Raw genomic sequence first — 72089 nt, 5'->3', positions numbered from 1 at the left:
GGACGCTGCCTTAGTGTGGTTTGATGAGCAGTGCCATGTCCACGGCCAGGATTCGAACCAACGAAACACTGGGCCTCCTGCAGCGGAGCACGTGAACTTAACCACTCGGCCACGGGGCCAGCCCCTGAAGGTGATTTTTTAAAAAGTACATACTCATTTTAGTTAAATATATTGAAATAGTCCAAACAATAGCAGATCTATTATTTTTATTATTTCATTTACTACTATGTGATTTTTAAAGATAGACTTTATTTTTTAGAGCAGTTTTAGGTTCACAGCAAAAGTGAGCAGAAGATAGAGAGATTTCCCATATATTGCTGGCCCCCACATACACGCAGCCTCTCTCAATATTGAAATCCTGAACCAGAGTGGTACATTTGTTACAACTGACCAGCTTACCTTAACACACCATCACCCAAAGTCCCTAGTTTGCATTAGGGTTTACATTCTATGGATTTTGACAAATGTGTAATGACACGCATCCATCATTACAGTATGATACAGAGTAATTTCACTGCCCTAAAAATCCTCTGTGCTCTAGCTATTCATTTCCTTCCTTCACCGCTAACCCCTGACAACCACTGATCTTTTTACCATCTGCACAATTTTGCCTTTTGCAGAATGTCTTATAGTTGGACTCAGACAGTATGTAGCCTTTTCAAATTGACTTGTTCCATTATTAATATGCATTTAAGTTTCCTCCGTGTCTTTTCATGGCTCAATAGATCATTTTCTTCTTAGGACTGAATAATATCCCATTATCTTAATATGCCACGGTTTATTTATCCATTCACCTACTGAAGCACATCTTGGATGCTTTCAAGTTTTGTTAATTATAGATAAAGCTTCTATAAACATTCATGAGCAGGTTTTTGTGTGGACGTGAGTTCTCAACTTTTTTTGGTAAATATCAAGGAGTGCAATTGCTGGATCAGATGGTAAGAGTTTGTTTCGCTTTCTAAAAAACTGCCGACCATCTTTCAAAGTGGCTGTACTATTTTGCACTCCCACCAGCAACGAATGAGAGTTCCTGTTGCTCCACATCCTCATCAGCATTTAGTGGTGTCAGTGTTCTGGATTTGGGCCATTCTATCAGGTCTGTAGCGGTATCTCACTGCTGTTTTAATTTGTATTTGCCTGATGACATATGATGTGGGGCATCTTTTTATATGCTTATTTGCTAGCTGTATAGCTTCTTTGGTGCAGTGTCTGTTCAGGTCTTTAGTTCATTTTTAAATCAGGTTGTTTGCTTTCTTATTGTTGATTTTTATCTTTGCTCCTTTCTTTCTCTAGTGCTTCAGATCTTACTATCTCTGATTTTAGACCTTATTTTTGTTCTTTTGATGAACTTTTAATATTTTAAGAGATATTTTTAAAATTGATATTTAATATTAATCTATGTCTACATTTTCTCTATAAATGAAAAAAATATATTAGCATAGTTTTACTTGTCTATCTGGATCACCATTTCTGTCTCTCAATCTTCAGCCATTGGGATTTTTAGATTCAGCTTATTAATGATTTTATTAAACATTGTTCAAAACCATTATATAGACTTGATTATTTGATTTTTGGCTTTCCCATCATGATTTCTTTAATCCCATATTATTATCTTTTTTGGATTTTTTTTCCAGGAAAGCACTTGTAGTGGATCAATTCTTGCATATCCAAAATGGTTTTGGCCCTTGCACTTAAATGCTAGTTTTGCTGAATATGGAATTGTAGGTCAAAAATAATTTTTCCTCAGGTATTCAAAATACTGCTCTATTGTCTTCTAGAATCCATTATTGCTAGTTCAGAATTCTCATACCAGTGGGAGTCTTTTTCCTTTTTGAGTAACTTTTCCCTTTTTCTGGAAACAGAATTTTCTCTTTATTTTTGCTATTTTGAAATTTCTTAATGATATATTCAGCTATAAATCTTTTTTATTTATTATGACTGGCATTAATGGAAACTTTCAAAATGAAGCCTAATACTTTTATACAGTTCTGGGAAATTTTCTTTGATTTTTGCATTTTCTTTCTTTTGTTTATGAAACATCTATCAGTACATGTACCGACAATGGAATTTCTGGATCTATGCTTGAATCTCTTAATTTTTTTCTATGTTTTATACCTCTTTGTTTTTTGCATGATATTCTAGAATGATTACCCAATTTGATGAGCCAGTTTACTGGTTTGCTTTTCATCTGTAGTTGTTCTGCTAGTTAACTCATGCATTGAGTGTTTTTAAAAGGCAGCAATCGTATTTTAAATTTCCAAGCTCTTTAGTAGTTTCTTTTTCAGAGGTGCCCAATCCTTTCAAATCTCTCTGACAATGTCAATAATACTTATTTTAAATTAATTTTGTTTTCCCTGTTTTATTTAAAGTATATTTATTATAATATCTTTTTGCTAGATTCTTAGTTATTTCTGTTTCCTTCGGACACTTGGTCCTTCCTAGTTGTGCACTCAACTTTGCATTTGATAATTCTCAGCCATGTGTTCATAGAGTCTAGTTCTGTGTAAAAAAAAGGGGATTTGTGGGTGTGGGTAAATGAGGTGTCAGATGCTTGTATATTCCTTGAGTGAAGGCTGCCTATTCTTCTGGGTGTATCCGCTGGTTGGGGCTTCACCTTACCTGTCTGAGCTAAGTTTCCATACTTGCTCTTATTTGACAATGGGTCTATATTACTTTGTGACTTTAAAAATAATAAAAAATAAATTTTGAAGCATTACAATACATGGAAAAACGTAATCTTAGTGCTTTACTGCAATAACTGACTTCTCACTGCCTGAATCTGGCCAAGACATCTTTTAGTTTATACTTCCAAAGAATAATGGTTAGTGTGTGATAACCTTTTAGGGAACATGGTGCAATTTAGAATGTTCATCCTCTAACAAAATCCTGTGGTGAGAATTATATATATAAATAAATATATATGTTGTATATACTTTATGTATAAATATATTATATACAAATAAGTAAATATTTATTTATTTGTATAACATATTTATTAATATAATATATTATATATTTATATATATAAAACAAAAACTTGTGAACATTTGCGTATGCCAGAAAAAAGAATTTAGGTTTGTAAGTTGGTGTTAAAATTGTTATTCCTTACCGTTTTTTGATGTTGTTGGTCTAGGGAAATTCTTATGAACTTTATTCATCAAGGCAGGAACTAAATCTACTATACTATTTGAACAAGCATTTCTCTGAAAGATCAAATTACACAAGGGTTCTTTCTTTTTGGTTTATAACATTGTGTAATTTTGGGTGTACATTATTATTTATCAGTTTCTGAATAGACTTCATCATGCTCACTACCAGTAGTCTAATTTTTGTTCATCACCATACGTATGTGCCCCTTTCCCTTTTCACACGCCCCCAACCCCCTTCTCCTTCGGTAACCACTAATCTGTTTTCTTTATCCCTGTATTTGTTATCTTCCACACATGAGTGAATCATGCAGTATTTGTCTTTCTCTGTCTGGCTTATTTCAATTAACATAATATGTTCAAGGTCCATCCATGTTGTTGCAGATGGGATGATTTTGTCTTTTTTTATGGCTGAGTAGTATTCCACTATATATATGTAAACCACATCTTCTTTATCCATTCACCCATGGAAGGGCACTTGAGTTGCTTCCACGTCTTGGCTATAGTGGATAATGCTGCAATGAACATAGGGGTGCATAAATCTCTTTGGATTATTGATTTCAAGTTCTCTGGATAAATACCCAGTAGTGGGATAGCTGGATCATATGGTATTTCTACCTTTAAGTTTTTGTGAAATCTCCATACTGTTTTCCATAGTGGCTGCACCAGTTTGCATTCCTACCAGCAGTGTGTGATTGTTCCTTCTTCTCCACATCCTCTCCAACATTTGTTGTTTTTTCTCTTGGTGATTGTAGCCATTCTGACTGGTGTAAGTTGATACCTCGTTGTAGTTTTGATATGCATTTCCCTAGTAATTAGTGATGTTGAACATCATTTCATGTGTTTGTTGGCCATTTGTATATCTTCTTTGGATAAGTGTCTGTTCATATCTCCTACCCATTTTTTGATTGGGTGGTTTTTTTTTGTTGATGAGTTGTATAAGTTTTTTACATATTTTGGAGATCAACTCCTTGTCAGATAAATGATTGCAAATATTTTCTCCCAGTTAGTGGGTTGTATTTTTATTTTGTTCATGGTTTCCTTTGCTTTGAAGAAGCTTTTTAATCTGATGTAGTCCCATTTGTTAACTTTTTCTTTTGTTTCCCTTGCCCAAGTAGACATGGTATTTGAAAAGATACTGCTAAGACCAATGTCAAATAGTGTACTACCTATATTTTATTCTAGGAGTTTTATGTTTTCAAGTCTTACATTCAAGACTTTAATTCATTTGAGTTAGTTTTTGTGTATGGTGCAAGATAATGGTCTACTTTCATTCTTTCGCATGTGACTTCCAGTTTTCCAAACACCATTTATTGAAGAGACGGTCCTGTCTCAATTGTATGTTCTTGCCTCCTTTGTTGAAGATTAGCTGTCCATAGAGGTGTGGGTTTATTTCTGGGCTTTCTATTCTTTTCCATTGGTCTGTGTGTCTGTTTTTGTGCTAGTACCATGCTGTTTTGATCACCATAGCTTTGTAGTATATTTTGAAGTGAGGGATTGTGATGCCTCCAGCTTTGTTCTTTTTTCTCAGGATTGCTTTGGCAATTCGGGGTCTTTTGTTGTTCCATGTAAATTTTAGGGTTATTTGTTCTGTTTCTGTGAAGAATGTCATTGGGATTCTGATTTGGATTGCATTGGCTCTGTAGATTGCTTTAGGTAGTATGAACGTTTTAACTATGTTTATTCTTCCAACCCATGAGCATGGAATATCTTTTCATTTCTTTTTTTAAAATTTTCATTTTAATATCAGTAACATTGGTTTATAACATTATATAACTTTCAGATGTACATCATAATATATTTCGAATTCTGTGTAGATTATGTCATATTCACCACCCAAAGTCTAATTATAGTCCATCACCACATGTATACCTAATCACCCCTTTTGTCCTCCTGCCTTCCCCCTTCCCCTCTGGTAACCACCAATCCAATCTTTGTTGCTATATGTTTGTTTGTCGTTATTTTTATCTGCTACTTATGAGGGAGATCATATGGTATTTGACTTTCTCTCTCTGACTTAATTCACTTAGCATAATACCCTCAAGGTCTATCCATGTTGTCACAAATGGCCAGATTTCATCATTTCTTATGGCTGAGTACTATTCCATTGTGTATATGCACACCACATCTTCTTTATCCATTCATCCCTTGTTGGGCATCTAGGTGGCTTCTAAGTTTTGGCTATTGTGAACAATGCTGCAATGAACATAGGGGTGCATGTATCTTTATGCATTTGTGTTTTCAAGTTCTTTGGATAAATACCCAGCAATGGGACAGTTGGATAACATGGTAGATCTGTTCTTAATTTTCTGAGGATACTCCATACTGTTTTCTATAGTGGCTGCCGCAGTTTACACTCCCACCAGCAGTGTAAGACGATTCCTTTCTCCCCACACCCTCGCCAACACTTCTTGTTTCCTATCTTGTTAATTATAGCTCTTCTGACCAGAGTGAGGTGATATCTCATTGTAATTTTGATTTGCATTTCCCTGATAGTTAATGATGTTGAACATCTTTTCATGTACCTGTTGCGCATCCCCATATCTTCTTTGGAGAAATCTGTGTTCAGATCTTTTACCCATTTTTAAATTGGGGTGTCGGTTTTTTTGTTGTTGAGCTGTATGAGTTCTTTGTATATTTTGTATATTAACCTCTTATCTGATATATGGTTTGCAAATATCTTCTTCCAATTGTTAGGTTGTCTTTTCATTTTGTTGATGGTTTGCTTTGCTGTGCCGAAGGTTTTTAGTTTGATGTAGTCCCATTTGTTCATTTTTTCTATTGATTCCCTTGCCCACTCAGACAGGGTACTTGAAAATATGCTGCTCAGACTGATGTCAAAGAGCATGCTGCCTATGTTTTCTTCTGGAAGTTTCATGGTTTCAGGTCTTATATTCAAGTCTTTAATCCATTTTGAGTTGATTTTTGTGCATGGTGTAAGATAATGATCTACTTTCATTCTTTTACATGTGGCTGTCCAGTTTTCCCATCACCATTTATTGAAGAGACTCTCCTTTCTCCATTGCATGCTCTTGGCTCCCTTGTGGAAAATTAGCTGTCCATATATGTGTGGGTTTATTTCTGCTCTCTCGATTCTGTTCCATTGATCTATGTGTCTATTTTTGTGCCAGTATCATGCTGTTTTGGTTACTATAGCTTTGTAGTACATTTTGAAATCAGGAAGTGTGATACCTCCAGCTTTGTTCTTTTTCCTCAGGTAAATATCTTTCCATTTCTTTATGTCTTCTTAAGTTTCTTTCAATAACGTCTTACAGTTTTCAGTGTATAGGTCTTTCACCTCTTTGGTAAGTTTATTCCTAGATATTTTATTATTTTTGTTGTGATTGTAAATAGCATTGTATTCTTGATTTCTCTTTCAGCTAGTTCGTTGTTAGTGTATAGAAATGAAACTGACTTTTTAAAACTTCATTTTGTACCCTGCAACTTTGCTATAGGTGTTGGTTATTTCTAATAGTTTTCTGATGCATTCTTTAGGATTTTTTGCATATAGAATTATGTCATCTGCAAACAACGAGAGTTTCACTTCTTCCTTTCCAATTTGGATTCCTTTTATTTATTCTTCTTGCATAATTGCTCTGGCCCAAACCTCCAATACTATGTTGAATAGAAGTGATGAGAGTGAGCACCCTTGTCTTGTTCCTGTTCTCAGAGTGATGGCTTTCAGTTTTTCACCATTAAGTATGATGTTGGCCATGGGTTTGTCATATATGGCCTTTATTATGTGGAGATACTTTCCTTCTATACCCGTTTTATTCAGAGTTTTTATCATAAATGGATGTTGGGTCTTGTCAAATGCTTTCTCTGCATCTATTGAGACAATCATGTGATTCTTATTCCTCATTTTGTTAATGTGGTGTATCACATTGATTGATTTTTGGATGTTGGACTATACCTGCATCCCTGGAATAAATCCCACTTGATCATGGTGTGTGATCCTTTTAATGTATTGCTGTATTCGGTTTGCCAAAATTTTGTTGAGGATTTTTGCATCTATGTTCATCAGCGATATTGGCCTGTAATTTTCCTTCTTTGTGTTGTCCTTGTCTGGTTTTGGTGTCAGGGTAACGTCAACCTTGTAGAATGAGTTAGGAAGTGTTCCATCGTCTTCAATATTTTGGAATAGTTTGAGAAGGACAGGTATTAAATCTTCTTTGAATGTTCGTTAGAATTCTCCAGAGAAGCCGTCTGGTCCTGGACTTTTATTTTTTGTGAGGTTTTTGATTACTGTTTTAATCTCTTTATTTGTGATTGGTCTATTCAGATTCTCTATTTCTTGTTGATTCAGTTTTGGGAGGTTGTATGAGTCTAAAAATTTATCCATTTCTTCTAGATTGTCCAATTTGTTGGCATATACTTTTTCATATTATTCTGTTATAATCCTTTGTGTTTCTATGTTATCTATTGTAATTTCTCTTTCATTTTTAATTTTATTTATTTTTGCCTTCTCTCTTTTTTTCTTAGTGAGTTTGGCTAAGGGTTTGTCAATTTTGTTTGTCTTCTCAAGGAACCAGCTCTTAGTTTCATTAATCCTTTCCACTGTTTTTTTAGTCTCTATTTCATTTATTTCTGCGCTGATTTTATTATTTCCCTCCTTCTTCTGACTTTAGTCTTTGCTTGTTCTTCTTTTTCTAGTTCTGTTAGATGCAGTTTAAGATTACTTATTTGAGATTTTTCTTGTTTGTTGAGATGGGCCTGTATTGCTATGAATTTCCCTCTTATGACTGCTTTTGCTGCATCTCAAAAGAGTTGGTATGTTTTCATTTTCATTTGTCTCCAGGTATTTTGTTAATTTCTCCTTTGATTTCTTCATTGAACCAATGGTTGTTCAGTAGCATGTTGTTTAGTCTCCACACATTTCTGACTTTCCCAGCTTTTTTTTGTAGTTGATTTCTAGTTTCATATGTTGTGGTTGGAAAAGATGCTTGATATGATTTCAATCTTCTTAAATTTATTGAGGCTTGCCTTGTTTCTCAACATATGGTGTATCTTTGAGAATGATCCATGTGCACTTGAGAAGAATGTGTATTCTGCTGTCTTTGGATGTAATGCTCTCTATATATCTATTAATTAATGTCCATCTGATCAAGTATTTCATTTGAATCTACTATTTCCTTGTTGACTTTTTGTCTGGATGGTCTGTCAATTAATATAAGTGGGGTGCTGAGGTCCCTTAGTATTATTGTGTTGCTGTTAATTTCTCCCTTTGGTCTGTTAATAATCACTTTATGTACTTTAGTGCCCCTGTGTTAGGTGCATATATGTTAATAAGTATTATATCCTCTCTGTGGATGTCCCTTTTATCATTATATACTGCCCCTCTTTGTCTTTTTTAACTTGAAGTCTGCTTTGTCTGATATAAGTACAGTAACACTTCCTTTCTTTTGTTTGCCATTAGCATGGAGTATTATCTTCCATCCCTTCACTCTGAACCTATGTTTGTCTTTAGTGCTGAGATATGTTTCCTGGAGGCAGCATATTGTTGGGTCTTGTTTTTTAATCCATCCAGCTACTCTGTGTCTTTTGATTGGAGAATTCAATCCATTTATATTTAGAGTCATTCTTGATAAATGAGGGCTTAATACTGCCATTTTATCTCTCGTTTTCTAGTTGTTCTATGTTTCCATTGTTTTTCTTCCTTTGTATTTCTGACTGCCATTTCTTTTTGGTGATTTTCTGAGGAGGTATCTCAGTTTTCTCTCTTTTTGTGAATTGTGGCTCTGCTCTGATTTTTTGTTTAGTGGTTACTGTGGTGTTTGTATAAAAGATCTCATAGATGAAATAGTCCATTTTCTCATAGCCTCTGACTTCCATTAACCTAAGCAGGTTCCGTCCCTTTCCTCTTCCCCTTTTGAGTTATTTATATTACAAATCATTCTGTTTTTAATGTTGTGAGTTTGTGACTAAGTTGGTGTGTTTATTGTTACTTTTGATGCTTTCTTTCCCTTTATCTTTTAGGTTATAATTGAATATTTGCCTTCCTGTTCTGACAGAGAGCTGCAGTTTTCTGATTATGCCTGTCTATTTATCTCCTTGCTCAAAGATTTGTAGACCTTTGCCTTTTGTTCCCCCAATGTGAGGGCATCTTTAATTATTTCTTGTGGGGGAGGTCTTCTGGCTATGAACTCCCTCAGCTTTTGTTTATCTGGGAAAGCTTTTATTTTGTCATCATATCTGAAGGAAAGTTTTGCTGAATAGAGTATTCTTGGCTAAAAGTTTTTGTCTTTCAGTATTTTGAACATATCATTCCATTCTCTCTTAGCCTGTAGTGTTTCTGCAGAGAAATCCATTGAAAGCCTAATAGGGTTTCCTTTCTAGGTTATTTTCTTCTGCCTTGCTGCCCTTAATATTTTTTCTTTGTCATTGACTTTTGACAGTTTTACTATTATATGCCTTGGAGAAGGTCTTTTAGCATTGATGTAATTATGCATTCTATTAGCTTCATGTATTTGTAAATCTGGTTCCTTCCCCAGGTTTGGGAATGTCTCAGCTATTATTTATTTGAACAAATTCTCTGCTCCTTTCTCACAAAGGTTCTTAATAGTAAGACACTTGTTGAATATTTTGAAAGTATGATTTGGGAAGGAAGGTGATGAAACTAAGAGAGACACTCTAATTCTTTTCCCTACAAAAATTCAGTAATAGATGTGTAATCATTTCTCTATGATTTTATGTAATGGCAGTTTTAAACAATAACAGTCAGGAACAAATATAAATTCCCTACCATTACAAACATAGATTTTCCTTAATTCCATTTATTTTGGTTAATTTGAAAAAGATCTGAAATATATCACTATTGATATGTTTAACTGATAACTGCTAGAGCAGAGATGATTAAAGTCATTTTACAGCTAAAGGACTTGAGGCTCAGACTAAAATACCCTTCTTAGCAGAACACATACAATCAGTTAGAAATGTCTAAAAAGTAACTTTGATTCTTGATATATAGTTTTTGTTATTTTCTGCACTGGATTCATTCATTCTTTTATTCATTTAACCACAATCCATTCAACTGACCACCTGATATTTAACATTAAATACTCACTAAACAGCATAGTTCTGCACTTGTGTAGACTTGCTATCACAATTGAAGTCATTATTAATTTCTTGAATAAGTAAAAAAAAAATCTACTAGATTTTAAAGTTTTATTTCATTGTGTCCTAAAATGAGGTACACAAAACAGTACTTTATAGAATTTTCCTTTTAAAGAGTAGTGTTAAGTGAAAGAGTTAATCAGATTTTTGACTACAGGATTTTTCAGTCTTTACTAAGCTAATGTTCACTGTTAATATCTTAGTGGGGATAGTATGCTAAATTTCTCAAACTTATTTCACCAAGAAATATTCTTTTCTCCCCCAAGGAAAATCTTGTCCATTAATATTCTGTGGAACATACTTGGCATTGCTGATTTATTTGAAAATTACTTTCTTCTCGTTTTCTATCTTGTGTAATATGCTTTGATTTTCATCTTGGATACTCCAGTAATAAAATGTAAGGAGAATCAAAAACTTTCTTTTTAGATTGATTCTGTAGATATGCCATTTTCAAACCTTTCAAACACAGCATGATACTGATATATGGGAATCCCAGGGTAGGCATTATCATAAAGGTAATGTATCTCTAATTAGAAACAATGTTTGCCTTTTTCTCTGGTGGCCACATGAGGGAGCTAAAAAGAATCAAAGATTTCCTTTTTTCTTTAGTAGGGAATTTTATCCGCTTTTAAATATCCATTGTGAGTGATTCAATGGCAGTTGTTATTTTTTCAAGATCATTAAAAAAATCTATTAATATTATCTAATGGAGAAGAAAAGTATGAACAAGGAATCAAATTTACATTGCCAAAAAAATTCAGGTGATTGTGTATGTGTGTGTGTCTCTGTTTGTGTGATTCTCTTATCAGAGGACCAGAGGCTAAAGGGGTATAAACTTTCAGAGATAAGCCTGTACATTTCTTTATCTGAGAATTGTTAGGATTGTATTTCAACAGGATAGGAGAAATGGTGGTAATAATATTTTAAAACATTTTATTATGTAATATTTTATATATATAAATAAAACGAATTTAATGTATATGTAAGTAATCAGTCATAGTAATGAAATTAGCTGTTTAAATTCTAATTCCTAATGTAGGGACTATACCATTCCCAGGACCCTTGAAGGTACAAGTGTGCCTTTTGCAAATGCCCTCTCCCTGCCTCCTCCCCTCAAACCAGAGGTAAACAGTATTATGGATTTTGTGTTTATCATGCCTTGTCTTAAAAACATAATTTGATTACATATGTATACCTTCCTAAAAATATGTTTTTAAAACCATGTTCTTGTTATTCAGCTTTATAAAATTGCTTACAATTAGTTCTCTGAGCCTTCTTTCCCCATACTTTCTGTTCCTAAAATTCATTGAAGTTGTGCACTGCTATGTAATATTCCATTTTTTTTTGCCTGTGCCACAAATTATTCATCCATTCTAGTTGATGTATACTTGAATTTTCTTTTTCTTTTTGTTCTTATGAATATTGTGTGCATTTTCATGCTATGTTTCATGATGCAAATACAAAGAAGTTTCTCTAGGATAGTCTGAATCCCTTGGAATAGAGTTTGCATTTGTTTGCATCAAAAAGATAATCCCAATTTGGGGCTGGCCCCGTGCCTGAGTGTTTTAGTCCGCGCGCTCCGCTGCCAGCGACCCAGTGTTTCGTTGGTTTGAATCCTGGGCGCGGACATGGCACTGCTCATCAAACCACGCTGAGGCAGCGTCCCACATGCCACAACTAGAAGGACCCACAACGAAGAATATACAACTATGTACCGGGGGGCTTCGGGGAGAAAAAAGGAAAAAATAAAATCTTTAAAAAAAAAAAAAATCCCAATTTTATTTCCAAGTTTGTTTTGGAGTGAGTGAGTTCCTGTTGCTCTGCAGCCTGGCCAACACTTGTTTTTTTCATAATCTTTAATTTTTACCAGTTGAGTGGGTTTCAAATGTTATATTATTGAGGTCTTATTCTATTGAGGCTGAAAATTTTTTATATGCTTATTGGGCATTTGTGTTTCTTCTTCTGTGAAATGCCGATTTATGATATTGGCTCATTTTTCTTTTGGAGTGTTTGTGCTCTTCTTACTGAATTTCAAAAGGAGTTTTAAAAATTCCAGATATGAATCTTTTATGGGTCATATGTATATCCTGTCTTCTATTTTTTTTTATGGTGTTTTGAAAAATGACCTTAATTTTAATTTGTGAATCTATCAGTTTTTCTTGAAGGTTTGTGCTCTTGGTTTCCTGTTTAAGAAATCGTTCTATACATGAAGGTCATAAAGACAAAATATTCTTCCATATTTTCTTCTAAATGTTTAAAATGCTTGACTTTCACAGTTTACTTTTTTTAAACTCTAGAATTGATTTTTGTGTACAAGATGAAGAAGAGATGTACTTTGATACATTTTTTATATTGCTGATCAATTGTAACGGCCTCAACGGTTGACTAGAGCATCCTTTCTTATAACCAGCTCCCCTGTTAAACTCTCATATTAGAATTGTCTTTGTTGTTAATCGGAATAGTATGATATTTCTATTTCTTCTTTTCCAATACTACTTTTTGGTTCATCTTACATTCACATATTTCACATAGAATCTTTGGTACCATATTGAATACAAGTTAATAATAGCAGATTTCCTGTCTCATTCCTTATTTTAAAAAGAATATTTCCAATATTGACCATTAAAATAATTTGGTTTTTGGAGGTTAACCCTTTGCCACGTTAAAGTATTCTCCTTCTATGACTAATTTGGTTAAAGTTTTTACTAAGAATGGGTGCTGAATTTTATGAAATCCATTCAATGCATCTATTGAGTTGATCATAAGTTTCCCCTCTTTAATCAGTTAATATAGTCGATTGCAGCAAAGAAATTGCTAGATTTGATTTACTAATATTCTAAGTATGTTATTCAGGATTTTGCATTTATATTTATGAGTAATCTAAAAAGGCAATTTTTTGGTATGCTTTCCTTGTCTTTTATTTTTAATCAATCTACTAGCCACTTAGAATGAGTTGGGATGTATTTCCTCTTTTGCTATTTTTTGGAGGAGATTGTGTAGGTTGGAATGGTCCATTTGTCAGAAGTTTGATTAAACGACTAAAAGTTTAATAGAATCTGATTTTTTTAAAGAATATCTTTCAAGTTTGATTTTCTTTCTTTAATAGGACTTTCTTGTAAAAGCTATAGACTTTCTAGTTCTTTTGGAATTTATTTTGATAAGATTTTAAAATAGGAATTTAACCATTTTATTTCAGTTTTCAAATTTACGAGAATGAATTTGTAGTTGTTTCTTACCTTTTTAATCTCTGCTGTTTCTTTGGCTGTATCCACTTTTCTTAACCAGCATTTTTGACACTAGTTGATGCGGGGTCGGTGAGCCGAGGAGTCGAAAGAAAGATTTCTTGGACTCTCAAGATCTGGCAGTAGTGCTCTTTTATTTAGAGAATAGAACAGCATGAGGACAGGACCCATGGGCAGTCAGAGCTTCTGCTGCCCCAAGTTGAGGGTTAGAGCTAAATTTAAGGCATAGGTATGTGAGTTATCTCTTTACAAGACAAAGGAAAGAATATGAAAAAAAGTTAAAATGTTATCAGTGCCGGTGGGGTCTGGTCATTGGGTGATCCCATGACTTTTAGACAAGAATCAAATCGGATTAAGTAAAGGTTAGAAAGGTTAGAAGCAACCACCCTAAATCAGTTACACGAGATTGCCAGACAGCAACCAACTTAAGTTCTTGCCTTCCCCATTAAGAGTTTCTAGGGACAAGGTCATCTCTCTTCTTCTTCCTGGTGCAGAGAGGGAGGCACCTTTTACAGATAGAGATTTACCTTACAAATGGAAATGTGTCCCAACAAGGGCAAGTTCCATTCCCCAGAGCCACCTTGCCTGTCCCAGTTTATCGAAAGCAATCAGCCCAAAACAATCCCTATGCCAAAGAGACATATCCTAGGGTGGCCAATTTCAGGTCCCTACAAGGTCATCTCCCCTTCCTTCCCAAATGCAAATATCTCTCAAAAGGGAAGCAAATTCCAGTCCTTGGAGCCTGCTTCTCATCTGCAGTTTTCCTCATCACTAGTAATTTTGATTTTTTTCCCCTTGATCAAGCTTGCCAAAGGTTTGTCAATTTTATTAGTTTTTTCAAACAGTTACTTTTGGCTTTATTAGTCCTCTCTTGTATTTTTGTTTCCTTCCTTTAAAATAAAATTTTGCTTTATCAAAATTTTCTGAGCACACAACTTAAAGAGTAGAAAAGTTAAAAAATTTGGTTTTTGTAAAATGGCAGTCTCTTGCTTCCTCTCTCCCATTTCCTCCTTCCACTTCAGTTCTTTTTGCTGATTATTTTGATACTTATTGCCAAAACTGTAGATGACATATTTTTACTGCTACTTCCTAATTTTTCGATTTTAGGTTTTGTTTTTTAATCTCTGTATTAGGTTAAATCTCTTCATAGCACAAATCATAATCACTGTTTTACATTTCTTTGCATTATTATTTTAATTAATATTTGTGTTCCCTTCTAGAAGTCTCATGTGGTCAAGGACTTTGCTTGCTTTTGGTTTCCTTTGATTCTCCAATGTCTAAAACAGGGTGGACATTCAGCTATTTTTTGAGTGAATGAATGAATGAGTGAATAACAGGAACGTGAAAGGGAGAACAGTCAAGAATTGAAAGAGATGGGTTTTCTTTGGGGGATAACTTGAACAGGACGAGGCCAGGTATTGTCAATTATTACCAGCTCATCTGCGGCCAGATTGCAGTTACCTAAGAATGTGAATGCCTGCTCTATACGAGTCAGTGTTGGTGACTTTTTCTGTGCTTCTTTTGTTTCCCTTAGGTTCATAATAAAGACCATTAGACATGTTCTCTTTCTACTGAGCTAAAGATAAAGAAATATGCAGGTGAGTTTCAATCCATAGTCTCAGATGGTGGTGGTGTGGGGATTTGTCCTGGAAAGCTGGGTTTCTGTTTAAGTGCTGAGGAAGCAGATAAGTAAAGAAGCATAGTGCATGCGTGATGGTGGCCCCTCCTGGCTTTTAGTTTTTTAAGAAATGTGCTCCTCTAAATTTTTCAACAGGCACACAATAGTAGACAGAATAGTATAATGAACCCCTTCTCTGTATCAGCAATTTAATTTTTTCCAATCTTGTTTTATTGATCTCCACTGTATTATAAATATATATAAGTATATGTTATATACCTATATACATTTAAATATAATTATTTAATGTTATATATTGGGTTTATTATAAGGAATTGACTTACTTGATGATGGAGGCTGAGAAGTTCCAAAATCTGCATTTGCAAGCTAGAAACCCTGAAGAGTTGGTGTAGTTCCAGTCTGAGTCCAAAGGCTTAAGAACCAGGAATCTGGTGGTGTAAGTTCCAATCTGGAAGCTGGTAAGCCCAAGCAAGACCCAAGAAGAGCCAAGGTTTCAGTTAGAGTCTGATGGCAGGAAAAAACCCGAAGTCCCAGCTCTAGCAGTCAGCCGGAGGAATTCCCTCTAACTCAGCCTTTTTGTTCTAGTCATGTCTTCCAGTGATTGGATGAAGCCTGCCCACATTAGCAGGCAATCTGCTTTACTTGGTCTACTGATTCAAATGTTAATCTTATCCACAAACACTCTCAGAAAGACACCCAGCATAATGTTTGGCCAAATGTCTGGGTACTCTGTGGCCCAGTCAAGTTGACACAATTAACCATCACAGCCACCCAGAGTTTTTTGATTAAATATGTTTTAAGCAAATCTAAGACATCATGCTATTTCACAAGTAAATGCTTCAGCATTTATTGCTACATGATAAGAATTTTTTAAAAAGTAAATTTTAATTTTAAATCAGTTTTAGATTCACAGAAAAATTGCAAAATAGTGGATTGAATCCCTGTACACCTCACATCCAGCTTCTCCTGTTACTAACATCTTATACTAGTGTGGTCCATTTGTTATGACTAATGAACCAGTATTGACATATTATTGTTAACCAAAGACCATAATTTATCTGGATTTTCTAAATTTTTCCCTAATGCCCTTTTTCTGTTTCAGAATCTCATCCAGGATACTACGTTACCTTAGTAGTTATGTCTCCTAAGGCTTCTCTTGGCTGTGACGATATCTCAGACTTCCCTTGTTTTTAATGACCTTGACAATTTTGAGGGGTACTGGTCAGGTAATGTGTAGAATGCCCCCATATTGGAATTTGTTTGATGTTTTTCTCATGATTAGACTGAAGTTAGAGGTTTTTGGGTGCAGGACCACAGAGGTAAAGTAGTATTCTCATCACATCACAAGTGTGTAGACTGCCAACGTAATTTATCGCAGTTGATGTTGACCTTGACTATCTAGCTGAGGTAGAGTTTGTCAGGTTTCTTCACTATAAAGTTACTCTTTTTCCTGCCTTTCCATACTGTATTTTTTGGGAGAAAGTCACTTTGTGGAGCCCATACTTAAGGAGTGGGGAGTTATGCTCCCCTTCTGAGAGTATCTACATATATTGTTTGGAATTATTCTTCATGGGAGATTTATCTCTTCCCATTCATTCATCATTTATATCAGTATGGACTCATGGATATTTATTTTATAGTTTGACTTATAATAAAATACTACTTTATTTATTTTGTTGCTCAAACTTTTTCACCTTTGTTCATTTGGAGCTTGGCTGCTTGGAGTTCTTTTAGTAGTCTCTTGTGCTCTTTTAACATACTCCCATCAATGTAGGTTTATAATTTTATAATTAAGTTTTAAAATTTTTGAGAACTTTCTTACTTCCTGGCATTATAAGATGCTCTAGGTTTATCTTGTATATTTTATGTTCCAGTCTCAGCATCAGTCATTTCTCAAAGAAGCCCTGTTTCCTTTTATTGGAAAATGGTATTAGGCACCAGGATCTGGGAAGTAATTGTGCTCTTTGCTAGAAAGTTGTCCTTACTTCTAGGCATTCTCAGCTGACAGAGCAAGGAAATATATGTGTATATGCAAACCTGTATATATGTACATATCTATAAATATTTCTATATGTAACCATCTATATCTATATTAAATTAAACATGGGTTAAGACTGATGTCTGCTTCTAATCCACTACAAAATGGATCATTCTAGCCTCCTACCTTTGCTAATCTGTAAATTACCAGTCCAAGAGTAAGAAATCTTGACTCTCATCTTTTTGCCATCCATTTATTTGTTTGATTCTAATATACATATCTAGTAGTATCAGAATTGTTAAATTGGATTTTCATGGGAATCCACTTTATCATTTGGAGTATACTGCTTCTTGGCTGTTCCCTTTGCCTTCAGTTTTACAGACTCCACTCATTTCTAAGCTACTGAAGGTAGCATCTCTCCCCCTCACCCCCAACTTCAGTGAGATTGTTTTGTACATTTGTAGTAGATTGTTTTGTCACATTCTGCAATCCATTGCATGATTCCCCTCAATCTTTAAATAATTTCTAAAAATTTGCATAAAATTTTCACTCAGTGCTGTAAAGTTTTATGGGTTTTAACAAATGCATACTGTCATGTATCCATAATTACACATCATATAGAATAGTTTCTCTGCCCTAAAAGTCAGCTGTGCTTCTCACAATCAACTCTTCCTCTGAGAAGCCTCTGGCTACCACTGATCTTTTTACTTTGCCTCTTTCAGTATGTCATATAGTTGGAATGATACAGTATGTAGACTTTCAGACAGGCTTCTTTCAACTTAGCAACATGCCTTTAAGGATCCTGTATGTCTTTTTGTGGGTTGATAGCTAATTTCTTTTTAATATCAAATGTTGTTCCATTAGCGAGCCCTGGTGGACTAGTGGTTAAGATTTGGCGTTCTCGCAGCTGCATCTCGGGTTTGTTTCCTGGTCAGGGAACCACTTACCCATCTGTCAATTGTTATACTGTGGCTGCTGTGTGTTGCTGTGATGCCGGAAGCTATGCCACTGGTATTTCAAATACCAGCAGGGTCACCCATGGTGGACGGGTTTCAACAGAGCTTCCAGACTAAGACAGAATAGGAAGAAAGACATGGCCACCCACTTTCAAAAAAATTGGCAGTGAAAACCCTATAAATAGTAGTGGAGAATTGTCTGGTATAGTGCCGGATGGCACAAAAAGACCAGGCATGGTTCCACTTTGCTGTACGCAAGGTCACTAGGAGTCAGAATCGACTGGGCAGCACTAACAGCCACCATGTTTCATCGCATTCATGTACCATAGTTTGTTTATCCCTTCACCCATTGAAAGACAACTTGGTTGCCTCTAGTTTTTGGAGATTATGAATAAAGCTATTATAAGCGTCTGTGTGCAAGATTTTGTAAGAACGTAAGTTTTCAAATGAATTAGGGAAATATCCAGGGGTACAACTGCTGAATTGCATGGTAAGTCGTGGTTAGCTTTGTGAGAAACTACCAAACTGTCTTCCAAAATGGCTGTATTACTTTGCATCCCCAACAGCACTGAATGAGAGTTCCTGTTGCTTCACACTCTTGTCAGCATTTGGTGTTGTCAGTTTTTTTGTACGATAGCCATTCTAATAGGTGTATAGTAGTATCTCGTTATTATCCTAAAATAGTTTCAAAATGGCAAATTAAAGCAACTAGCCATTTGTATTAGTTGATTAGCTTATTTGTATTAGCTGATGTAGCTGATTAACATTTGATTGTTTCTAAAATGACAATTTTTAAGAATATCTTATTTTATTTTAAAGATCTGCACATATATTTTATATGTTTAATGAAATGTAAACACTCATGAAAACTATAGAGGGAAAAGGACGTGGTTCTTCCAAATAAATATAGATCATTTGCTTCCTGTAAAATGTATGATTAATGCAAAGATTGATTTTTAATTTTCTTATATGGTATGTTGATAGTTCAACTTATTTAAGAGGGGCTTAAGTTCTTACTATTTTTCTTTTTTTTATATTAAAAAGTTTGAATTTTGGGGGGCTGGCCTGGTGGCACAGTGGTTAAGTTTGCACATTCGGCCTTGGTGGCCTGGGGTTTGCCAGTTCGGATCTTGAGCACTGACTTAATGGCACCACTTATCAAGCCATGCTGTAGCAGGCATTCCACATATAAAATAGAGGAAGATGGGCACAGATGTTAGCTCAGGGCCAATCTTCCTCAGCAAAACGAGGAGGATTGGCGGTGGATGTTAGCTCAGGCTCCTCTTCCTCAAAAAACAAAAAAAACTTTGAATTTTTTTTCGAAGACCAACCTTGGTGTGGGGAGGAAGCCAAGACTACAAACCCCTCCAAAAGGAAAATCTTGCAGAAATGAAATTGCACGATAATCAGGGAACAGAAGAATCAAGAAGAATGGAAGAGCCTGTGTACCACATTATTTGTTAAAGTTTGCTGAATGATGAATAGACTCATTCGTTCAATTCAACAAATATTTTTTGAGCTGTTCCTATATAGTAGATAGCTCGGAAGACAGCAGCAAATAAAAACAGATAAGATCCCTGCTCTTAGGGAGCTTCTATGCTGGTAAATGTAGTTGGATGATGAATGAATGAGTAAATACTGCAACATTCTTTTATGGTCATGTCACAAACTCTTGTGGTCTTAAATTATTTGAATGAAATATTTGAAATTTTATTTCACCAGATGCTACTTATGCTTTGACTGCTTATTTTTTTCCCTTTTTGGATTGATTTTGCCCTAGAAATCCCCATGCTTGGTCATATGTGTGGCTGCTGTCTGCACATAACACCCAGACAGCTTATTACATCCATACACTGATGGGAATGGAGAGCGTGTTTCTGGGATGAGTGAATGATTTTTCACTTCTGTCAGAGAGATCAAATTATCAGAAGGCTGCTAATCTGCCTATCTGCAAAAATAGCCGGAAATATGCACAAATGTAAACATAAAAGGGGACTCTCATAATTTACATAGCTCTCGTGTTTGTCCAGTCACCCTAAATGCCTGTAGGCTGTTATGCTGGACACGAATATACAGCAGCTTGGGGAATTGTCATTTTATCTTCCAATGAGACACTTTATCATCACCATTAATTGATTAAACATTTTCAACACTCTCTGAGTAAACCAGTCACACCATCTATTTCTACCTTGGGCTTCTGTTTATGGTCTAAGTGTGCCAAACATCCAGACTAAATGAAAATATACCCTCCAGGAACCACGCACGGCATCTCTCATAACAAGCTGCAGCACCTCTCGGAAGCACGGCTGCTATGTCGTGGGGAATCCAGGGAATCTTTAGCTTAACTCGCTGTGCCTTCGAGCCTCGAGCCTCGAGGAGGAATGGAAAGTGAGCGGTACAGGATGAATCATGTGGGCGGGTGATTGTCATACTTACGTCTCTCATTTTGAGGGAAAAGGAGCATTGGTTCAGGAACAGATTAGGTCTCCCTGGGATAACTGGGATTTGTGGGAGCAATCTTGGCAATGTGAGTTCCAGCCAGATCTCCAAGGCTGCGCCAGTGTTGAGCTTCTGTGGTTTTGTGGCTCAGAGGAGGGCACTGATTCTCCAGTTGCTTGGGGCTTACCCGCTTTACAGTCTCTATCAAATCTAAATAACAAGAGAAATGATCCCTGTTTGCCTCTCCTTTGCAAAGATAGCTCTGAAGCCTGGGAAGGACGGGGTCGCTGAGGGAAGGGAAGAGCTTGGCTAAATGGAAAGTGTTGAGATGATTCAAAGGGCTCGTGCTGACAGAGCAGGGCTTGGCTTGACCTTCTGTGGGGGCCACAGGCAGCCTCCTACTGGTTGTTATTTTGGGTGCTGGAAAGCCTGCCTGTCCTGAAATATCTCTCCCTGCCGTCTTGCCAGGTTCTCTAATTCCCACCACGAGAGCCATCCTCTAGTTAAAGGCATTGTGTCTCCAGGAGGCCCGGGTTACAGGGCAGCCACCCATAGGCAACGCCACACATTTAACCCATAATTGCCCATCAGCCCAGAACCTGGCTGCAGAGAAAAGCTACCAGCTGTTGGTAACCGAACACTGCCTTGCTAAGAGAAGCTTTTTGACAGCCTCTTCACATAAGTGGGGGAAATGGGTGCCGCAAAGCTCTGGATCAGGAGTGTAATGGCTTCCATGGGAGCGGCCAAATTGCTGCAGTGATGGCATCTCAGCTTTCTCCTCCCAGGGCATGGGCCAGTTAGACTTCGGATACTGAGAGGAATGTGGAAATGCAAATGGCACCAAGGAAGTGCACATAAGTTCATGGATGATGGATCCAATGTGGAATCAGGGAACGCTTGGGTCACACCCTTAACCAGGCCTTATCTCTGAGGGAAGAAGACAACTGCCTATCCAGCTTGAGCTGATGTCCTCCAACATCCTGTCACTGGTCAGTAAAGATGTCTGAGGGTTTCACTGTAATTATTTCTTTGGGTATGGGAGGCACCTGTTAAAAGGTAAACATGTTCTCAGGGAGGAATAACCAGATATTCTTCAGAATTGAGAACATTCATGAGAATTAGACTGTCTCATATGATAGCCTGAGAGAAAGCTTGGAAGCTTGGTATGCTGCAGCTGTGCATGAGAAAAACATTCTTCACACAGTGCTGGAGCTACTGTCATACCCAACAGCCTGTTCTGGGGAGTGAGCCAGCTTCCTACTAAGTGTGGTTAGAGGGCCACATGCTCTCTTTATAAAACTAAATTCTTAGGATAGTATTTAGAGTTGCCTTTCTCTTCTTCTGGTTTTATTTCTCTTCTTGGGAATGGTCTTGGTTTTCCTCTCTGCATTCCTTGCAGGGTGTGGAAGGTCTCCCCACATATCCACCTCTGCATCCCTTGCTTTCTTTCTGGGATTCGTTGCACGGCTTAGAGCCTCGCTGGACAGAAGGGTGCCACCTCAGGAACAGGCAGTCTTCCCGCCTTTAGAAAGTTTTTCTGGGAGAGAGTTGGCCATCTACCTATGCCTCACCCGCAGCCCATTCAGTGCGGCGACTTAGGAACAGAGTCCCTGAAGCTGTTCTGTTGGATCTGCCGTCAAGGCAATAACAGTGGGACACCAACAGAGAAAGGGTAGACAGCAGGCTCCCTTAGTGGGTAAACGGGACCCTGCCAAATAGTGAACAAACAGAGGAAGAGGGACTCTGAAGTCAAGGAATATCAGAAAGTACCAATGAGAAACAAGTAGAACTGGAGGTAGAAAGAAGTCACATAGACTCTGCTTCAAACTCAGCAACTTGTGCCATCTTGAAGTTACTTAATGTCTTTGAGCTTGAATTTTCTTTTACAAATGATGTTAGTGATATCTGTTCATGAGGTGTAATTAAAAACAAATGAATGATTAGCACTGTGATTCTGGCCCATAATAGGCATTTAAAAATGTTAATTATCCTGATTGTTACTAAGAGCATTTTCAGTGGAGTAGTGAATAGAGTTTGAATAGGAAGTTAGCAAGTGGTTGGGAAGGAAGAGTTATAGTGTAAACTTTTGGCTCAGGTGTAGTTGAAATAAGTATTTTTTTGGATGAAGGAAACTTGAGTATGGGTGTCGATTCAAAGAAAATAGCCAGCAGAGAAGTTAGAGACATGATATTGAAGCAAAAAAGGGAATAATTTATAAGTCAAGTTACTGAAAGACTTACTGGGAGGTAGATGTGGTCTCAAGAGCGAGAAACATTGGAAAGGAGCAGCGTACCTCTTACTTCAAAAGAAAGAGAAGCTCTATAAGGATGGATAAATAATTCATGAGCTTGGAGGGCAAAACAGAGAGAATTTGAGACATTCTACAGCAGTGGACTCTGATCTATGGAGAGCATTGGTGGTGACCATAGGATCATGGCTTTGGAAGAATAACGGAAAAGTCACAGATCCATAAGCCAATGCTTTTCACAGTCTGCGGGCCAGCGCTGGTCCAAAACCAGTTTGTCTCTGTTCTGAGACAGCATGAGGAGCTTGCACCAGAATGTAGATCAATTGTATCACTAAAGGCACTAGTTAGTTCAGCTAATTTTCTTTTTTCTTAGTGAGACTTTTGTTCTTTGCATTCTGGTGCAAGCTCCTTGTCTTGTAACAGAATGGTAACACATAGTTATCGTAGTTAGCCATGTGGACTAGCTACATAGAACTAAATTGCTTTAAACCACTGAATTTTGGGGAGTTCTTGTAGCAGCCTGATCTAACCAATTGCTATGGTCTAAATGTTTGTGTCCTCCCCAAATTCATACTTTGAAATCCTCACCCACATAGATCATGGCATTAAGAGGTGAAGCCTTTGGGGAGGTGCTTAAGTCTTGAGAGGAGCCTTCATGAATGAGATTAGTGCCTTATTAAAGAGGCTCCATGGGGCTGGCCCTGTGGCTGAGTGGTTAAGTCTGCGCGCTCCGCTGTTGCAGCCCAGGGTTTCGCTGGTTCGGATCCTGGGCGCAGACATGGCACCACTCGTCAGGCCATGTTGAGGTGGCATTCCACATGCAACAACTAGAAGGACGTGCAACTAAGATATACAACTATGTATCAGGGGGATTTGGGTAGATAAAGCAGAAAAAAAAAAAGAGGCTCCAGAGAGATCCCTAGCCCCTTCCACCATGTGAGGACACAGCGGGACGGCACCAGGTATGAACCAGGAAGAGAACTCTCACTGGAATGTGACCATGCTGGCACCTTGATCTTGGACTTTCCAGCCTCCAGAACTGTGAGAAATAAACTTCTATTGCTTGAAAACCACCCAGTCTGTGATATTTTGTTACAGCAGCCCAAAGGGACTAAGACAGCAATACAGCAGGTTTAGGAGAAAGAAGAAATGGAAGGACAGCAAATTGTAGTCAAAGAGGGAGCTTTCAGAATTCCAGATGTTAGGAGACTTGTGGACTGCTCTTCCTGCCGTAGGTTTAGGGAGGCAGAAAGGTGGATGCTAGAGAGAAAGTCCTTCAATGGAGTGTAACGGCTTTAGGATTCTGATTGGAAGTTTGCTGTAACATCCTATTATTATTATTTTTAAAACGTTCTCTTCCCAGGTGTGGTGGGAACAGTAGACTATGTCCATGGGAGGTTTTAGAGTTCAAATGGCCTGTATTTATATCTCACCTCCACCACTGTCTGGCTGTTGTCCTTGATAAGAAACTTTGCTGAAACTCAGTTTCCTCATCTGTGGACATGTGTATAACACTGTGTACTATTGAGAACAGTTTATGATGACCTGAGATGAGAAATGTAAAGCAAACAGTACATTACTGACCACATCTTGAGCACTAAATAAAGATAACTTTTTCTTGTTTCTCCCTTTCCACTGTCATAGTCAGAGTGGAGGCCCTCCTCATCTCGCTATGCCTCTCGAATAGAACTTTCTGCAATGATAGAAATGTTCTGTAATCTGTGCCTTCCAATATGGTAGCTACTAGCTCTGTGTGGCTACTGAACACTTGAAATGTCGGCTATTACAACTAAGGAACTGAATGTTTATTTTTATGTAATATAATTTTTTTTTCCCCCCGAGGAAGATTAGCCCCAAGCTAACATCCACCAATCCTTCTCTTTTTTCTGAGAAAGACTGGCCCTGAGCTAACATCCATGCCCATCTTCCTCTACTTTATATATGGGACACCTGCCACAGCATGGCTTGCCAAGCAGTGCCATGTCCGCACCCGGGATCTGAACAGGCGAACCCCGGGCCACCAAAGTAGAACGTGTGCACTTAACCACTGCACCACCGGGCCGGCCCCTATAAAATTTAATTTAAATAGCCATATGTGGCTAGTGGCTACCATATTGGACAACACAATCTATAGGCATTATTGTTCTAACTCTTCCAATCTATCTTTTTCCAGTCCATCTTCCATATTGCTGTCTGAGTTAGTTTACTGAAGCATGACTCTTGTCATATGATTCTCTCATCTCAAAGATCTTTAATAGTCCTATGTTTTCTATGAAAGTGAGGTTGGGTCTGTGCAAGCAAAGAAAAGGACACAGGATTAACATGTGATCTAAATATCTATATCCTGATGTATTGTTAGAGTTCTCCAGAGAAACAGAATTATATATATGTGTGTATACATAGACATATGTTTATATATAGACAGAGAGAGAGAGAGACAGAGACAGAGACAGAGAGAAAGAAAGAGAGAGGAGAGACTTGTTTTAAGAGATTTATTTTAAGAGAGATTTATTTTAGGGAATTGATTTCATGTGATAGTGAAAGCTGGCAAGTCCAAAATCAGTAGGGTAGGCCATCAGGCTGGAGAGCTAGAGGAGAGTTGATCTTGTGGTCCAAAGGCTGTCTGCAGACAGAATTCCTGCTTCTTCTGAAAGAGATCAGTCTTCTTCTATTAAGGCTTTCAACTGATTGGATGAGGCCCACCTACGTTATGGAGGATAATCTGCTTTATTCAAAGTCTCAAAGTCTACTGAGTTAAATGTTATCCTCGTCTAAAAAATACCTTTATAGCAACATCCAGAATAACATTTGACCAAACATCCGAGTACTATGGCCTACCCAAGTTGACACATAAAATTAACCATCAAACCTGATAATACCTCTGTCTAGACATTTGTCACCAACTCTTGGTGTTGAGGAAGAAACAAAATAGGGCTTTGCAGTGTGGCCCATCCCTTCTGCCATGCCAAAGGGGTAGCCATTTTAAAGGTTCTTTTTCTTTCAAAACCTCTACCTCTTGGCTCTTTGGCCATCTCTATTGGCCACACCCAGCTCTTTTGCCCTTTATTTGTTTATGAAAACCCAACACTTGGCCTTGCTGCCTTCATGGTTCTGCCCATGTAGATTCTTATCAGGCTGATTCTGAGAATGATCCCTGGCACTGGGCCTGCAGGGTCTTTGCCGGCAATGCGAGCAGCTTTGGTCTCTTCTGTGCTGGGCCTGGCCAGCCTCATTAAAACCAGGGACTTGGAAGTGAAAAGCTTTATTATCTTGTTATCAGTCCATTGAGTCATTTAGTCTCTGCCTGACTCTGTAAATGTGACAGTGTTACTAACAGCTTGAGCCCAATTTGATTTACTGGTGAAATTAAATTCTATACTTCCACAATGATGTCAGTACTTCCTGGGTCTGAAAAAAAAAACAAAACAGGCATAGCAGCAACTGCAAGCTTAACTGGTTAATCCATGAGTTGTCCAGGCCAGTTGCTCTAGATGTCAGGAGAGCAGTGCACTGCCCATTCTTCTTTGCTGAACATAAAGGAACCCTGTCCTTAAAATTTCCAGTGCAGTCAAGCCATTAAAATAAAATACTAAACATTCTCTCAAAATACTTTTGGGAAAGATTGTGATTTGCGTTTCAGAGTCTCTTTTAATGACAGGATTATTATTAAAGCAAGTTTTCTTCCTCACACAATGTAAAAATATTTTAAACAAGGAGATAAATATTTGAAGCCAAAATTATTATTATTATTGATATTAAGTTGGCAAATTTGATTAGTCTGTGTAACAGCATGAAGAAGACAATACGTTATTACTGTGAGGATCAATAAACTAATGTGAGCGTTTCTATATTCTGTAAAGTCATTTCCGCCATTCTCACACTCTCGGAAAACCCAGCTATGGTAAAAGTCATTACGTGGTTAAATAAAACACAATTGATATAACTGCAACATTCATCTTGAAAAATATTGACGCTGGGGGAAGGACTTGAATAATCCATTTTAGTAGTTGACACAACCCACCCGCCTGGGAAGTGGAACTAATGGGAAAAGACAGGATTGTGAAATCTGAGCTTCCAGCGTCTCCAGAAAACTTAGGTTTTTACTCATAAAAGTAAAATGGGACTTAGAGCAAGTAAATCTTCATGTAAATCTATTATTTCTTTGTGTACGTGTAGACTGTGACTCTGTTAGTCAGCCTCATGTTGTTGTTTTTTAATTGAAATTAAGCAGCCTGTTTGGATCAAGGGCCCATAGGAGAGTCCTGAGAGATTGGGGTAAATCGACTTCAACCTAGTGTAGGCAACACTGTTAAAGAGATATAATCTCAATAATATAAAATAATTTTGTTTAAAGTGTCCAGCTGCAATTTGGAGAAGGCTTTGTGGACCATGGCCACAGAATAAAGATGGGCAAATCCAATCAGTGTTGTATAGACATGACCCTGCTTCTGATCGAGCCCCTGAATGTCAGCCAGGGGTCCTTGACTGCCAGGTACCCAGATCTCCAGAGAGAGGTGTCAGAGACTCAGGAAGACATTTCAGTCCCTCTGTAGTTGGACTGTGATGCTGTCAGGCCTTTCAGCCATTTCTAACATGTCCTTTGATCCCAGAAAACTATAATTATGACCAAGTGATTTAAATCCCCAAAGATCTATGATACATTGGAAATTCATTGTTAAGAAACCTGATGGGAATAGAGTGAATGCGAGATGCCGAAAAGCAAGGCAGAAATGGAATCCAGAATACACGGAATAAAATATTGGATTGGATTCAGATGTGCATTTGTTTGAGCAAATCTGTGTCCTGTAATTTGTGTCCCGTCTGGGTGGCCTGGACCCAGATTTCTTCACTGCCTTTCACTGAGCCTTTGCTATGGAAGAATGTTCATTCTTTTAGGTCAAAGTCAATTTTTTATTTTGCTTTCATGATATACACATGGTTGTACCTAGAAAGGAAACTATTTTGAAGCGTTGTTATGCTGTCGAACTGGATAGCCTTTGTTTATGCTATTTAGAGCTTTTTCCAGGAGTGATTTTTGGGAATCTCCAATATGTGATAGTATTTGTCTTCGAACTTAAAACTAGAAGGTTAACATTTCAGGAAAGACACAAGGAGAATATTGCATATATGCCCCTGCAAAACGAGGGACAGTGAGGCCATACATTATACATGGGCCTTATGTTATATGTGTGTATCACTGAGCACCAGTTTATATTGTATGGAGTAGCTATGTTGGAATCTGGCTCCAAGTGTACAGATTTTCTTAAGTCACATCTATTGGGCTACTTCAACTATAGGCAGAAATTAAAGAAATTTATGATAAATTTTTCTTTATTCTATTTAGTTGCATACATTTCTCTTTTTTTTCCTGAATTTTTCCTTCTAGATGGTGGAAACTTTACATTGTATTGCTCAGGACCATGTTTGGATGCAAATAACATAATACCTGATAGAGATTTTTTGCTGTGGTCTGAAGAATTCTTGAAGTAGATATTGTAAGTGTACATTCATCTTGTCAGTGATGTCGTTAGAGAGGCAAACTCTTTCCTATCTTTCCATTTGGCTATCCTTAGCACGTTGCCATTTGTCTTCCTACATATCACCAGTGGCACCAGACAGACTGTCATATTAAAGACAAGAAGAAGGAAGGGAGGATGTAAACTTTAGGAGTTCTGTCCCCAGATATTAGAAAAGCAAAAGATTTCCCTGAAAGTCCCTGTAGACTTTAAAGGTCTGTGTCATGTGGCCCCTGCTCCTGGCTGTATGAAAGATGAGGTACGTGAGTATCCAACTGGGCAAATAGCCTCAATAGTAGAATCAGGGTTCTATTAGCAAAGAAGAAAGCAGGAAAGCCCATGGGGTAGGCAACAGTGTCTGCCACGCTAATCATGATGAAACAGCCACTGTCCTTGGCTGATCTTGGTAACCTTCATTAATAGATTCCAACCTATATTTAATAATGATCATTGGTTCTTGCAAGGTTAAATAACAACCAACAGCATATAAGTAGACTTTAGAGCTCATATTTCTCCATTTATTTAGGCATATTTAATATGATATTGAGAGAAATAATGTTATAAAGATGTCCTATGTGATAGTAAGAGAGAAAAGGAGAAAAGGAGGCAAATATCACTGGCAAAATGAGCTAAGTGGTGTTTTATATACTGGATTTTATTTCTTTTAGCTTTTCAGTTGTGTGGTTTCAGAGCTAATTGTCCAAGATATCACTTTTCAACGTGTGTTCCTCGGAACATTAAATTCTAAGAGATTCTATGGACAGGAAAGTCAGTAAACTGAGTCAAAGAGATTGAATAAGTCTCGTGAAGTTTCTTTGCTACAAGACCTTTCAGAAACTTTGGAATATAATATGCTTTGAGAACCTCCAAAAGTAGCGTTGTTCCATACTTCTTTTATTTATTTAAATACCTTCCATTACATCATTTATTTAATAATGGCTTTGGTGAGGGGTAAATAATACCTTAAATATTAAGATGTGGTAGTGGTGTACGTTTGTCCACACAATTGCATTCTTATTTTTTTCTCCTTTTTTGGGGGCATATTATTTTGAAATGATGTTTGCTTTGCCTTTTTGGAAATGTCTTTTTCTTTTTTTTAAAAAAATTCTGCAGTCCTTCTACCACTAAAAATAGATAAAGATTAAGCCTGGTTGGTCCCAGGAAAGGAATCCTTGGAGGTGACAAAGAGCCAAAGTCGTGGCTTTTGAATGATTAAGTAGACTTTCTAAACTTGTACCAGAGACAACATCCTTAAAAGATACATCTTTCAAGTAGAAAGTCAGTTGGGTCCTTGATAAAGCTATATAAATATTTTATATTTAAAAATATTTCTTGAGTACCTACTATGTGCTAGGCACTGTCAATATCAGTAAACAAAAGACTGCTCTCAGGGAGCTTATATTTTAACAGAGAGAGGAAGACAATAAACAGAGTATATAAGTAAACTATTCAGAGGTGTAGTGGATGCTGTAAAGTTCTGCCTGAATCCCTTTTCTGAGAGGAAGGAATATTTCTCTCAGCAGCTGATAGAAGTCAGACTTTGGTTGTCAACCCACTGACCTCAGCGCAGAATGTCACAGCTCCAGAACTCTCAGCGACATCACCTGAGGCCTTCATTGGGATGGCATTACACTTCAGCTTTGCCCTCTCTCTCTGCCCAACCCTGCTTCCCTGCCCTCACTTTCACAGGTCCCAGGTATTCCCTAATGAGCATCCTGCTTGCTAATCAACATCTCAGAACCTGCAGCCCAAGGAACCTACCTGAGACAGCAGGTGATAAACCTTATGTTGAAAAGAAAATGAAGATGGGCGATGTTGTCGGGAGGCAGGTTTCAGCATTAACTGAGGGTTCAGAGCAGGCAACATGGAGAAAGTGGGACTTGAGCAAAGATGAGAAGATCTTGGGGGAGTTATCCAAGGAGGTTTTTTGGAGCAGAACATTCTAGAAGAGACAACAGGCAGAGCAAAGGCCACAAGACAGGTGTATGCCTAGCATGCCCAAGGAGCATCAGGAAGTCTAGTGTGGCTGGAGTTGAGGAGGTCAGAGTTAATGGAGGTCAGGTCATGTGGGGCCTTGGAGGCCATGGTAAGGCCTTCAGCTTTTACTGAGTGAAATAAAAAGCAACTGCGAGTTTTGAACAGAGTGTCAGAATCTGATTTGTGTTTTAGGCAGATTACTCTAGCTTCTGTGTGGAGAACAGACTGTGAGGGAGCAAGAGCAGAAGCAAGGAGACCAGAAGGGAGACTTAGTCCATTTGAGCTGCTATAACAGAATACCATAGGTTGGTGGCTTATAAACAACAGACATTTATTTCTCACAGCTCTGGAGGCTGGAAGTCCAAGATCAAGGTGTTGGCAGATTCAGTGTTTGCTGAGGACCTGCTTCGTGCTTCACAGATGGCCGTCTTTTCATTATGACCTCATGTGGTGGAAGGGGTGAGGGGTCTCTGGGGTCGCTTTTATGAGGGCACTAATCCCATTCATGAGGGCTGTGCCCTCATGACTTAATCACCTCCCAAAGTCCCCACCTCCTAATACCATCACACTGGGGATTAGGTTTCAACACATGAATTTTGGTGGGACACAAACATTTGGTCTATGACAGAGACTATTACAGTTGTCCAGGTGAGAGGTGACAGTGACTTGGACTAATGTGGCAGTGGAAGAGCTGGTGTGAAGTAGTAGGATTCTGGATATATTGTGAAGGTCTTAGAGACAATAGGATTTCCTGATGACTTGGATGTTAGGATTGGATTGGAAATTTAAATAATTTGGCTTGAAAGATCAAGTGCTGAATACTGAATAAAGAAGACATGGAGTCTATCTCTAAGTAATAGTCTGTGAGGAGACCATACCATGAACTAAAAGCTAGTTATGACTCCAAAGGGAATTAAAAGTTTGACCAACTCGTGGCAAGGAGGAAATTTGGAGAAGATGTAACCAATTTGCAGTATGTCTTTGAGAAGTACCAGCATCCTCACCCCTTCCTGGGCTGAAACCCTGAGAGTTGAAAGGGCAATGAGAACTCTAGATAGGTTGAGGGGAATCCTCACACAGATGGGGCCATTATCAGACTTCCCAAGGTGTGGTCTGAAAGATGGCAAGACTCAGGGAGAAGATCCTCATGTGACATCCCCTGCGCAGTGGATTATCAGTGAGTGAGGCAGGTTTCTAGGTGGACAGGCCTGAGAGGAGCTTCAGTGACCTCTGTATCCTGGAGGCGTGGGGTGTGTGGGAGCATCTGAAAAGAGAAGACTGTGAATAGGCTTGCTGTAGTAGAGATCTGTATGAATGAGGGGGGCCCAGAGCATGAGACCCTTATGCGTAGAGGCCATGGTGGGATCAGGAACATCAATGGTGGCCACTAATACGTGACAACAGGGATCAGATAAGCTGAGGAAGACTGTCTCTCAGAAGGCAGTATAGACGGAGGAGACCCATGAGCGATAGCTCCTACCTGGGTACCAAGGTGATACTCAAGAGGCAGAATTTTTTACTGGAAGAGACTGGCTTGCTTTGCATTGGCTAGTTTAAGCTTTCTACCATTGATGGAAATCAGAGCTTAAGAGCTAAGTTAATTCCAGTTAACTAAGTAATTTCCTAAGAGCTAAGTAATTTCCAGTTAAGAAAAAATAAGAAAATTGCATTTCGACACACTGAACTTTTGTGACTATAAAATTCATACGTAGTAGACATTTATTCATTCTCCAAAATCACAAAGTTTGAACCTAGATCTTTTGCATTTTCAGTGTCTAAAGATATTTTTGAGTTATTTTGGTGATAGCAGCCATATTTAGCATCCTGATGACTTGCTGTTTTTCATAATCTACACTGACTCTTCTGATTTCCTTCGCATCTTTAGGGCTGAAGCTCTGAATCTGAAGCATATCAAAGAATGCTGGTGTTTTGTCTCCGTTTCCTGATTAGTTAAATCTATAGTTACTTTTTTTCCCCTTAGCTAAATTACCTATAGCTAGAGCTTAAATCCTTCATTTGAAAGGCAACACAAATTCCTTTTTTTTTTTTAAAGATTGGCACCTGAGCTAACAACTATTGCTAATCTTCTTCTTCTTCTTTTTTTTTTTTTTTGCTTTTTCTCCCCAAGTCCCCCAGCACATAGTTGTATATTTTAGTTGTGGGTCCCTCCAGTTGTGGCATGTGGGACGCCGCCTCAATGTGTCCTGACGAGCAGTGCCATGTTCGTGCCCAGGATGCGAACCGTGGAAACCCTGGGCCGCCGAAGCAGAGCCTGCGAACTTAACCACTCGGCCACGGGGCCAGCCCCCCAAATTCTTTTTTTAAATTGAGGTATAATTTATTTCTAATGAAATGTACAAATTAAATATTAAAGTGTTTTGACAGTGTATACACCCATGAAATCATCACCATAATCAGGATAGTCAACATTTCATTCACCTCTAAAAGACTCCTCATGATTCTTTGCTGTCTCTGCTCACCAGACAGCCCAGGGCAATCACTGATCTTATTTCTAGCACTATATCTTTGCATTTTCTAGCATCTTATATAAACAGAATCATACAGTATGCACTTTCTTGGGTCCAGCTGTTTTCACTTGGCATCATGATTTTGAGATTCCTCCATGATGTTTGTATCAATAGTTCCTTCTCTTTTATTTTCTTCTCTAGGTAGGAATTCCACTGTATGGATATACCACATCTTATTATTCATCCACCTCTTGTTGTACATTTTCCCCCTAATGTAGTGGGTTAAATTTTGTTCCCTAAAAAGATACATTCAAATCCCAACCTTTCGTACCTGAGAACGTAACCTTACTTGGAAATAGGATTTTTGCAGATATAATCGGTTAACATGAGGTTATACTGGATTAGGGTGAGCCCTAAATCTAATCACTGGGATCCTTATAAGAAGAGGACAGACACACAGAGACACAAAGGGAAGAAGACCATGTGGTAATAGAGGCAGAGATTGGAGTGACACGGCCTAATCAAGGGAATCCCAAGGATTGCCCAGCGACCCCCAGAAGATGGCAGAGAGGCATGGGACACGCCCTCCCCTGGACCCTCCGGAAGGAACTAACGTGTCGATACCTTGACTGAAGACTTCTGGCCTCCTGAACTGTGAGAGACAACAATTCCTGTTGTTGTAAGCCACCCAGCTGGTGGGAATTTGTTAGAGCAGCCCTAGGAAGCTAATACACTCAGTTTTTGTCTATTTGAATAAAGCTGTTATGAACATTCACATGCTTTTGTGTGGACGTGTGTTCTCATTTCTTTTGGGTAAATACCTAGGAGTGGAATGGCTGTGACAAATGTTTAACTTTTTAAGAAACTGCCAAACAGTTTTCCAAAGTGGTTGCACTATTTTACATTCCCACCAGCAGGGTCTGAGAGTTCTAGTTGCCCTGCCTATACACCAATGCGTAGTATTGCCAGTAATTTTAATTTTAGTCTTTCTAATATGTATGTAGTGGTATCTTGTTGTGGCTTTAATTTGTGTTGCCCTAATGCCTTTTGTATATCTCCTTTTCTCTGTTCAAATATTTTGAGAGTTTTGTCTTATTATTCTAAAGTCCTTTGCCAATATATTTATATGTTGCAGATATATTCTCTCATCTTATGACTTGCCTTTTTATTTTTTGAAGAGACAAAGTTTTAAATTTTGAGGAAGTCCAACATCAATTTTTCTTTTGTGTTTTCTGCCTTTGTGGGCTTTCTAAGAAAACGCGGAAGTTCACTTGCACCCCCAGTGACAAATACTGTGTTTTCCATAAGTATATGTTCCATAACCCTACTTCTGTGCTTTGACATGCACAATACTTTTCATTTCAGTGTTATATTACGTTGTAATATTTTAAAGATATTTTAAGCACAATTAAAGATCCAGATTTCAGTTGAATTCAAATAACTCAACCAAAGTGACAACTGAATGAACTGACTTATGTGGAAAATCCATCACTAAACTCACATATGCCTTGCATCCTCCTACTGGTGGGTGGTACTCTGGAAATGTTGGCATTCATCCACTCCTCCACATCCTTTCACTGCTGATGTGTATTGATGTTGTGGTCCTGGCCTCTGCCTGGGAAAGAAGACAGGAAGGCAGAGACAAGGAAAGTGAGTCAGGAGCAGCAGAGGAATGGAGCATTTTTCACCCAAACCACAGCCCTGGTTAGAGTCAGCTGCAATTTTAATATAACTTTGTCTGCCCTGGTCAAGACAAAGCACTTTCCATTTAAAGAATCTTCTTTTGGCTGCAACAGTTGTTATTTGAGAGTGTTAAAAACTGAGAGTAAGGAAAACATTTTTTAAAAACTGATCTATGTGTTGGTGCGAGGAGGGAGCGTGAGAGGATTTAATTTCAAACTATGTGAGAGGAGAAAATACAATGTTGAAAAGCCTAAAGTTGTTTCCTAAATTGAATGTCCGTTTGACTCATGTTGATGTACGGTTAGATTCTAATGAAAACATCCAAATTCTATAATGTGGTAAGCCTATAGGAATGATCAAAATCTAAAGCGACCACAAAGCTAAATGAAGGACAGATGGTCTAACCGTATTCATCCATAATAGGTTATTTCAGCTTATATCACAAGCGAAAAATTTCAGTAATTGTTTTACAATTTCGTTTCAATATTATGGAGTTCTTGTCTCTCTCTTTTCAAACTCCTTGGCACTCCTTGAGGCTGGATTGAAAGACTGAGTGACAGAATGAGAAGAGGTGTTAAAGAGTTTACATTTTGCAGCCATAAAAGACAGCAAACGTGGTAGAGATGGGACTTAGGGAAACTGCTGCCTTGTGGAATTCCAGAAGGATTTAGTCAATTTCATTTTGTGTTTGACTCCCAGTAATGGGAGACGTTCCAAACCCACTGCATTTTGTGGATCAAATGTATTGTTTTTTGGCCACCCAGCTGGGTGGCTGGAACTTGGCAAGAGTGAGAAATTGTCTCCCAAAGAGTTTTGAGTGCCTGGAGGAGGGTTGAGTGCTCCCGCTGGAGTTTGAGCTATAAAGGCATTGCAGAGAAATGTTAGAGGAGAGAAAAGACACCTGCTCTGCAGTTCTCTGCGAGAATGTCATGCTCCGAGTAAGAGGATGCCTTATGTGACTTAGGATTTAAAAAGTTCCAAGCAACTAAATGGGAATCAAATTGGGAACAAGAAGTCAACTTGTGCCTCAGCAGCACCATAACTCACAGTCTACAAAAGCAGCAGCAACAACCAAGGGGAAGTTTGCAGATACTTGATTGTTAATCTTTCATGGTACTCATGCTCCTCTTAAATTTCCATCTATTCATTCAACAAATATTCACTGAGAACACACTATGTAGCCGGGTGCTGTTGCAGGCATCAAGGGTACAGCTGTGCACTAAACAAAATGCTGCCCCTCGAGAAGCGAACATTCTAGGTTGTGAAGACAGATCACAAACAAATGAACAAACAAACATTCTATAACAAGTAGTGATAAATACTATGGAGGAAAAAATGCAGCATGAGAGGCAGTTTTGGGGTGATACACTTTGAATGTAATCAAGTTTTCCTCTTCATTAAATTTCCACTGCTCACGATGTGTTAAGGCAAACCAAGATGCCCAAGGCAGACACATTCCTTAGACACCATGTTAATATAACAATATCTATGAATATTGTGTTTTCACATATATTTCCTTGTTTGGCCATCATGACCATCCTGGATGGCAAGCAGGACAGGGGTGCTCCTCCTGGAAAACTGAGGCTGGGAGAGGTTAGTGGTGTGCTCAATAATATGCAATTGGTTAGAAGCAGATTTTAGCCTATAATAAGATCTTATACTATGTTTATATCATGTTCATTTTTTTCATTCACTCAGCAAATATTTATTTAGTGCCTAGAACATGCTGTGTCTGGGTATGGCTTTAGTGTCAGTGGCAAAAGAAAACAGACACAGTCCCAGACTCATGGAGCTTAGAGTGTAGTGGAGGAGACAGATAATAAGCAAATGGTTAGAGGTGAGGTGAATGTTAGGAAGAAGAAGTGTCCTGTGCTGGAGAACTGAGACAAGGGGACCTGACCTTGTCTGGCTTAAGAATTACATAAGAATGAGTCATCTGAACAATCCAGATATAGTTGGGCAATCACAGTGTAATGTAGTTGCATTAAAAATTCCTAAATGTAGCATATTTAAAGTGAAGTGGTTCATCAAAACTGGAATTTATGTGTGCACCATTTTAAAAACTAGAACTTCTACACTTGTGTATGGATGCAATTCGTCCTTAGCCGTGACTGGGTAGCCCTAGGGTCAGAACACCTTGGAGATATACTCACAGGTTTTTTTCCTGGTGTATGGTGAAGAAATGATCGCTGCTTACTCATCAACTTTTTAACCATATCCATAATAATTACCCACTGTATAAGGATCTAAAGTGGTAGAGGAAAGATCTGCTCACAATATTTTATCATTGTATTGATTTATGAAAAATTTTAAGGGCCTGCAATTTACCTATTTGAGAGGCCAGAATGAGCTGGACATGACAATTGCCCATGGGGTGGCACAGAAAGAGGATCACGAATCCTATATAACCTGGGAAAGGCCTTCCCGGTATGGCCCCAGGCGGCATAAATGGAAAGGATGGTTGGAGTTTTCTACAGAAACAAAGGATTCTGACTGGGAAGACGACATTGTAGTGAAATGTGATAAAGACAGAGAAACAAGTAGTGAGGTTGGAGCCAGGAGTACCGAGAGCAGGTCAGACAAGCAATTCATGACAGAGTTCACCAACAGAGAACAAGCATGTCTCTACATTGTGGGGCCAAACATGGCAAATTATGGTAGCTTGAAATAGTCACTCTTTTAGGATAAAAAAAGTCAAAACTTCAGACAATTTGATAATTTTGTTCTGTACTCCAGGTGGGCCCATTAGCAAGTACTCTGGGCAGTTTTGATGCTCACTAATGTTGATTGCTCTAAATTATGGAACTACTTTTGGAAACAGCTGTAATTTAAAAACCACTAATTTTTTTCGATTTCTCCTATTAAATGGAATTTTGCTTCCTAAGTTCTCAGTATTGCCCTCAGGAACTACGTGTAATAAGTCTACCCTTCCTTTAAATTACACATCTTCTCTTTTTTCCGAGGAAGATTAGCCCTGAGCTTACATCCCAGCCAATCCTCCTCTTTTTGCTGAGGAAGACTGGCCCTGAGTTAACATCTGTGCCCATCTTCCTCTACTTTATATGTGGGACGCCTGCCACAGCATGGCTCAATAAGTGGTGCATAGGTCTGTGCCTGGGATCCGAACCGGTGAACCCTAGGCTGCTGAAGCGGAGTGTGTGAACTTAAATGCTACACCACCAGGCTGGCCCCAAAATTACAGGTCTTTTAAGTTTTGGAAAATAGATCTTAGGTTCTTCCCAAGGTAATCTTTTCTTCAACATCAAGAGAGCATGCTCTGCTCCTTCAACCATTTCTCAGATGATCTAGCTTCCAAGTCTTGTTGTCTCTGTGTCTTCTTCTAGACACTATCTCAATTCTAAATGTGCTTCTTAAAGTGTGCTTGCAACTGCATGTGGTCTGACTGGTGGAAGATGAAGGCAATCACTTAAACTGAGCTTATAATCACAAAAAGATCTTTCCGCATTGAGCGATTGCTTCAAAGTACTAAAAGACGATGTGTGGGTCTGGCAGTCTAAAGATAAATATTTAGTGAGTGCTTATCATTTGCTAGGCCCTGTTGTAGATGCTGGTGATAGAAGGATGAACAAGATTGTCAAATTCACTGTTCTTACGGAGTTGACATCACAACAGAGGAGCAGAGGAATAAACAAATAAACCAATAATTCTCATACAATCCTGACAGCAGCCAGTATTTTAAAGAAAACAAAACAGGGTAATGTGCTGGAGAGAGTGATGGGAGCAGGGCAGCATTGCACAGGGGGTAGGATGTTAGGGAAGGTCGCTCAAGGGTGATGTGTGGACCCAGACATGATTGGGAAGAACTACCTATGGCAAGATCTGGGGGAAGACTGTTCCAGGTGAGAGGCAAATCAGCTTGCTCCTCCTCGCTGACCCTGCCCCCTCCCCCTTTCCCGCTGGCACCCAGAAGTAGAGTTACCCTTTCTCCCCTCAGCTAAGTCATTTGAGACTCCTCTCTTTTCACCTCCCCATTTTGTCTTCGAGGCCAAATGAAGATAAAGTTTCGTGAAGGTAAAGTTTGTACTACTTTTTTGAGTTTTGTTGTTTGCTTTAGAATTAGTATTGAAAGGAGACACTTTACCACCCTCACTTTCCTCTTTCATCTCAAATATGAAATAATAATGGTTAACTTCTGTGGAGCCCTTTCCTACATTCTAGTCACTGTGCTAAGCAGTATCGTGCATTATCTGGGAGGTATGTTCATTTATGATCCCCTCTTTATGTACAGTAAAATGGAGGCACTGAGGAGTTAATTCAGTTGCTGAAGGTCACAAAGCTGGTAAGTGGAGAAATCAGGATTTGAACTCTTAACTCTTACGCTATTTTGAGTGAGTAAAAGCAAAGCTGTAAGTGTAAATGAAGTTTTGACAGTAACCACAGCTGTTTATGTAGAAGCAGGTCCCCGCTAATCTGGGCTCACTGTAGGATTGAAACATATACTAAACTTGCCTGGCACATCTGGAGGACATTCATTGAGAGACTGAGCTGGCAATGGAAGAAGTTGCCCAAAGGGAAGAAAGCTTCGAGGAGCAGCATTTGGTTTAGGGGCAGAGGTCAGCCTTGGAAGGGAGATGCCACCCCAACCAACCCCAAGGCTTTCCTCTGAATGCTCTCTGGCCCTCTGGCCTATCCATGTGCTTTCAGGCATGAATTCCGGGGCAGTAGTGAGGGTGCTGGGGGAGGGGAAAGGACAGGGGTGGCAGAATAAAAGTGTAAGAACTTCGGAATCTCTGTAGGAAGCATAGGTTGCAGCTGGAGTAGCAGCATCAGTGGTATTAGGGATGGAGAATGACATTTTGATGCTGGGAAAACATTCAAACACTGGTAATGGTAATGTGTGAAGAGACTTTTCTATACTGTCCCAATCCTGATCCTCAACACGCCTCCAAACCCAGTTCATGAGGCTTAGAGATGGGATAAGGAGCCCTCTCTCTTTTATATCCTAAACTTTTACTGATGCATTACATGCATATGGAAGAGTGTGCTAATTATAAATGGACAGTTTAGGGAATTTCCACAACGTGGACACTGCAGGGAGAGCAAGAAGCAAAACTTAATGCATCCCGGAAATCCCCTTCGCTCCTCCTCCACCTCACTATCTTCACTTCTAAAAGCATATGTTAGTGGAAGATGTTGAGTTTTTTATATTTTTAACCAATTGGTTCAAAAACAAAGGAAAGTCTTCAACTGCAAGCCTTTTAAACTGGTTTTTCTAGGTGGTAAAATGATTTTCAGCCACAAAATCACTTAGTGATGGAAACATTTCCAAACAGTCATTTCTAAAATGTGCTTTTAGGAGCAGGAATTTATTTTTTAAAAAGTTACCTTCTCTTTCATCTCCCCACGAGAAACTCATTCCTGAGTTTCTAAGGATGTCTGAGGTGGGGTTCTAGAATTTGTCTTTCCGACAAGTTCCCAGGCGATGTTGATGTTGCTAGTCTACCTTGAGAACCTGGAGCACTACTATAGGAAAAAGATGAATAGGTTTGCAAGACTCCAGGCTGGAAGCCAGAATTTATTTTAGCTGATGGGTAAGGAGTCACCTTGCCCTTTCGGGGGGGAATATGGAGGATTGCCTGTGCCAAAGATTGCCACATTTGGCAGGCTCTTTTAAATGCTTAAAGTGGCAATGAGAAGTGTCACAGTCACACTTCTCGTTGAGACTGACAGTAATATCACATTCATACATCATCTTGTTATATGTTCTTACTTTATATCTGAGATAGATAGATATATATATATTTAATTTCTTCCTATTTATGTTGTAAATTTCATTAGGAGACATGACTTTTATGCTCAATTTTTTAAAACTATGCTATCATCACTGCCCGTAGTACCCAAGAACTCATTGTTTGACTCTTCTAAGCACTCATTTTCATCATAATGCTGATTGTTTAAATACTGCAGGGTCCCAAATTTGCTCATGATACATGTGCACTGAGAATACAAGTTGTAGATTTCTAACTAGAGGAAGCAGATATCTGAAGTCTGACATTGGTATTGGTAAAAAGAGTTATATAATGCTGATAGGATTGTCCATATACCACATCTAATATTTGGGTTCACTCAGAACTAAGGTCAGCCTCATGTATTCTAATTTTTTCAGCTAAACGGCTTGCCACCCAGGAGATGCTCTCTCTCTCAAATGTCACCCAAAGTTGACTCACTGAAAATGAGCTATGAGCAATTAGAACTCAATCTTGAAAACCAAGTTTTCTCTAAATGATGTTATTATATGGAAAAGACTGTGTGGGGCTCCATAATCTCTGCTGCAAGTATTCTGCCAGTCATAATGAGAGCTATTACTGCTATGAAATCCTACAAATTGCCTATTGTTGTTCCTGCTGTTCATATCTTTCATTATAAAATGGCCACTGGGAACAAAAGGCTAACTATTTGATGCCCTGGAAGGGTTAAATGCTGTTGTTTTGACATCTGCTGGGGTCTTATCATGCTAGATTGTATTACTGGCCCCAATTCTTTACCCCTCCTAATACTCATATTCTTTGCCATGTAACTTTCAGTTATGGGAAGAGTGTCTCTCTTTATATCTTCCCTTTGGGGTTACCATCTGACTTGTTTAGGCCAATAGACTAGGGCAGAAGTGAGGGTGTGCCAGTTTTGAACCTAGGCCTCAAGAGATCTTTTATGTTTCTGCCTGTCCTCTTGTACCTCCCGTCACCATGAGACCATATCTGGGTTAGCCTGCTGGTTCCTGTATGAGAATAAGAGATACACAAGCTAGAGTTGCCCTTGTCAAGTTGTACCAGCTTAAAGCAGAGGCACCATTCAATCCTCAGATGCATGAGCAAGCTGAGCTAGATCAGTTGGTTTGCAGCTGACCTGTAGATGTATGAGCAAGCCTAGCTGCCATCAGCACAGACATTCAGCTAAGCCCAGCCTAGATCAGCCAATTTCTGGCCAACACACAGACGCATAAGCTATCATAGATGATTGTTGTTTTAAACTACTGATGCTTGGGATGGTTTGTTATGCAGCTATAGTAACTGACACTTTCACTGACACCAAAGAGATCAACAAAATCTGACAAAAAAGGAAGTAGAAATTGATTGTGTGGAGAACTGAAAGCAACATCGTACATTTCTGCATAAAAGGTATTTTAGCAGTAAAAGGAATGAGATTTCAAAAAAGGAAGAAAAGAAAAATGAACAAAAATGTGGAAAGATGAGCCAAAGTAAGCTAAGATTAGCCATATCATTGAACAAATACAGAGAGAACGAACGCATAGTAGATGGTGAAAGGAATGCTGTCTGAACGATTCCGGAAAATCCTCAGGCTTCCCATTTAAATGACTAAGCTAAATTTTGGAAAAAAGATCTACTTGAGGAGCCAGAAAGCAAAAATGTTGAAAAATTTACTTAATAGTAACTCTTTTATTCAACCCGATGACTGGTAATTTCTAGGCATTAAATGTTCATAAAATGGTTATGATCGACACTATTTTACTCAGATAAAATAAAACAATCTTAAATTCACAGCAGTTACATTGAGTTGTAATAGACCCTGGTAAAAGCTTTTTATGTAACATAAATCCTTAGGAATGTGTGAGCCTTTGTTTGTTTTTTTATTCAATATGGATAACATGAAGAAAAACAGGAGATGATGGGATCACTATGACAAAACCAGTTTGTGCTCATGTAGTCTCTTTTTGATTTGCAGTATACTTTAGCATATATTGTTTACAACAATATTGTTGAGGTCATTATTGTCTTTATTTGACAACTGAAGTAACTGAGGCTCAGAGAATTTAAGTGATTTGGGATCCAGCTACTTTGGGCTCTAAATCCAGGTAGTGACGTGCAGATCAAAATTGCTCTTTTTAACATAAATGTTGGACACAAAGCTTGAGGCAATTCTTCAATCAGAATTATAGAAGAAGTTCAAATGGAAGCACTGCCATTTGATATAATGTGAGAGAACTGATTAAGCCATGAAATAAGATACATTAGAAATGGTTAGGACTTTGGGGAAAATCTTTAAGGTGTACCATTCTGAGAAAGCTAAAAATTTGTCAGGTATTTAGAGCGCTATAGTGAGTAAATAGCCAGCGTTTAAATCTGTATAGTTTGATTTTGGCACTAGGGCACACACTGTCTTTTTCAGCGTATTTTATGCATGTATCTTATCTCCCCATTTGGTTATTTCACTCGTGTATTCCCTATGTCTTTGATGGAGCCAGAAATTTTCTTGGGGTCTTTCACTAACGTTAGTTTTCTTTTCTTTTTCTTCTTTTTTTGGGGGGAGGGGTGGTGTGGAGAAATTATTTTGAAGGTTGCCTAGCCCATAGCAGCAGGGAATAAATATTTGTTAAATCAATATACCTAGCCATGCTAAAGGCAGCTGGCTGCCAGCAATAAGTCAATCCATACAATAAAAGAAGACCGCCATTGTGCGAGGTGCCTCACATATATTACCTCGATTCATCCTTGTAAGAAGACCACTCAGTAAGCATTGTTTCCCCCATGTACAGATGAGGAAATGAACCTCAGAGGGTTGAAGTAATTTGCCAAAATTCGCACAGCTGGTAAATGCCAAGGCTACATTCATACCCAGGCTGTAAGACCAGAAATCTCAAGCTATTTGTCTCTAGCTCCTTTCCTTGGCAAATTAAGAATATTGTGCTGTTTCCTTATCATCATCTCTGTAAAAGTGAAGATATAATGAGCTGTACATCTCAGTTTTTAATGTGTTCTTTTATTGCTTAATCTGAAGCAGACCTTTCAGTGGGGTACAGAGATTTTAGGTCTGAGTCCAGATTCATGTGTGTTTCTACCAACTTCTACTCTTCTTTCACACCCACGAGTTGAAATTTCTTGATATTTTTTCACAAACATGCATTCTGATGAAACTCAGAGCTTTCTAAAATACCGACTTGCCAGTGGATCTTTAGAGGTTTGCTAACAGCTGAGTGCTCTGGACAAACATCACTCCCTTCACTCCCCCCTTAGCATGTTGAACTTCCAGATTCAGCCCACCATGTGGGATGGTGTGGATGGGTAGGAGAGGAGAGCATCAATGGGGGCATCTAATTTCAGAGGACCTTACAACAGAGATCAAGTTGGTGAGCACAGTTGCTGAGCTGAGACTGGTTGTTAAATATTTGATGATCTCCAGCTATTTCAGCGACTTTCTCCTTGAACTTCTGAACCCTTGTCTTCCCATCAGATTCTCTCCTATGATGTAGCTGAAAGGCCAACCAAGAAGTGGCTGGGACCTTGGTGATGTGAGACCCAACTAATACACAGATAATTATTGCTTGGATTCTTGCAAAGAAGGAAAAGCCCAGTCCAGAGAGATCCCTCCATTTCTACCAAGACTCTATTTCCCACTTGCTAGAAAGAGCCATATAAACAGGAACAAAGCTTGCTATGAAACCAACAAACAAAAATCGACAAGAGAATGCAGCGCCTATGTTTTTTATACCTGCATTGTAAGTACCCTACAAGCCAATAAGAATAATTTCCAGCGTTACCTTTGGCCAGGTGTAGCCCTTTGACCTCACAGCGTGGTTCCCTCTTGATGTCATGCTGCTTCTCTTTGGCATTTTACTAGATCTTGTGGGTCTCTGCCAAGGGCACCAGACAAGCTTTCTGTCAGGAGTTTTTCCAGGCTAGGAGCCAAAAAAGTGGCTTGGGATTGTCCAGAAGCTCCTTAACTGTTCTTTTCAGCCTGATCATTTTTGATAGAGGTGGGAGGGGGCAGGACTCAATAGCTTATGTTATCTAGTGGTTGGCTGACTGTTTATTAAATAGACAACATAGAAACCTATAAGAATGTGGGCTGTCAATGCCAGCATGCAAATTATATCTAGAAGGAAGATTTTAAGAATGTGGTAATGGGAAATACCTGCCAACTTGATCTGTTCTCACCAAAGGAAGGAAAAATCTTCTAGTTCTGCCAATATGAAAGCTCCAATTGCAACTAGTAATCAGCCTGATATTTGAGTCTCCGTGTTCATTGTAGTTTTCACGTGGTGTGAAGTCGGCTGGACTTGTGCTATGACACAGACATCCCACTGGAACTCCCAGACCCAAGATGGAAAGTTGAGCTGCTTATCAGTAAACAGTATTTTTTAAATCTTGGAGCCTTTTCATCATTACGTCATTTGGTTTCATGGTCAGATTGCTTCCTAGCTGATATTCTTTCCATCCAGAGTTGCAGAGTGCGCCTTGTGGTGCTTTGGAAATGCCTCGAGACTTTCACTCTATTTTTAATTATAAATAGACTTCCACTACCATCTAAATCAGTTTAAGATTAGATCACCCATAGTAGTGTCTGAAATATTACCATAAATTGGAATGTGAAATAAGCTACAAGGAGAATAAACTCAGTTGACACAAAAGTATTAAGCAGCTAACATATTGATTTAGTTTTTTCAATTTTAAAATATCCGTTGGCTGGGTATGTATATATTTGCAATTCCTTTTTATCTAACTCAAGTTAATTTCTTTTGGTTTCCATTTCGTATTGTTTCTCTCAAGGAGATTGGAAGATCGTTATCCACTACATCTTGTGGGATTACTTAGTTTGAATTTTGATTTGCCTTTTTAACTATATCCTGAAATTGGTAGTTTAGATAGCAAAGTGCAGTTTGAAAACATACAAGCAGCCTCAGAATAAATACTACAACTAATTTTTTCACAGATTACTTAAATCCTGTTATATTCCACTGTGTGGAGACAGCGAACGCCTTCAGCAAGATGAGCCATCACTTTATTTTTAAAGCTCGCTTATGTCAACGCTTTCTATCCGTGACTAGGTTAGCCACCATTATTCAGGGGTGAGATCAGAGTCCTTTTCTTTCCCAGAGCTGCTTGCCATTTTCTCAACACCTGCCTTGCAAGTGACAGCTCTGTGGGTGTCCTCATAAATTATAAATCATGTGCCTTGGTTCTGATGCCTTGGGACAGGCACAAAGTTAGAAACTGTCCTGTAACCTTAGAACTGTAGCTGCAGGGTGGGACAGCTGAGGAGAGAACAGAGATGCACATCACCAGGGGTTCTGTCAAGACACTATCAGGCCACCAGCCTGATGCTGGTGAGCAATTTGTCCAATTTGTACTGGAAACTGAGTAGAGGTTGTAAAAGGGAAACAACAGCCAGCCAGCAGAGGGACTGGGAGGAGGCATCTGAAATGGAGGGTTCTTTTTCCTTCTCAGGGTGATCTCCAGGACTATGATATGTGGTAAAAATAAACTCCCGGTCAGCATCCTCACTTTGTTTAAAAACTTATTGCATTTTCTAAGACTGATGATGCCTTTCTGATATCTGAATGGAATAAGGCTTTTAATTTGCTCCTTTAAACTTTCTCCTCCCATAGACTCCATAATAAAAGCTTGAAGTAAACATAAGAACAGCCAAACAATGTAAATTTATATGAGTAACTTTCTTTCCGCATCATCATCCATCCTAGGTATAGCATATAACTGATACCCTAATAAGGAAAAATGCTGTATTATTTAGCTCTACCCTATGTAGCAAATTACCCCCAAAGCTAAGTGATTTAACACAATCATTTATTATTTCTCATGGGCCTACTCTTCGCATAGGCAGTTTTGCTAGCCTGAGATGCAGTTAACTGAACTCACTCAAGAATCTATGGTCAGTAGCAGGTCTGCTAGGCAGTGTTGCTAATCTTGGCCAAGTTCTCTTATATATTTAGGGCTTTAGCTGGGACAACTGGGCAGACTCGACTCTGGTCCACTGTTGCATCCTGTAGCAAACTGCCCTAAGCGTATAATCATTGTGAAAGCATAGGAGTATGAAGAGAATGGAAATGGGAGAAACCTTTCTAAAGTCTCTGCTTATGTCAGGTTTGTTACTGTCCCATTGGCTGAAGCAAGTCATATGGCAAATCCCAGAGTCAGTGTGAGAGGAGACTACCAACGAGTGTGAATACATGGAGACAGGAAAAATCGGAGCTATCTATGCAATAAGTTTTCCACACATGGCAAGCTGCATAAATTTTCCATCTGAATTATTATGCAACATAATGTTATGATTAGGGTTTATCTTAAAGTACTTTATTGTAGTTTGTTTCCTTGAAAATCAGGCATCCAAAATGGTCCAAAAATTAATTTTTGGGTGAAAAGAATGCCAATAATCCACTATAGATAATTAGATAAAAATGCTTTGCTGTTGTTAACACTGAGAAACCTTCAAGGAAGCACGCTTATGCACTGATCAAGAAATAAGGAGGCAGTCTGAATGACCTCTTCCCATCCCCTCCCTCAACCTGTCAGGTGTTATTCTTCCACTTAGAAAAGTTTATTTATAATATTAGGACTAAGACACAAAGGTCACGTCTTTGAAATTCCTCTGTTGTATTACAACAGCAGATCCCTCTACTTCTGCCTTTTTAAATGAGAAAAAAATGTTAAAAGAGGATTGGGAGCCTCTCTTTTCTTCCCTATACCTAAAATATAGGTTTTCCAGGGATGGAGGCTGCATTTGACCCCCACTGGTATTTAATAGAACATTCCTAGGATAAATTAGGTGCTTTGCTGATGCTACGCCTAGCAAGAGAAAAATTAATCAAGTTTCCTGACATATGAGTTTTGCCAGGTGTCTAGTTAGGTCATGCTGATATAGGATTTTCTCTTTTGCCCCCTGCTTGAGTGGAACGAAGACTCAGGGCCACACAGGCAGCCATGCACTATGTTCTGATTTAAAAGTAAACCTCATCTTTTCCAAGACAAAGCAAAACTGTTCATGACCTTGATGAACTCCACCTTTCCTGTTCTCCTAGTGTACTAAGGGGTAATTGTAGGAAATCCAGTGACTATCTGGTGTGTGTGTGTGTGTGTGTGTGTGTGTGTCTATTTTAAGCCAGTAATTATATACCTGTCAGTGCTTCTCTCTCTGGCACCACACTCTGTTCTGGGAATCTGAAAGTTGGGTGACAGTTTAGTGGCTCTCAAGGTGTGGGTCCAACAGCATCAAAATCACCTGGGAACTTGTTAAAAGTGCAAATTCTAGAACCCTCACTCCATACCCATTCAATCTGAAACTTTAGAGGGGAGGATCCAGTAATCTGTGTTTTATCAGGCCTCTAGGTGATTGTGATGCATGCTTCAGTTTGAGAACCACTCGTTTGCAGTTTCTATAGCTGTGCTGTCCAATACGGTAGCCACCAGCCACATGTAGCTATTTATATTTAAGTTGCTTAAAATAAAATGAGATTTAAAATCCAGTTACTTAGTCACACTAACTATATTTCGTGCGCTCAATAACCACACGGAGCTAGTGGTTACTGTATTAGATGGCACAAATATAGAGAAGTTCATTCATTGTTGCAGAAAGTTCTATTGGACAGCTCTGTTCTATAGCTTTTCGAGTCTCCAGCTTACTTTCTGGGACTCTAGGTCCTTTAAGAACTTCTCTCCAAAGTGCTCACTTGACAATGGGGCAGGGTCTTGGCTTTCATAAACTCAGGGGTCTTTTATTATCTTGGATATCTTGGATGTAATGAGGGCTTCCTTTCCTCCTTGTGTATCTCCTATTGGTTGTCTGTCCCTTGAGGCTAGTGGTGGAAATCAGGCAGTCCCTTGGTCACATCCCATCACAGATATTTCAAGGGGCACATTATTTAACATTGGAATTAATCACCAACATTAAAAATTGAAATATTTTATATAAAAATTCAGAATTTTCCATTTCTCTCCAAAAAATTGAAGTATCTGGCAACCTATATTCCTGCCTGGCTATGATTGGCTGGCCTGGGGAGCAGGTTCCCCCTTTAACTGGGTATGCGTACTCGAGTTTGCCACAGACCTCCCCTGCTCAGTATCACTCATTTATGTTCCCTTCCTCACTCCCCATTTGAATGTGGATTGGCTGCTGTAGGCTTCCCATCTTCTCTTCCCCAGCTCCTCATTCCAGAGGTCACTGGGATTCTCATAATTGCTAAAGAACAATCCTTGGCAAGACCTCTAATGACAGTTAGGATGGTATGTAGTTGCTTGATGCAGTAGATTTCTTAAGACAAATTTTACCAGGTCCTCTGAAGTAACAGAAAGAAGCAGACCAGTAAACCAAGAGCGAGACATTCACAGATGCCCTCTCACTTCTGAGGCAGCATCCGAGATCACTATCTTCGGAAGGCAAGGCTCTCCTCTTTGCGTTGCAGAGCTTGTAAGTCTTTTTCAGCAGGGCCTGCCTCAGGAATCAAGAGCACTTTACAAACCCCTAGAGTAGTCCCCTTAGGTTCCTGTAGAGAACAGAGAAGCCTGATAGAAATGCATATAATGCCAATAAAAATTTTGAATTATGAGAGAGAAGCTGGGGCTATTTTTCTTAAAGCACTACTGTCCTTTACTGAATAACTGGTTTATGAATTGCAGAACTTTCTTTTTGCTCAGAATCTCCCTCTAGTTAGTCTTTATTCCAGGTCAACTACATAACATTTGTGATGGGAATACTTAAATTCGCTGTGATTTCATTCTCTTCTCTGAAGTTAAAGAGAGCGTCTCACACAGACAAAGCATCACATGAGGAAAGCGAACCTGAGCATAAACTGGGGAGTGAGGTGTAAAAAGCAAGCAGTGTGGTAGAAATTTCTTCGCCCAGATTCACAATCCAGCATTGACTACTTTAATTTTGTTGATCTCAGGCTAAACAAGTCTATCAATGCTTCTTTCATCGTACTCTTAAAAAAAGTCTAAGGTTAAAAGGAACACTAAATTGAGTACAAGGAAGAAAACAAGCCTAAAAACACAGAATTATCCAAGAAGGTTTTCCGAGAGAGAGGACTTATGAACCTAGTCTTTGATGACCTAGTCTAGCAGGAAAAAAGTGGGAAAACATTTACTGCCTCTGAGGTAGTTCTTTCTAAAATCTACACCTGATCATGTCCCTTACCCCAGTTCAAGCCATTTAATGACTCCTGCTGTCACTGGGAGAAAGTTCAGACTCCAGTTTCTTCTAGTCTGGTCTCAGCTTAGCTTTCCAGTTTCTTTCATCACCGCTTCTTCCGATCTTCAGACCCCTGGCCACAATGGCATGCTCCTTTCTTTCCAAACTGTCTTGTCATTATGTACTTCAGCATGTACCATTCCTTCTGTCTGAACAGTCATTTCCATTTTTCTCTCAGAATTCTTTTTATCTTTCAGTACCTTTCTTAGCTCATCTCCTTTGTGAAGCTTCTTCTCACCTCTCCATGCAAAACATCTCATCAACATTTGGGCTCCAATATTGCCTTAAATATACATCTAATTGCACTGGTCATACTCTTTTGGAGCTGTGTACGTGTCTATCTCCACCAATTGACTGTGAGCTTGCAGAGGGAAGAGTCTTTGCTTTATTCATATTTGCTGCCTAACTTGAGTACTAGAACATAACAGAAACAGTAAATATTTTAAAAAATGATTATGAATATTAATTTCCCAATACATTCAAATATGTATATATGTCCAAATATACACACACGTATGTATATATAACACACATATATTATATTTATAATTTTTTGTACTTTTAAATATTTGCTTGGGAAATGATGTTCCATGATTTTAAGTGAAGAGTCATGAAAGTAGATGCCATGTCTGTGTAATTTGCTTTGTGTACCAGTTGGAAGGTATCTTGTATAGTGTGGATGCTTGTATCAGTTAGTTAGTGCTCCATAACAAAACACCTCAGAACTTGGAGGCTTAAAGCAACAGCAATTTATTATTTCTTCCTAGTTTGCATTTTGTCTGAAGAATCCCAATGATCTTGTCTGGGCTTGTGTATGGATATGCTGATTGGTTGGTTGGGGACCACTGCGCTGTGATGGCCCTGTCTAGAGATGTTGTGGTGTAACTCCGTGTAGAGTCAGGTTAGTCCAGGCTTGTTTGTGGTGATGGCAGGCTGCCAGGGAGGAAAAGGAAAGGTGCAAGTTATTTTTCAAACCTCTGCTTGCATAATGTGTGCTACTTTCCCATTGGCTAAAGCAAATAAATAACCAAACTCAGAGTCAGTGTGGGGAAGCACTACCAAAGATTGTGGCAACACAGGTGTAAAAAAGAAGGCAATCAATCCATCACACTGCTTAATAAATACCTAAAGATAACTATACGTGACATGTTGAGATATAATAAATAGAAGATGGTGCTTTTCTCCAAAGGTATGTTATAAATTCACTCCAGTTTGGTGAATCCTGTTTAATCCCTGTCTTCCCTCAGCTATACAATCAGGATAATAATGTCAACTGCACAGGATTTCTGTGAGAATCATGTGAAATGATTAATATGCAGTCCTTCATACTTGGCACAAAGTCATCCTCAACATTCATTTTTTTCTTTTTTCTACCTTCTTTCTGTCTGTAGACTCCTGTGTAAACACCATAGTTTTCACTGTCTAGCCACGTTATATGAGGCTACTGAGAAATATTTCAATGGTGGAATAGATGTATTTCAGAGGTGAATCAACTGGTTTAGACACAGAGAAGTAGTGTCACCTTGAAATGTCTTGAAAAGAAAACTCTCATATTGTATAAGATCAGTGAAAAGCACAATTCGTCATTATCACATATCACCATCTTTGCCAGGAGTTGTGGGCACAATGTGATCCCTCATACTTTATTTCATGTGAAGATGTTGCCTAGTAACCTTGTGTTAAGGGAGAATGGACAAGAAAGCTATCTCAGGCATTTCTAACTCGGGTCAGCACCATTATATGCTTGGTATAAAACTGGAAAATTTTACTCAAGGTCAATGGACTCAACATTCTTCCTTGGTTCCAGTCTTTTTCTCTGCAGCACAGATTTAAACTTGAAACATCAACTGGTGAACAAGTCTAAATTATCATTAAATTTAGATTGGGTACCTTATTGTTCTTTGGTAACTTTCACTTTAGTTGACACTTAATAAATGCTCAAAATGGGTGGATATTGATTGATCAAAGTTTAACAACTGTTAGAAAAAGTCTAGTTAATAAAAGATTTAATCTAAAAGTCAAAGGGATAACAACTATATATTTGTTTATAAAAGATAATAATCCATTCAGCACTTATTCAATATTATTAATAAATTATACTATTGGTGGGAGTTTCATGCATCCAATTCAATGAAATGAATATTTATTGAGTGCCTTCTAAGTGTCAATTACCGTGCTGGGCGTTGGGTATACCAAAGCTCACAGAAAGGTCCTGCATTATACAGGGCAGTGAAAAGCGTTGATGATGAAGCACTGCTGTGACAGTGAATTGGAAAATCCTTGGTTCATGGTGACTATGTTGGGTGTCATGACTGCCTTGTGTCCTCTGTTCAGGTGTTCAGTCTCCACGACAGGCCCAGAGTCAGCTAGGAATTGTTTTGCAATAGGATAATGGTTAATTGATAAAAATGTATGCGGCTTTACTCCAAAATACTCCTGAATGATTGTAATTGTCTATTGACTGGCCAAGTTTGGTCTCATTTTTGCTCTTATGCTGTTTTGTGTTGGCAGGAGGTAGGATCTGCCAGAGATAGGACCCGGGACTCCTTTTTGTTCTGGGATGGCAAACACGTGGATTGATTATTACACCTTGATGACACAAAGTGGGGATGGATAATTTCTCAAATGGAAAACTAGGAATGGGAGGATGTGGGAATGGATGCCAGCTTGAGAAAATATGACACATGTCTAGTATTCCAAACATATGGTGCCTGGCTACCTCACTGGTTTAGGGATATTTGTAACTCTTAGAATATTATTCCCTCCTTCAACATTACAGATAAAAAATATCTATCACCCTTTTAGACCTTCTCAAATTTTACTTTTTCCTTGACAACCCTACGACTTTTCTGAAACAAAATAAGGAATCCATCATACACTCTCTTATGATTCTTTTTGACAGACACTAAGCACACAGAGAACACAACTGTATCTCACAGATCTTCAAAGCTCTACAGGAGGAAAGCACCTTTCCCACACTCCTATCCAGCCATTCTCAAAGGCCTCTAGGCTTGGCTTCCAGGCAATTAGAACTTTGCTCATGTCAGTGAGAAGGGAGGTGGCCTACCCTGATGAAAGAGTCCCAGAAAACCTTCCAAGTACGCAGGCATACATTTTCTACCTCCCCTTTAAAAATGTTTTTCTTTCTTATTTCCATGCTCTTTTACACTTTTAAATGAATTTTTAGAGATGTAGACTTGTTCACCTCTTCTAACTAGCTTTTCCACCTCATTACATTTATACATAAAATTTAAATGTATAAGAGTCACTGTAAGGTACAAATTAAAAATCAACAAAGGAAAAGATATTTCCTTCAGAGGATGCTGGTATCTTAAGAGGGTTCCTATAAAACAGACCCCGAGACAAAGATGTAAGTGCAAGTAGCCTATTTGGGAGTTGGTCTCAGGGAATGCCAGTTGGGGGGTGGGGAAGTTAGACAGGGAAGACAAAGAAGAAAATAAAGGGTACATTTTTGAGCAGTAGTTGTGGCTCAATACCCCCGGGGCACTCTGGGAGATTGGATTGAACTTCCTCCAGTTATGCCTCCTGAAGAGCAAGGAAGTTAGGGAATTTATGCTCTAATTCTCACCACTGACTGAGGGCTGCTACGGAAATATCAACTCTGGCGCTTCCAGCCACCCTGTGCACTGTCCGAGAGAAAGCCCACAGACAGCCAGTTAGGTAGGATACCGTTAGCATGTACTGGGACGTCAGCGCTGAGGGCAGATGGGCTGGGCCTCTACAGGATCTCCTACAAATGCTGAAGCTATCAGTGCCTTTAAGTCAAGTGAGATGGTTGGACCTGTTTTTCTATTTTGTCTGAGAGGGCTTTAATTGGTAGAGAATAAAACATTCTTTTCTTCTAGGATTACAGATGACACAAAGGTTTTCCTATTGGATAAAGTTTGTGAGTGTTTGTGCACATATCTACTATGTCTGTATGCATGTGTTTGCACGTGTCCTAAAGACTGAAGATGAATTTTCAGTGCATCAGAAGAAATTTGAGAAAGAGTTAAGGTTAATGTGGTTTTGGGAGATTTTGTTTGATTCCTTGAAAACTGAATGAAGTTACTAAATGAAAAAAAGCCCTTATGTCACTAATGTCCACTCTCCTCCAGACTAACCACAAATGAAACGCATGCAACTTTCTCTTAGCTCAGCAATTCCACCACTTATGGGGATTAACATTCAAAGGCTAAATTTCAAATATTTTTCTTAGATATCCCTTAAAAGTTTTTGAAAAGGCGTAAATCCTAAGATATTTGTTACTTTAATTATAAGTTTAAATCTTTACAATGGATTTGGTATCTGATGTCTTGAAAATATTTACCTTTATAAACAAAACTGTTATAGTCATGATTGAAAGTCTTTTATTGATAACACTTTCACCCTCTTTTTGAAAAGGTATATAAATTGAAAAATTATTTCCTTAAGGATAGAAATGTCAATGCTCTTCTCTAATCAGGCTTTTTTATGGCATTTTGTTCTACTTTCACATTTTCAATAGTTTCTTTCATTTCCCTTGGAATATTAATTAGTGTCACTGAAGATTTAGTGAATTCTTTTCTTTTTCGGTAAGGTAGAGACTTCCTGTTTCAAGTTTCTATAAAACAAAACTCATTCTCCTGTCAAAGTGGAGAAGGACAGATACTTGGATGTTTGGTTGGCAGGGGAAGGGACTGAGTCAAAATGTTACTGACACAAATATTCAACCCAATCCTTCAGGTTTCAGCTCCACCACCCTCTTATAGTGCCATCACAGTCCTTGGTGCTCCAAGTTCTGAAGCTTTCTTGGGCTTGCATTCCACCTGCATTGTGCTCTTGGCTCTTCGGTTAGGCTTCTCTGCTGTGCTAAGATCATGTCTCCTTGTCCACTCGTTTTCCATCTTCTGAATGTTGTTGGCGTCTTTTAACTCTTGTTGTCTCTTTTCCCATTTGTGGATTAATTTTTCAAATCCTTTTTATTGTTATATAGTGGGGGTTTAAGGAGGGAGAAGAGAGAGAATATATAGATATAGCTATAGATATACAGAGATATATAAAGAGCCAGAGGAGAGCTTTGCTGTGGTTCTAAGCCGGGGACTCCTCATATTGTCTGAAGTATACATCAAAGAGATACTGGACCTCTTTCGTTCTCATGATCTAGTGGACACAAATATTTGGATGACTCTATGATATTAAGAGAGCATATACTCATCCAAATGTCCACTAGGTCATGGGCTAAGTGGTCTCCTACTGCCTTGCTAGGTAGAATAGCCAACATAGTTTGCTGAAATTAAAAGAGGACACCATTGATTCTTTTTTCGCTCTACTTGAAAGATAGGTAAATAATAAACCATGATTTTAGCTATAATTGAGTAGAGGGAAGGATGCACATACTCACACTAATTTTAGCTGAGAACTTGGGAATCATAGTAGACTTTGTGCTTTGCACAGTAAAGTTTGCTCTGTAAAATCAGAAATTATCGAATCTCTCAAAGAAGGCTTTCCTGACTCCTTCTATGCAGGAGTGAGATATGAGAATAGGAGTGCGAGGAAAAATTCACCTAGAAGAAAACCAGAGGCCTTGAGCCAGCATATGCATCCTTTCACTGAACCAGGTGCTCAGAAAACATCAGATTGAGATATGTCCAAATATATTGCTTTGGTCTCTAATTCTGGGCTTAAATTTACCAAGCATTATTAAATGTCACTACGGTTCCCGGAGACTAAAGAGGCATCAACCTCTCTGCGCAGTCTGTAAGGCTCTCTGCAAGGGAACTATTATTCTGCTACTCAATTAACTGCTAAGGAGACAGAGAACTATGTGCCCAGGAGAGAAAGACCCTCATTTGTGGGCTAATCAAAATCCAATGGCTTCTGAAAAGGGCTTGAAAAGATCATTAATTAGGAAGGATGCCTAAATTTGGCATTCAAAGAAATGTTGTACAAGTCTAACAATAAAGACATAAAGAATAAAGTCTATAGACGATCAGGATGTCAGGCTATTCCTGACTTGCCCGGCAAGGATTTTGAGCTTCATTTGGGTCTCTAATTACTGGTTAACCATTTAGATTTGATGGTGGGTTTCTTAAGAATTTTTATATATTTATCTCTCTGATGTTTTTTCAATCCCCCAAAAGAACAATGCACCAAACCGGGAATGAGAAACAGAAGGGCAATTTATGCATTAAATTGTAATAAATAAAAAATTTAAGGGACACGTGGGATGTTTCTATCTCAGCAACCACTTGGAGACAGCCTTCTGACTTTAGCCCCTGGGCTATAGTAGATGATCATCAATGTTATTTGCACAAATGGTCAAAACGTTACTTATTTGCTGTGTCAAAATTATACTAATTATCTATGCATGAGACAGATTCTTTAATCTTATGTGAAAAGGTAGAAAGAGTGCAACAGTTGAATGTGAAGACACTGAAGTTGATGTGATCACATGATGGAAGTGCCTAAGCCTATTTTCTATGGATTTCTATTTTGCCCATATTCACAAAGTAGACGGAAGGGCCACTGTAAAGACAAGGTGCGAATCTGATCTGTAAAAGCCTCCTTATGAGAAACAATTAAGTGAAAAAACCTCTTTTGTGTTTTCAAAGTGGTAGAGTTCAGAGTTTAATTACAATTTTGGTTTTTGTGCTTTTTTTCATTCCATAGACCATTTCCTGACGCCAAAAGATGCCAAACTTCACCTACTTGACATATAAAAATAATGAATTGGATAGAAATTTTTTTTCTGGGTTTAATGACTACTATTTTTAAGTGTTAATTTATATGTTTTATTGGTGGTTCAAACTGTGAATCTATCTTAGAATAAAACTTGATTGCTTTAATAAAGAAACTGGTACTATTTTAGTGGTTTAACATTGGCAGTTTATTTTCTTTAACATGAAAATTCAGAGAAAGTGATCGAAGCTGGTGGATCTTTCTGCTGCACGTGGTCATTCAGGGAAAAATGTTCTTCTCATTTTGTTTTTCTGCCATCCCTTAGGGCATTATTTACATGGGTCAAAACTAAGTTGCTGTCATATCAGGGTGCAACTGTCCAAAGAAGGTCTTCTCATTGTCCCAAGAAGCCAGCCTTAAGTGGCACACCAATTCCACTCATCAGCAAGGCTTTAGTCCTGTGGCCAGGCATAACTACAAAGGAGGCTGGGAAACCATTACCTAGAACAGTAGCCAAAAACATTTTTCTGTTAAGGGCCAGATAGTAAATAGTTATACTTTAAGAGCCAGACCCAACTCTGCCATTGTAGCTTGAAAGGAGTCATAGACAATAATAAAAGAATAGGTATGGCTGGGTTTAATAAAACTTTATTTACAAAGTAGGCAGCCAGCCAGTCAACCTCTTAACGAGCCTGCTACATGCCCAGCAAACCTATGACAGTGGAGGAAGTTGCAAAGAGACCTTTGTGCAAATCTAGCAGCTTCTGTCACAGCAGCAACAAACTTTTAAAATCAACCTTAAGCTTCTTATATAATTAGAATTTTTGCCAATTCTACATAAAGAACCATACCAGGCTAATATTTGGTTTGTAAATCATCTTATAGATTAGATAGAGAGTAGAAACAAATAACTAGCACAAGAGTTTTGGTATTTAATGAGACTCAAAAGGCTTCATTTACTGTTTCTTGAAACTGCACTGAGTTTGGAAGTTGGAGAATATTTTTATTCTCATGAGTTTTTCCAGATGTCGTTATGCTGAAGAAGAATTTACTGCTTTTTTAAAAAAATTAAAATTTTCTTTGTCTTGTTTGACAATTCAAGTACCTTTCATTTTTTAGGCTAGCCCTTCAATAAAGTTTTTGTGATACTGCCTATGAATGGCTGAATTTAAAGTCTGTACTATATTATCAGACTCTTGGAGTAGATATTTTATACACCAAAAGTGGTTGTGATAAGGTTGGCTACAAAATCCTTGACATTCCTCCCATTGAGAAGTGAGGTGAATGTTCCCTTCCAATTGAATCTGGGATGAGCGCGTGACTGTTGAACAATGGAACACAGTGGAAGCAATGCTGTTCCAGTGGCCAGGCTTAGGCCTTGGGAGATCAGTGGCTTCTACTTCCTGTCTCTTGCAACACTCTCTCTGAAAATCCTGAGTCACCTTTTAAAAAAGTCTGACGACACTGGGACCACCATGTGTAAGAGGCTAGTGTAGATCCTTCAGTTGACAGTGAGAGCTTAGCCCTCCAGCCTCCCACCTAAACCCATTCCTAGGAAAAACTGCCTTGGAGGCTCCAGCTCAGCTAATCGGCCAGCTGAATACCACCTGGTGATGTCAGAAAATGGCAGAAAAATGGGCCAGCTAAGCAAGCCCTACTCAAATTCCTGACCTACAAAAATTATATCATAAAATATTATTTTTTGATATAATAAAATGATCGTTGTTTTACACAATGCTAAGTTTTGCAGTAATTTATCATTCAGCATTAGATACGCAGAGAGGGAGAATAAAGGGGAAAAAATCCCTCCATTTGTTCAACTGTTGTCGTGTAATTTTTTTAATTTAATGCTAATGCTAGTTGTTATTAATAACTTAACTTTTAAATTAGATTACAATGACCCTTGAAATGTATTTTCATAGCAACGGTACGATCTAAAATTTTCCATAAGGAGAGAAAACTGTCTCCCCAGGGATAAAAATGCCTTAGGATAAATAAAAAGAATGTGAAACTCACCAAAAAGGAGCCTCATTGAAGATTTGTGTATTTCAAAATGAAAGCCTATGAACAAAGCTAAAATTTCAGAGCAAGAAGAGAAAAAGTCTTGCAAAGCATTTGCAAGGTGGGAGGTGGCATGTTTTGTGGAAGAGCTAGACAGACCCAAGGTCATAATCCATCCAGTGGTTGGGTGACCGAGGGCAAGTTACTTATCCCCCCTGAGCTTGGGTTTCCTGAGCTATAAAATGGGGATAAAACTGCCTTCCTCATAGGGTTACTGTGAGGATTAAGAGAGAGAATGTATACAAAGCACTGGGCAAAACACCTGCCACGGGGTGGGTGCTTAATGAACGGCTGCTCCCTTCTCTTTTTCAGCAAGAAAGTGGAAAAACTGAAAGCGATGGCAATCTGTATACGTGGGATAGCTCTGCACAGAAAAACTCTTCCACTTCTGATTCTGGAAATTATGGAGAGCTCCATTTTCTTGATATGTGACTATGCTGAGTACAGGGAAATAAAAGAGGGCAGAAAGATTTGAGCGGCAAATGCATTTTTTTTAAATGTGGGAAAAGCAGGATTTTAAATAAAAAGCATGAACATTTTTGGAAGATCTTCATTTCATTCTGGAGAATGCTATGTTCACCCAAATTTATATAACTTTTGTTTTCAATTTTAGAAAGACCATGTCAAGTATTAGCTTGGATTTGGAAAAACGGCATAACATTAATATGTGATGGAAATATTGGAATGCTGGCTCCCCAGCACTAGTTTCTAGGGAATAAATTATCCAAAATAAGAAAAAAATGACAAGCCTCTCCAAGCTCACTCATCTTCTCAGCCAGGTTGTTGAAAACTACTCTCTTCAGATAATTGTTCTTATGAATGATTTTTTTAAAGTCTTATTAAATATGGTAGAAACTTGGAATTATAGCCGTGAAAGTCACCTTTTAACCTTGAATTTCCAGTTTTGCTTATGTTAGGGTAATAACAAAGCAGCATCAAGAATGTGAGGTGATCTTGTTTAATGATTTCGAAACAGCTGGGTTTCAACCAGTAATTATATCTCTCCAGCTCTCCTGGGCAATTATGATTTAATTGAATGTAGTTATTTTTGTAAACATGACTCACTACCTTATATACTTTTAAACATATTTATCTTATTTTTCATTAATTTCTATTCTACTTTGTTCCAAAAGGATTTAAAGGGTACGCAAAATAGAAAATTAAGTAAAATTAAGATTAATGACAAAGAAAAGGACAAGCAAGTATGCATAGGTATATAAAATGCAGCCAGGATTGTGGCGATCCCAACAATGTCTGCAATAGATTTTATGTACTTGCTACTGTTTGACACCGTGTTGATGTTAAACTTATTAGCAGTCAGTGAGAAAGTTCAAGTCAATGCCCAATGGCTCAGGGGAAGCCCAACCATTCCTAATACTAAGATCGGGAAGAAATATTTTCCTAGGGTCCTCAGAATGGGGATAGTGTGTAGCAGGTTTTTGTATAATAGTATCCTTACAGACTTTCATAAGAAGAATCTCACAGTTCTGGAAAAATCATCACAGTCATATTATCTGTCCTGGTTTGGAGTTCAGAAAAATATCAGGAAAATATAATATATCATCTGAGTGATTTTCCCAGGCCCCATAATACCACGGAGGAAGGCAGCAGGTGAGGGAAAAGTCAACTCAGCTGGCTGGGTCAAAGTCTGACAACCAATGCATTACCACTGGCATGGTCCAGTCACGAGGAAAAATGGTGGGCTTGCCCCTCTGTTCCTCCACACACAACTCTCAGGTCTCCAAGATGTCTTTCACCCAATAGAATCCCCTTTATGCAAGCTGAGTTTGAATTTCTCATTGACACAAAGTTTTCTCTAACCCCCTCCACTTTCTCTTCCCCTGTCTGGTAGAATTCATCCTGCTGTTCCCATTGCTCCTGCAATACTTTTTTCATACAGCCAGCACAGCAGAGACAGTATGTTAGAGTTGTACAATGTATCTCGAGTCCCCTCCCCACCCATTGTGAATTCTTTGTAGGCAAGGACTGTGTCTTTCTTCTGTCTTATTGTATTTCCCATTTCCCATGCAACCCACTATCTAGTCTCTAGAATATTACCTAGCCCTTAGTAGGCATATAATAAAGGTTGCGTCAAATCGTCTTCCTTTTCACAGCTGACGTTGGTGTTCAGTTCAACTTGATCAGTTACACCACTAGAAGTGTTGAGATGAGGAAAGCAGAGGGGAGTGATTTGTTCTGCCTGCTGCAGCCCTGGGAGAGCACCATGCCTTGAGTATTGTAGAATTCCGTTTTAAGATTCTAGCTTGGCTTGTGTTGACAGGAGAGTGTGGATCAATCTTTGTTCTTTGTGAAAAGAAGCCCCGTGGCTTCTCATTCCGTGTCCTCCAACTTTGCTTGATTTCAGAGATCATCATGGACTTTGCATTTTTATTATTTTTTTAACTTTATGACTTGCTTAACACACTGTACAAGGCCTTTAATAAAAATCACAAGCTCACGGAAGCTTTGCTAATCTACTTCACTCTTAACTGGCAGGTGTATGGAGGCTGCTTGTATGCAGCAAAGCTTTCGAAGCTGCGGATGTTTTCTTTCAACGGAGGGAAAATGTTGGGCTTTAGTCTTGTCTGTTGAAAGAAGATGAAAAGAAGCCTAAAAACGCTTATGGAAGGGGAATGGGCCAAGAGAATAGCTGAGAAATCACAAAAGGAAGATGTCAGCGAAGAGCACCCCTGATGATTTGCTAGGCAGTTTCTAAGCAACTTTTAATGGAAGGTCAGAGATAAGCAAGATAAAGGGAGGGGGAAAAACATTATTTTACACAATAAAGTGACTGTGAATGCTGCCAGTTAAAGGGGAAAATAGACTGGTTAGTCCTGGCACTTACTGATGTGTGAGATTTTTTTGTGAATAAAAACGAAAATCTTCCATAAGAGAGCCTATCAAATTTGAGCAAGTGTAATAATCCTGGCAATGTGTATATATCATCACTAAAAAGGCTTTCTGTAAAACACATCAGGATTTGCCAATAAGCATTGACACCTTCATTTCCCCCCCATGCTAATCCATAGATATTTTATTCATTCATTTATTACAAATATATTTAATGCGCTCCTTCCCTGGATCAGACACTGTGCAATGGCTGCAATGGGACCAGATTTTCCTAGTTATCCTCCTGCCTCTCCAGCTCATCTGTTTCTGTCTCCCTTCCAAATCCTCTTATCTCCTGCTATCCCCATACTATGCTCTTCCCTCAGCAATCTAATGCTTTCTCATGCCTTGAACTCATGCCTTTATGCTTACACTTCTCAGAACTTTAGATCTGTCTTCTCACACAGGTTCCAGCTCCATATTTATAGATGTCCAGGATATTTCCACTTTGATATTCCATCATCACTTATAATCAGCTTTTCCAAAGCAGCAGCAGCAGTCCAAGATCCATAAAACATGCATAATCCCCCAAACAATGCATAATCTTCAGCTGCCTTGAAGAATCCCATTGTCCATCCAGGAGAAAGGGATGGGTGGTGGTGGGCACTGATCCAGTTGAAGGATGAAGGCAGGTAGTGTAGACTGATCAAAAAGTGTGTGTGGATTGTGTTGTTTTCCTAAATCATATTCTGAGGAGTAGGGAGGAGTAGGTTAATTTCATTTACATCAAATAGCAATAGAGACAACAAAGAAATGTGACTCTGGGGACTTTGCGCTCCTGAGTGGGAAACTGAATGATATGTGGACACAACTAACATTTTCATTTCGTCTTTTTTTTTTTTTAAAAAAGATTTTATTTTTTTATTTTTCTCCCCAAAGCCCCCCGGTACATAGTTGTATATTCTTTATTGTGGGTCGTTCTAGTTGTGGCATGTGGGACGCCACCTCAGCATGGCTGGATGAGCAGTGCCACGTCCACGCCCAGGGGTCGAACCAACGAAACACTGGGCCGCCTGCAGTGGAGAACGCGAACTTAACCACTCAGCCACGGGGCCAGCCCCCATTTCTTCTTCTAAGCATGACCTCAGTGAATTCTTAAATTTATCCCAGAAAAGATTTGTCAGAAAAGAAAAATCAATTTTTTTATGGTTTATTCCAGAAGGATGATCTTCTACCGAACGATGAAGTGCATTTCATGAAGATTGTGACAAATTTACCAGCCTAATCCAGAGTGAGAAAGCTAAAAAAATTGAGATTTTAGGATGAGAATATCCAGATGCATTCAGATACTATGAAGGATAATACATATGACAAAGAAATATATGTAACAATGCATAGTATTTCTCCAGAGAAAATGAAAAGAAGGGCAGCCATCATAATTATGTTCCTAACTGCATATCCTAATTCATGGAGTACAAATGTGAAATAAACTCGAAGATTCTTTTGACTAGGTGATTATTTTCCCAAGGTGATGAATGAATGAACAAATGAATGAAAGATTAATATTACTGCAGCATTTTCATAACCTATTTAATAAGAATCCCCAGAAAAATCTTAATGAACACGAGGCCCTCCGACATCATTAGCAATAATTTGTCTTTTACATGGGAAGCAAACTCCATCCAGGGAACACCTTTCTTAAAGGATAGGCTCTATCCTGTGACAAAGGAGAAAAATGCCATATTTACAAACTTCATGATAAAAACCGCTCTTTGTTTGAAATCATTCCAGCTTACTTTCCATTCATTATAATAGAATAGAAAAAGATGCTCCTAAATCTTGAATGCTAAATTAGACTGATACCTAGAGCCCATAATGTCTGCCTGGAGGAGGCAGGAACAAAATGAACTAGACTACCTCTCCTCTTTGGGGCAATTGTCAGGTGTCCCTTATAGAGCCACCTGTGAGCTGCACAGACTTCCTTTGGGTTTTTCCATCACCAGCAGAGCCATGCTAGTAGGAGGCCTGGAGTTGATAAAAAATTGAAGAATTCTACTTTCGAAGAGGACTGGAAGCAGTAAGGGAATATTTGAATGTTGCTTCTAAGTGTGTTTTATAGGAAATAAGGGAATTATGAAATCCTTTTACTGGTTTCTGCCTCTTGACGATCTGACATTTCCATCTCATTGCAATGAACAGAACCAAATTAAGTCCTATCCGGATTCTAAGCTTTAAGGTAGTCTATAAAGAATAGTATATGATCAATATTTAATGAAGTAGGACCTTGCTTCTTGATATGTATTTCTAAATACTTCATTTGAGAAATGAAATAGGGATTTTTGGATTTGGGGGAATAATTTTCAGGAAGGGAATAGCAATACAGTCCAGGATCAGCAGGTGAGCTCACAATGATGCAGAGCCCTAGATCAGTTGCTCTCAAAGTATATCCCTAGACCAGCAGCATCTGCATCCTTTGGGAACTTGTTAGAAATGGAAGTTTTCCGGCCCTGCCCCAGATTTTCTCAATCAGGAATGTGCGTGTGTGTGTGTGTGTGTGTGTGTGTGTGTGTGTGTGTGTGTTTGCATACACACAGGTCAGAGCCGTCTGTGCTTTAACTCACCTTCCAGGGACTCTGAAGCCTGATAAAGTTTGAGAACCATTGCCCTCCACATAATGGAAGTCCCCAAAGGGAAAGCATTTATTAGGCAAATCGTTAGTGTTAATGCAATGAACAATCCTATTCTCATTAAAAACAGCAATTTATAGATGAATGAAGTAACATAAATTTAAAAAGTAAAACTCAGAATTACAGATAAATTATAATATGAGGTAATTAATTGTGTATAAAAGAAAAATGGGAATATCAAATTTGTAAAATTGGAGATCTGGAGAGTTGCCTTGGTTGTGTGTATGTACATGTGATCATTTTGTTACTAGGGTTTAGTAGAAGTTTATCTTGTATTGTTAAGGTAAATATAGATCGAAAAAAGAAAAAGACATGTACTTACCTCTAGAAATATCATTTATTTGTTTAAAATGTGTAATAAATCATATAATTATTAAAAATGTATAAAATGCATATTAATTCATAGATGAGCAATATTGCATTTCAAACTGAAAAGGCCAGTTGCTTTTGGGGTATCTCTCTTGTTTTGAAGTAAAAAACACACAGCTGGGAGAAGTAGAGGTTTTCTTGCCAATACATCTGCTTTCTTGACACTGTTCATAAAACACTTCACACTCTCAAGTTGGAGACCAGCTTTCCCCAGGGTGCCACAACTGAAACATTCCAGTTAAAATACTGCATAACACTCAGAGGTTGGAATCCCCTGCCCTCCTTTTTTTTTTCCTCAACCTTTGACTTGCCAAAGGGGAAAAATCCATATATTCTGATTTCATGGAAATAAATGCTAGAACAGAAACAAGTGTGTAATATTTGACTCGTTATTATCTGTAGATTATGGATGATTCAAGATTTAAAAGTTCATGATGCTTGAGGATTGGGTTATTTGAGAGGCTACACTTAAACAAGGGCCTCTCACCTTGAAATCATCATTTAGGATCTAGACATGGACAATAACAAAGTACCATAAACTCCTGACCCTCACCATTTGTTCCAGTTCTAAATGCTTGGTGATCCTATGATTCTACCGTTCTTAGAAGGCTAGGATATCATGCAGCTTCAATGTATTTTGTCAAATAGAATTTGCATATGTCATTTAGGAAGATGCCACAATAGTCATAGAGTGAAGCCATATTCTTCTGACTGGAGAAGTGACAAGTCTTAATAGATACAACTAAATGTTGAAAGAGATGCTATAAGGACTCATAATCTGTTCACACAGACAGCTTAGATCTCCATGGAAGAATGTTCAGAGAAATAAACTTTCATAAGCAAAGTAGATAGACAGAAAGCTCTCCCCTTCAAAATATAATCTCATCAGATTCAGACTGATCAATGTTCTAGTAAGTCATAGAAGATTTGGAGCATATCTGTTTTCTTTTATGGTTTAATTTAGTGGTTTCCAGTGTGGAGATGCATGTACCCAGGGGGATTTTAAGAGAATCTATTGAGGTGTGGAAAGAACAAATTAAACTTATGCTAAAATTTTACCTAAAAATAAGAAAGTATGCTTTGCTAGTATTTAACATACAAGATGACACACACACCCTTGCTCGGTCCATATGTTCCATTAGGTATGCAACTCACCCTGAGGGAGAGGCAAAATTTCCATCAATGGAGGAGTTGACAGTAAAGTTTCCCTCATTAAATTATTCACTTGTAGGTCATTGTTCTGTAGTTCACTTAAGTGGATTTAGGGAATGTATTATTGAATTGTCACTAAATAAAATGGACAAGTACTTAAAATTATCACAGTCCCCTGAGAAAAAACCCCAAAATATGTAATGAAGGTGATACTGACAATGCAAGTACCAGTGAAAAGTGGCAGAGCTGACAGTGATATTCAGTTCTGACAAAATCTGACAATCATGAAAACCAGAATATCAAATAAAATGCATTGAACATAGAAGAGACCTTTGAATTGTATCTCAAAATATTAAAACAATTTTTGAAAATAATGAAACATATTCAGATAGTTCTTACTAGAAGAGCAAAAGTTTTTTTTAAAAAATTGTTAAAATAAAATTATTTTAAATATTGTGCAATTCATTTTCAGTTTACCTTTTTAAGTCGGTTTTTTGAGGTATAACACATAAAGTAAAATTCACTCCATTTCCGTGTAGCTTGATGAATTTAACTTGTGTGTATAGTCACTAACAATTCTAACCTCTATGTCATCTTGGTGTTGGCATCTATTGGTTGTCTTTTCATTCTGTTTGATGTATTTATGGTTCTCGGTATGACAAGTTATTTTTTTACTAAAACCTGGACGCTTTTGAATTATGTTATGAGACTGCATCTTCTGTTTTAACTGGCTTTCTCTAACACTGTTCTGCCAGGGGACCAGGGCTCACTACCTCGTTACTGCCAGGTGGGGGTAGAATTCCAAGTTTCCTACTTGGCCTGCAAGGGGAATTCTCCTTACTACTGCTAGGTGGGAGTGAGACTTCTGGCTCTCCATGTGATCTTCACTGATCCCGTGTTGGGGGTGGCCTCATCACTGGGTGATGGTGAAGTTCTCACTTTCCACGAGGCCTTCTCTGACAACACCCCGCAGGGAGAGTGAGGAATACCTCACCACTGCTGGGTGAGGGTGGAAGTCCAAACTCTCCATGTGGTCTCCACTGACTCCGCAGATAGGGGCCTCATTACTGGCTGGTGGGGATGAGAATCTTGGCTCTATACTTGACCTTGTCTGACACCACTGCTACAGGATGTTGGGGTACCTCATTACAACCTGGTGAGATAGAAGTCTAAGCACTTTACTTGGCCTTTGCCAGCATGGATGGATATGGGAGCAAGGTTTTTTCTGGGTGTTTTGCTGGAGTAGAACATTTATTGTCTAAAAGCTTTGTGTCTTGCTAGGTTGCCCCTTTCATGGTCCTTTGGCTAAAGAGAGCAGGCCTTTGTTGGTGCAGAATGCTTTTTAGAGTCATCTTTGTTGTGTCTATTAGTAAATTTGCTCCTGTATACTGCGGAGTAGTATTCCATTGTATGAATGTACTACAATGTGTTTATCCATTCACTGCTTGATGGACAATTGGGTTGTTTGCAGTTTGGGGTAATTATAGATAAAGCTGCTACAAACAGTCACATACAGGTCTTTGTGTGGACATTATGTTTTTATTTCTTCTGGGTAATACTTAGGAATGGGATTTCTGGATTTCCGGATATGTTTAACTTTTAAAGAACATACCAAACTATTTTCCAAAGTAGGTGTACCGTTTTGCATTCTCATCAGCAATTCCACTTGTTCTGCATCAACACTTGTTACTTTCTCATCATTTTGTATTATCAGTCTTTATCTTTTTAGTCATTTTGATAGGTATATACTGGTATCTAATTGTGTTTTAACTGCATTTTACTAATAACTAGTGCTGCTGAATATCTTTGCATGCCCTTATTTGTCATCTATATCTCTTCTTTAATGAAGTGTTTTTTTTTTTGCGACTTTTCAAATTGGATTATTTATCTTACTATTTTGTTTTGAATGTTCTTTATATTTTCTGGATGAAAATTCTTTATCTGATACATATTTTGCAAATATTTTCTCTTAGTCTATAATTACATTTTGTATTTTCTATTTTTATTCATATTTTATAAGATGCATAATATATATTAATAATATGATATGATATGATATGATATACGGTGCTCCCCCTGCCTAGAGAGTTCCTGTCTCCTCTTCACTCATAGCTCAGCCCCTTCTCATTTCTTGTCTTTTTTTTCCTCCAGTAGTTGCAGTTGGTTCCAGCCAATTGTATTCTTCTTTGTGGTAGGTGGATTAGGGGCCCCCAAAGTAATGTGGGTGTATACGTAGGTTGGGGTAGCCTTGAGCTTATTATATCTGATTGATTATTTCAGATAAAACATAAACACTTTTAATATATTTTAATCATTTATCATTAAATGATTCTAGATAGCTAAAGGCAGGAAAGAGGTCTGAATAGAGAGCTGGGGATCTTCATCTATGTCTTTATTTATTCCCAAACTCAATTCCTTTTCTTTCCTTAGAGCTCACCCTCCACCTCTTGTCTCGGTAAGTGATACCACAAGGAAGCAGTCACTGCAGCCAAAAACCTGGGAGTTACCCTAAAGTGTTCTTTTCTTGCAAACAATTGATTATGTCTGGACGGTCATGCCTCCTAAATGTTTCTGACCTTTTCTCTTTCCTCCAGCCCTTCTACCACTGTCTTATTAAAGGTTCTCTTTGTCTGCTGCCTGATCTGGGGGTTCTCAAACTTTGGTGTGATCAGAATCACCTCCAGGGTTTGTTAAAATACAGATTCCTGGGTCCCACCCTTAAAGTTTCTGATTCTGTAAGTATGATGTGAGGCCAGTGAATTTACATTTCTGTCAAATTTCAGGTGATGCTGAGGTTGCTGGTCCAGGGGCCACACACCCTCCAGAATAGCTGTCCAATTACTTAACAATTAAAATCCAAACTTCTTATCAATATCTAATCTATCCTATACTTACGGAGAATGAAAGTGGCACAGGAACTGTCCTCAGTAACAGTGGGGATCCAGGAATGAACAAGTAATTTGCATTACCTCAAAGTGTATACAGCCTGGTGGATATACCATGAAGTTGTAGGTTGCATGCAGAAGGGCCGGTTTCTTGCGCACATGACCTATGCATTCACATGGGGTCATGTGCTTAGAATGGCCTCAGGCTTGGTTTAATGCTCTGCTCTTGCCATCTTGAAATTCTTAATTTTTGAACCAGAGTCCCTGCATTCTCATTTTGCACTGGGCCCCACAGTTACATACCAGTCCTTGGTGGCAGGAAGGCCAGCCCTAAGCAAATTTACTTTTTCAGTTTTTACTGCCCTCACACTGACCCTGATCAGAGCTTTCATTTTAATGCCTCGTCCAGCCTTTCCTTGATGGTTGAGCCTCATCAAACTTCACTGACCTGGTTTTTAAAAAACACTACTCTTCACTAGGTGACGGTGGTGGTAAAAATTCTAGTGGGTGGCTCTGGCCATGAACGCAGAAATTGTCTTCAGCCCCTGAAAGGATACTTGAGGATGCCACCTGATAGTAGATTTTCTGGGAGAAATGCTCAACTTTACTGAAAACAAGAAATCCTTGTGATACTTATATTTAAGAACTATACAGCATGTCTGCCAGCACCCAGGAGTGGAGTCATAAAGTCACTACACATTTAGAGCTGGAAGGAGTTGTAAATGTCAGTAGTTTATCATACTCAGTCACTGTCCCTGACTGGATTCTAAATGGGACTGGTGAGGTAAAGGGCTTCTATCAAATAACCCCATCCTCAGGGATCAGTTTTCTAATCTTGAATCATCTATAATTTGCTTTGAACTCATAAGGTCATAAAACTTGAGAATGTCATTCAAATGAGTGATGTGCTTTCTGCAAAAAGTTATCTTTAGGCCTTTATGAGGACAGCACGCCATACCTGTTAAAACCCAGAGACAAAGCTGACATAAAGTTGTCCACACAGAGTTAGATCCTCAAGTTTCCTTAGCTTTTGCCCTTTTAGAGGTCTTATTTTATAAAAGGTCTTGTTTTATAAAAGAAATAGTGGAATATTACTGTTTATCATGTGCATGTGTGTGTGTGAGAGAGAGAGAGAGAGAGAGAGAGAGAGAGATGGTGTCAGGGAGAATGTGTATGTTTAAGTGGATATTAAAGCCTAATTGTGTGATTTAACATTTGAAAACTTCACATTCCTCCTATGACTTGAGGGAGTAAAAAGGGCCTATTATCATTTTCAGGCCAGATGTTTTACTTAACTGAGCCGGTCTGATGCCTGCACCTGTCTGGGACCAGCAGTTGCAGGATTAGTGTAAGAGGCTGAATTTAAAAATCTAGACAACTGTTAGTGAACAAGCGAATGGTGTGAAAATGAACAGGCTTTCAGCATAAAGGATTTACTGTTTATGACATAAGGTAGTGCATCACTGGCGGGAGAATGTGAGCATGCCCTGTTACCTCTGTCTGCGCACGCTCATATACACGACCGAGTGACAATCACAGGGACTGTGCATGAGTACAGAAAACAGAAGAAGGGGATGGGGTTAGAGTTGGAGGAAACAGAGACATATTATACCATCCATCTGTGAGACAGCCGTAGAGCTACATGGATTTATATATTATTTCTGGTGGATTATGTCAATTATAAAAGGAAGAAAACAGGCCCCACCTCCATAAAGATTTTCTTTAACCATACAACCTCAAGGAAGCAATGGTTTGTTATCCCAAAGTAATTCCTTCCTAAAGGATAATTTACTTTTCTCATAATATAGAAAGTAAATATACTAGTTTTTACAAAAGCAAAATAAAAATAAACTTATTTTCACTGGTGTAAGACTAGATGTGACTTGGAAATTCTGACTGATCTCAACAACTAAGCAGATTTTTTTCTACCACTTTAAGGCAACACACGTACACACTTACACTTCAGTGCATATTTGCTTTACCCATTTGGCTAAAATAGAAAATATGACGCTATCCTTTAGAGTAACTGAATTCCCGTGTGTCCCCTATTTTTCTGCATTCTGTTATATCTGACTTAATACACGCACACACACACATGCACAGCTTAAAATAATATTGAAATGACTAATGCTAAAGAAAAGTTAATGTGGACTCGCATGCTCATTATCTTCGGAACTGCACTAGATTTGGAGCGCAGCAACTGGGGTTTGTGCCTAACTCCACCTCACCATGCGCACGTGACCCTGGGCAAGGCACTTTTAGCCTGCTTGAGCCTCGGGTCCTCAGTCCCAGGATTTTTGTAGGGATTAAGGAAGCTAATGTATATGAAAAGCACTTTGTAATTTGTAAAATGCTTTACACGCGTTAGCTCTTAGTTTCAATTAAATTTAGGGAAGAAAATCTGAAGCTAATTTGTGTAAGATTAGCTCAAGAATGGTGATGAAACACAATTCACTTATGGTAAAAACAACTAATTTATATTTGAAACACATAAAATACACATGAATTCTCTCCAATAGGTTAAAAAAAGAAAGTTTTCCTTTTTGAACTTTCGTCACATTAGTGTCCTCTCATTCATTCCATCACTAATACAGTTGGGTACTTGTTGTGTGTCAGCCCAGGGATAGGGTGAAGAAGACACAGTTCTTGCCCTCATGGAACTTCAGATGGCCTGTAGGAGGCAGACATCAAGTAGGCAATTATGTAAGCAAATATTTGATGGTTATCACAGCAGTGTTCTATGGAAGGGGACATGTAAGTGCAACGAGAACATATGACAGCAGTACCTGTACCTGACCCAGCGGGAGGTGCCACCAAGTCTTCCCTGAAGAAGTGATGTTCAAATATTATAGTCTTTCGTATAACAGATGTCACACATTCTTATCTTTAGTTTTGGACCACGGTTTATACTTTTGCACTGTGGCTTGTTCTTTCAGACACACGTACACCAGAAAATATAGGATTTGAGTTTTTTGTTTGGATTTTGTTTAAGCTATAATAAGGTTATAGGCTGAACTTTTCCCAGGCTTCTTTTAGTTGCAGACTTCTTTGGTTGCTTCTTTGGGTCTCAAAGTTGCCTTCAGCAAAAAAGTAGACGTATTGACTTACGTAACTGAATGGTACTGGGAACCTATTGTCAGGTATGGTTGGTTATTGGGGCAAATAATATAATCAGGAGTAGGACTCTCTCCCTCTCTTAGTCTCTGCTTTCCTGTGATAGCTTTATTCTCTGATGGGCTTTCTCCTTCGAGATCTTCTCTTTCCCAACAGTTCCTAAGGAAGCTCTGGAACAGAGTTCTTTCGGTCAGACTTTGGTCATTTGCCTTTTCTGGAGGTGAAGGGTGGTGTCAATGCTATACCAATCACAATGAGAGGGGAGAAGGGCAGATCTTCTGGGATAGCCATAAAAAAAGAGAAAATGATGGTGGGCAAGCAAAAACACATGTGTTCACTAAAGGCTGGACCCAATCTCCTTTGCCTGTTATCATGACCCTCAAACTTTATAGTATTTTGGTATTAGTTTTTTATTGCTATGGAACAAAGGACTACAAATATAGTATCTTAAAACTACTCTATTTATTAACTCGAGTTTCTGTATGTCTGAAGTCTGGTGTGGCATGATTGCATGCTCAGCTCAGGGTATGACAAGGTGAAATAAAGGTATCAGGTGGGCTGAATTCTTACATAGAGGCTTTGGGGAAGAACATGTTTCTAAGCTGGTGGGTGATCGGCTGAATTCCATTCTTTGTGGTTATAAGACTGAGGTCTTTGTTTTCTTGCTGCTCTCAGCTTCTAGAGTCTGTCCTCGTCTCTTAACATATCATGTGGCTTTATTCCAGCAACTTGGACCTTCTTATGCTTGAAATCTCTGACTTTTCTAGTCTTTGATCTCTGGGTGCATATATAGAGGGGATCTCTCTCTCTCTCACATATACGCAGATACCTTCCATATACATATATCCTTATTTATTTACTTATTATAAGGAATTGGCTTACATAACCGTGGGAGCTGGCCGAACAAGTCTGAGATCCATAGGACTGGCAGCAGACAGGAAGGGAAGACCACAGACAGGACGAAATGCTATG

The 72089-nt window shown here is 38.5% G+C and overlaps 1 long non-coding RNA gene across 2 annotated transcripts; it reads left to right on the top strand.

Moving 5' to 3' along the window:
- Nucleotides 1-20979: 20979 nt before the first annotated feature.
- Nucleotides 20980-33497, top strand: LOC138915823 (uncharacterized). 2 transcript variants are annotated; one of them, XR_011422145.1, is made up of 3 exons: nt 21189-21502; nt 32140-32585; nt 32924-33497. It is a non-coding gene; the product is annotated as an uncharacterized lncRNA (long non-coding RNA). The 2 variants fall into 2 exon arrangements; XR_011422146.1 differs by lacking the exon at nt 32140-32585 and having other exon boundaries at nt 20980-21502.
- Nucleotides 33498-72089: the final 38592 nt, after the last annotated feature.

This window comes from Equus caballus, chromosome 10 (genome assembly GCF_041296265.1).
Source record: "Equus caballus isolate H_3958 breed thoroughbred chromosome 10, TB-T2T, whole genome shotgun sequence".
Taxonomy (NCBI): domain Eukaryota; kingdom Metazoa; phylum Chordata; class Mammalia; order Perissodactyla; family Equidae; genus Equus; species Equus caballus.
This window is presented reverse-complemented; position numbering and strand designations above follow the sequence as displayed.